The sequence below is a fragment of the Oratosquilla oratoria genome, chromosome 12 (assembly GCF_046742065.1).
Source record: "Oratosquilla oratoria isolate Oo_2021 chromosome 12, ASM4674206v1, whole genome shotgun sequence".
Taxonomy (NCBI): Eukaryota; Metazoa; Arthropoda; class Malacostraca; order Stomatopoda; family Squillidae; genus Oratosquilla; species Oratosquilla oratoria.
In genome coordinates, this window is record NC_134788.1 from 23625321 (window position 1) to 23688939 (window position 63619).

The window sequence follows — 63619 nt, forward strand, 5'->3', positions numbered from 1 at the left end:
AGATACAGAGTAAACCGTATATTTCGACCGCTGTCTGCGATCCTCTTCAGCAGATACATACATAGAATAGGAAGACAGGAACATATATACAGAAGGAAATACTACAAAAGGGAAATAGGGAAGACTCAAGTCACGTGCACTTGATGGGGTCGGAGATTTTATTCCTTGGAGATAAGTTTGGTTACTGCCAAGTTGGTGATAGCATCTGGTGACCATTGACCTTTTGGTGTGTTGAAATTTGGAAATTGTTTAACCCATTCAACTCCGATGACAAGATGTCTTGTCATTTGGTCAAATAAAACAAAAAATCATAAAACACCAAAATGTTTGATCAAACACCAGAAAAATATGACGTCAATCCTCGCTTCGCTCGCAGCGAAGCGAGGACTGACGTCATATTTTTCTGGTGTTTGATCAAACATTTTGGTGTTTTATGATTTTTTGTTTTATTTGACCAAATGACAAGACATCTTGTCATCGGATTGAATGGGTTAAACCAGTGAGGGGATTCTATGAGAGAACCACTCCCCTCTACACTTACCTTTATCCTTCTCCCCATACTTATCCCCCATGCCATACCCGAAGTCGTCGTCGCACACTTATCCTACTCAGAGCGACTTGCTAGTCTTCCACTCCCAACACTCCAGTTTAGAAGGCATAGAGCGGACCTTATACAAGCTTTCAAGATTATGAAGAACATTGACCAGGTAGACTACAGGAGGGAATGCAACTGCTGTGGAAGAGCGATGTTCAAGCTAACACTTAGTACAGCGACCAGAGGTCACAATTTAAAACTACAATTACAACACCAAACTAGCTACAGAAAAACTTCCTACCTGCAAGAATCACAGAACCATGGAACAAGCTGAGCCAAGAAACCATTAGTGCCAAAACCGTAGAATCTTTTAAAGGTAAAATCGCAAAAGAATTGTCTACTAGAGAAGACCTCTACAAGTACAACTTTTCCTGCTGACCTCTCGTGTTTAGGGGCTGCAACCGCCCCACTAACACCACTACAGCGTCCAACCTTGGTATGTGGTCTTATCATCCTTCGGGGTACCTAATGGCCAATACTAAAGGTAATTCCTAAAGGTAATTACATTACCGTCACTAACCAGAACAAAGGCGAAGAATGTCACCAAGTGGCCCCAAGGCCACGGTAAGTTACAACTTGACAGTTACATGAAATATCCAAACCTGAATGATTGAAATGATTATATATTCACAAAGATACATGGTGCTTTGTGATGCCACTGTACTTTTCAGGGTACGAGGAGTCCCTGCCGATCACAGGTAGGCTAGGTAGTTTTGTTGTCGTTGAAAGTTTTATACAAGTTCACACAGAATACCCCAGAGTACACCGTCAATCTTTCATATTAAAAGAGATTGGAAATCTGTCGCAAGTCATAATATTCTAGGTTATATATATATATACATACACACACACACACACACACACATACAGTATATATTTATATATATATATATATATTATATATATATATATATATATATATATATATACAGGGTTTTCACATCACCGTGAAACAAATTAAACAATATCACTACATCTTTCATGAAAGTGGCAGTTGCCGACAAGACTGACGAGTTAAACACCATATGAGGACGGAGCCTTTATTTGTACGACTTTTCGCTTATTTCAGCTTTTTCAAGTACAAGCTGAGATACATATGCTTGAGATTAAATAAAGGGAAAGGAGGGAACGGGGAGAGAAAAGAAGAAGGGGGGAAGGAAGAGGAGGAGGAGGAGGAGAGAAGGAGAAGGGGGGAGGATGGAACACTGGGAAAGGTGTCTCCCCCCTTCTTCTTTTCTCTCCCCGTTCCCTCCTTTCCCCTTATTTAATCTCAAGCATATGTATCTCAACTTGTACTTGAAAAAGCTGTAATAAGCGAAACGTCGTACAAATAAAGGCTCCGTCGTCATGTGGTGTTTACCTCGTCAATATCACTACATGAGAAGAGAAGCTTCTAGACGGTAAGTACTTTCGCGTATTCCCACTTCGGGCAAAAGAAAGACAGAAGCAAGTAGGCCTATAGTTAAATACACATATAGGAAGCAACACGGAGAAAAATAGAATAAAATAGAATAATATTCTCAGGCAAATATGATAAAAATGTTAAATTGAGATAGAAACCTTTCAAATGTGATAAATTGTTGACCGGGTTGGTGATTAAGAAGTTTCCGCCGGACTGAAACATTGTAGATCTAGGGAATGGAGGTAAGGTTATGCACCTTATTGTACATTCATATAAAATATTGACTGCATACGACTTAGGGAACGTCACACTGTCCTATTTTTCCTCCCACATTCTACCTCCCCCCGTCTGGGGTATTGGCTGCTTGTTATTGTGGCAAAGTAGCATGCAGTTGATAATTTAGGGTCTATATGGGGCGCCCCTACGGACCAGAGACACACATCATTTGTCTATGATAGAGGAAAACTCTTCATAGAGAAATGATGACACTTTTATACTATGACTGTCCCTCCGTTATGCTGTCCCCCAACCCCTTGCTGCTGTCCTGTACCATTTCTCTGAGTATTCATTTTCTGCTGTGGGGGAATTCCCTGTGGTGGGGGAAAAGAATACTGCCACCAAGTATTTCCACTTGGATCGTAAGAGGCGAGAAGAAAGGGACGGGGAGTGGGACTAGGCATCCTTCTCCTTGTAGCCCCACAGGGGACATTCCTAAAAGAAAAAGTAAAAGCATAAGAGGGGCCTGAGAGTTTTCCGACCAGCACCGGTTTGGATCTTTTAATGTGCGTGGATGTGGTACAGATGAGAGTACAAGGGAAGAGATAGGTAGTATGTTTGTGAGAAGAAAGATGGATGTGTTGGCTTTGAGTGAAACTAAGTTGAAAGGGAAGGGTGAGTGTAAGTTTGGGAGTGTAAGTGGGAGGTTATCAGGAGTGAAGAGAGGGCGAGGGAGGGAAGGGGTGGCTATTCTAGTAAGTGAAGAGATAGGTAAACGTGTAGTGGAGTGGAAGGAGGTTTCCTCAAGGATAGTGTGGATGAAGGTGAAACTGGGTATGGAGATGTGGGTCTTTGTAAGTGCATATGGGCCTGGCAGTGAGAAGAGTGTAGAAGAAAGGGAGGCCTTTTGGATAGATTTAAATGAGTCCATAGAGGATTTAGGGAGAAATGTCAATGTAATAGTACTGGGAGACCTTAATGCTAGGGTAGGAAATGGTCCAGTTCATGGAGTGGTTGGGAAATGTGGAGTTCCAGGAAAGAATCGTAGTGGAGAGTTGATGGTGGAAATGTGTCTAGAAAGAGAGTTGATGATAGCAAATACAGTGTTTCGGAAGAAAGTCAAGCATAAGTACACATGGGAGAGGGTGGTGGATGGAAGGGTGGTAGATAGAGCGTTGATGGATTATGTAGTGGTAAATAGGACTATGATAGGAAGAGTTAAGGATGTACATGTGCTAAGGGGAGAGGGTGGGGGAATATCAGATCATTTATTGGTGGAAGGTAAGTTGAGAGTGGAGGATAGATGGAGAAAGAGGAAAGGGACAAAAGGTAGGGAGGTGCTTAGAGTGAACTCTTTAAATGAAAAGGAAAAGGAGAAAGAGTAAAAGAAGAAGCTGAAGGAGGAGTGGGAGGGAGTGAAGAATAGAGTAGAGCTAGGTGTGGAGGAGGAATGGGGATGGTTCAAGGAGGGAGTCACAAAGTGTGCAAAGATGGTGTGTGGAACAAGAAGGACAGGAGGAAATAGAAGGAAGGGTAGTGAATGGTGGGATGAGGAAACAAAGAAGGTTGTAGAAGAGAAGAAACGAGCTTTCACAGATTGGTTACAAAATAGGACGAGGGAGTCATATGAGAGGTACAAAGAAAAGAAAAGAGAAGTAAAGCAAAAGGTAAAGGAGGCAAAGAGGAGAGCAGATGTGAAGTGGGGTAAGAGTATGACAGAAAATTTTGAAAGTAATAAAAAGATGTTTTGGAAAGAAATTAAGAGAGGAAGAGGAGGCGAATCAAGTAGAGAAGAAAAGGTAAAAGGTGCAGATGGAGAGATGATAATGGAAGAGAAGGCAGTAAGGGGAAGATGGGCAGAATATTTTAGGGAGTTGCTAAATGTGAAGGAGGATAGGGAGGGAAAGATAGTTGCAGTGGGAAATCCTAAGAAAATGACCGTGATGAGTGAGGAAAATAGAGGAGAAATAAGGAAGGATGAAGTGAAGGCAGTTGTTAAGATGATGATGGTGGACTGGCTGGTGAGGTTATTTAATGTTTGCTGGAGAGAGGGTAGAGTGCCGGAGGACTGGAGGAGTGCCTGTATAGTTCCACTTTACAAGGGAAAAGGGGACAAGTGTGAATGTAGTAGTTTCAGAGGGATTAGCTTGTTAAGTGTAGTTGGGAAGGCTTATGGGTGGATCTTGATTGAGAGGATTAGGAGAGGAACAGAGGGAGTAATTGGTGAGGAACAGTGTGGATTTAGGACGGGTAGAGGTTGTGTAGATCAGATCTTTGTGGTAAGACAGATATGTGAGAAAGCTAGGAAAGGGGAAGGATGTTTTTTGGGCTTTTATGGATCTGGAAAAGGCTTACGATAGGGTAGACAGAAAGGCACTGTGGGAGGTTATGCAGATATATGGGATAGGAGGAAAGCTTCTAGGAGCTGTCAAGAGTTTTTATGATAGTAGAGCTTGTGTCAGGATTAGAAATAGAGAGAGTGAGTGGTTCGAGGTAAAGGTGGGACTTCGTCAAGGATGCGTTATGTCGCCCTGGCTGTTCAACTTATACATGGATGGGGTAGTGCGAGAGGTAAATGCAAGGGTAGTGGGTCAGGGATTGGAGATGGTTAAAGAAAATGGAGAAAAGTGGGAGGTGAGACAGCTGTTGTTTGCTGACGACACTGCCTTGTGGCAGGATCGGAGGAGGGATTGAGGAAGTTGGTGGCAGAGTTTGGGAGAGTATGTGATAGAAGAAAGCTAAAGATAAATGTAGGTAAAAGTAAGGTGATGAGATGTACAAGGGATGAAAGTGGCAGTAGACTGGAAGTGAGCATTAAGGGAGAGCGACTGGAGGAAGTGGATAGTTTTAGATACTTGGGTGCAAATGTGGCAGGAAAAGGTGGAGTGAAGGTGGTAGAATGTAGATTGAGAGAAGCGAGTAAATGCCTTGGTGGATTAAAAAGTGTAATGAGGAATAGACATTTGGGAATGGATGCTAAGAGGAGACTGTATGAAGGAGTGATTGTGCCAACAGCACTGTATGGGGCAGAAACATGGAACATAAGAGGGGAAGAGAGAAGGAGTTTGAATGTGTTTGAGATGAGGTGTCTGAGAAGTATGATGGGGGTTACTAGGCTTGATAGAGTGAGAAATGAGGAGGTGAGGAGAACAGGGGTGGAAAGGGAGTTGGAAGATAGGGTTGATGAAAGAGTATTAGGATGGTTTGGACACATGGAAAGAATGAGTGAAGAAAGACTAGTAAAAGAGGTATGGAAGGCAGATGTGGAGGGAGCGAACATGAGTGGACGTTCTAGGATGAGGTGGATGGATGGGGTGAAGGGGGCTTTGGGGAAGAGGGGAATGTCTGTCGAGGAAGGACGGGAGAGGACAGAAGACAGGGGTGAATGGAGAATAGTTGTATATGAATGATGTTGTGATTGCATGGGGTGGAATGGGCGGGGGGATGGGGGGGGGGTGGTAATATGTGTGAGCAAAATTTGACGCAGCCCGAAGGGATTTCTCCCCGTCTTCCCCTTTTATGCAATGGGGGGACGGAGAGGGGGGTCGCCGATTTAATGAAGCGGCCTTGCTGTGGATGTGCTGTGTCTTGCGACACTGTTTGTGACCCAGGGCAGTGGACAAGGTGCAGGGATGACCCGTCATCCGGGAGGTGCTAAGATAAGAGGGAGGGTGGAGGGGTGTGGAGTGTATTCAGGGTGTGTGTATAATTTGGGAGTGAAGCTCCCACGGGCTTTGGTTTGAGCCCGTTTGGCGGGTGATTTGACTTATGAGTATGTGTGGGCCCAACCACACACACTCATACATTCACAAGATGTGCATACGTACATGAAGTACGTATGCACATCTCAGTGAACGCACCCTACATGGATGTAACAGTATTTCCGGAAAACAGTTTTATCAATTGAATATTTTAAAGAGAGAAGGGGGGGGGATGATTAAATGTATGAGTGTGCGTGGTTTTGGCCACGCCCACTCACACATTTGTTGGATGTGCATACCTATGTGAAATATGTATGCACATCCAGTCACCCTTCCTGACATGTATGATGCAATTTATAATTCTAGAGGGGGGGCTGACACTCCACCAGCCGACGCAGTTCGTAATCGCAAAGGTGGCGGCATAGGCGACGCACAAGACCCTCAGATGTTGTCGGAGGCCCTCTCCTCAGAAAAGCAGTTGCGGGGCAATGCTTGAGGTAGTGGTTCAGGGTGGCTTCGGGATGGAATGGGTGGGAGTGATTTTATGCCTTTTCCTTTTTGGCTACCTCCCTTGTAAGGGGGGAAAAGCCTTGGTATATGTACATTCTACCTCCAGCCTTCATTTGAATAACTACAGTATGACATCGCTAACAGAAATTTATACTTCTCTTAGAACATTTCAACAGTATGTCTAACGTTCGTAAAAGTTTAAAATCTCTTACGTCATCATTCAGCTTTGTTGTATATGACGGAAAGGAAGTTTGATATTTACAGAGTTGGAAAACAAAACGTAACGAAGACATTTTTACTCAAATGTACTTTCAACTTTTAGTGCTAGGGAAGCCTGTGGAAGCCCAGTGTGATGACCCATTTTATGCAGGCACTATTCCAGATATGTTTATTATTTATCAGCGACGGAATTAAGTTAGGTGGCTGTTACACAAGTAGTTTAAACGAGCCTTAATAAAAAGAAAAACAGGCTTGTGAATATATTTTTCATTTCATCGAGAACTACAGTCGTACTCTCGATTGAGTGAACTCTTCATAATTAACACTGGTCGCATGCCCTATATTTTTCTGAAAAACGGCAGCTTCTGTCAGCTGAAGAAAAATGCATGGCATTGCTTTACCCTGAGAGCGAAGACATCCTTAGTAATAGATAAAATGATCGTTAAATGAACCACATTAGATGAGTGACAAAGGCCCAAGTTTAATTAATGATATATGGCTACTAAATAGTGGTTAATTAACAAGGGAAATGTTGAAAGTTGGGGACCTAAATCATTAGTACTAAGAAAATAGAATGCTATGCTATTTTCAGACAAATTTCAGAATACACATTTTGTTGTGAAATCTTATATTTACTTTAACTGTGTAGTAATTTTACTTTGAAGAAAATTATACTCCACTTTTCTAAAGAATGTGAACGAAAAATAAAGTATTGCACTTTGTATTTTGTTTATGTTTCATAAACCAAATACAAGATGCCAGATGTCGCCATGGTTACCCTTCGTCGCCCAGAATCTCAGGCCGGCCGTGATTGTGAGAAATAGAAATTACTTACATTTTTTCACATTTTAAATGCACTCTATCGTACCACCGGTATAGGAGCAGACAAAAGTGATCGTTCTTTATGTTTCTAGTTAAAGTTAGGTGTGAAATGCACTTTGAATATGGAATGGTCGCCAGCTGAAAGAATTAGTCATCTACAGGTAGGTCACATTCGGGGGCAACGCACTTTGAGAAACTATAAACAAACTCAGGTTCTATCTCATATGCGATATCAAGTTGATGGTGGGCTGTTGTCATTTGGCTGTTATGGGAGGCCATAATAGTGGATGATAACTGTTGTTTTATATGAGGTATATGTTTACGAAAAATAATAAAAGCATCCTCGTGTACTACTTAAATTGAAGCATCGCTGTTGTCTATTGCATAAAATGAGCTGGTGATGAAATGTATGGAATTGTGTTAGTACTGATGTGTTCTCCGTGTAAGTTTCAATTAAGATTCGTTCATGGAGCACTATAATGGTCAATTTTATATCCAAAATCCATGTTAAATGTATATTTCTGTATTAACCTAATTGGAGCATACAAAACAGGGAGTGATGCTGGAAGCATCTTGCCTTTAATTTTCTATTTATCAAATGTAACTTTGAATTCGTTTATGGTTTCTAAGTTGGTGTAGGCTGTTCCAGAAGTTCATGGATGTGTGTGGGAAACTATTTTTTTATTTTTTATTATTGTTCTTCAGACATATGAGGTTTTTCGGTTTATTTCCATGCCTCGGTCTGTTATCCAATGACTTGGATACATGGCTAGGTCCCTTCTGTTTATATTGCCTTGATCTTATTTATGTTTTATTTCGTGTGGAGACCATGTCAATACTTCATATTCCAGTTGAGCACAGATTATGCTCCTTGTGATTTTTTTTATCTTTTTATTTATCGTCTATTAATATATCATTATTATATGCTCCCCCCCTTTCAAGAAATATAAATATCTGGTCCTTCACTTTTGCTATTATAATTTATTTAATTTCTTATCGAATTATTCAGGGACCAGTGCAAGTGGGGCACTGTAAAGTGACTCATTTTCGCCTATCTTCAAAATACTCGCCTCTCGTAAAAATAAATAAATAAGAATCTTTATATCGTGTAATAGTACAGTTTGCATCATTTCTAATTTTGCACACATACATCACCTATGAGTGCCCACCCCCCCATAATGAATGATAATAATCAGTTTATTTGGTATTGAATCAATATACATGAAATGCAGATAATGAAAAGAACCCATAGTTCAAAATAAAAATTACAATTGCCAAGGATAACACAAAAAAGTATGTAAGCTTATTTCCATTGTGGTCCTCTGACTGTGTTTCTACACTAAGTTACACAGACAACATGTGTAGGGGTTAAGGGGACCAGAGACAGTCTTGAGACATGAGTAATACCAATCAGGACACATATGATACATAAACATGATTATTATAGATTTGCTAATATTACTAAAATGTTTGTAACACGTAGGATATTGAGACCAAAACTTGAGCGCCATCACAATAAGGAACATTGCATGATGCATCAGAAACAACAAAATATTACTAAAAGGAACCAAAACAGTATGAGTGAGTACCAGATCAGTGTAGTACCATTAGTGATACACTACATTATTTTACTGCTGTAGCAGCAAGTGTAGGACAATAAAGGGGGGCGGGGGTCCATTCCAGGGTAAGAGTAAATATCAAGTACCACAGGACAGAAGGTAGCAGGCCATCAACAATATCAACATGTTGTTATAGTGAATGCTACATGGTATCTTGGGTCACCTATTAATTAATTCCAAAAGTAACTGTACCTCAGGACGGAGTGGGCAATTACACATTAGTTTGAGCACCAGGAAGTAGTACATTATAACCTGAAACACCAGAAGTAGGGTACAGGGGACCAGTACTCGTATGAGTAAAACAACAAGGAGCTTGAGGGAAAGGTCCAATTACCTTGTTGCCTGGTGCCCTGATTCACCAGGCTTGTATTATGATCAGATCATAACTGTTCTCGGACCATACCTGAGACATATACCATACTATGACAAAGATGGAAACCAGTTTTGAACATCAAACATTGTTATACTAAGCTAAAACTCTGAAGGACAAAAAGGGAGGTCAGAACAGTTATGAATGAACGCAGATTTGGATGGTATTACTCATGGAGTCATGTACCCCTCACTAGGCTAGTAGTACATAAAATCAAGGCTGTTTTCAGTCCATAGCTGAGGCATATAGTAATCCTTGACTTTTTTCATGAAAGTAACCTTGCTCTCTGACTGCTTAATCCAGGGGTTCCCAAAGTGGTCGATATCGACCCCCAGGGGTCGATGAGACCATCCAAGAGGTCAAAAGGGGGTCAGTAGATTGCTAGGGGGTCAATATCGACCCCTAGGGGTCGATGAAACCATCCAAGGGGTTGAAAGGGGGTCAAAAGGCAGTTTTTAAAATTAAATGGTTAGCATGAAATGATCCTGTTCTCTTCCCGTACTGAAAGAGTGAGAATAATCAACCAACCAATATCTAAACTTAAAGAAAAACCATGTCAGTTCACTCGAGTCGAAAATCCTCCCCATTCTGTGTATGTAGGGAGAAGCTCACATACACACAACCACATCATGAATGAACATCAAGATGACGAGCTTGTGTAATATTATTGACTTGAATATTACTTATAGTAATATAATAAAGAATATATAATATAAATATTTTAAAACACTTATGTCTATATATATGCGAAAGTGTCTGTATCATTATTGGAATGCTGTCACCTTGATGAATGTTGTCATTTAGCCCTTTTATAACGGATCAAAATGATGATAATAACACTATTGATAATTAAAATTATACTAATAATAATAAAAATAACAATAGTGATATGGATAATAACAACTATAATGATAATGACAATATTACTACCATTGATAACAATAACAACACCAATAATAATAAACTGACATAATTCTTGAATTAATAGTTAGGGGGTCTATAGAAAATCTTAAACTTTACTAGGGGGTCAATGAGCTGAAAAGTTTGGGAACCACTGGCTTAATCTATTTGAATTCTTTACTGTTGATTTGGGAGCTAAGAAATATACTAGGAAATATAAATATACTGAAATGGAAATTTCGTAATTGTTTGATTTGCTACTTTTGGGTAATGATAAGTATTTATGACAATGCGTACATTTGTGTAAGTAGCATAAAAGTTTTTCTAGTTTAAGTGAAGTGATTGGGCTAGCCTAGCTTTGGCTATGGAGGTGCTGTGTCAAAGGATTACAAAGGAGGAGCATGCCGACAGGAGACCTTTTGGTCCGTAACTAAGTCAGATGCAAAAAATATATATATAATAATGATAAATAAACAAAAATTATAATATAAAAAGAAATAAATAAATAAAATAAGCAAATGAATAAATAGGTGTCTTGCTGCGTTGTTTCTGATCTGGGCAGGGACAGCCCTTCATCCACAAGAAATAAATACAGTGAAACCTCTCAATAACGGACATTAATTAGCTGTGTTTGCATTGTTTTCGCTGTGTTTTCAGTTTTTTGTGTGGCATAGTGATTGTACGCACTCAACAAAAACACCGCAAACTCATCTAATTAACATCCGTTAACGAGAGGTCTCACTGTACGGGTGAAATTCTTGCGGGCAGCATCAGCTGCCTGGTGTATGATGATTCGATGATGCACAGCAATACTCGCGTTATACAATATAAAGTTGTATTGCTCATTCTCTTTCATTCTGAATATTAATAACCACATGTACTAAAGGCTTTTCCCCTGTAAAATTACGAGAATGTTGCTTGCGCTTTGGTAATGAGGGAGTGAAGGAGACTCGAGTGAATTTGGTGGGTTTATTCTGGTAGGCTGGATCAGCGGGCAGGGCGCTGCGCCCTGCCCTGAACACCAAAGTGACCGCAGAGTGACCTGAGTCACAACCCACTTGTGGCAAGTACAGAATAGAAATGGGCTGGACACCCAAACCTGGCGTCCTTATATACACGTTATGCGTATGGTAAAGAAGCACATAACCCATCTTGACCGAAACATGGCTCGGCAGGGCCTAGGTTGTGCTTTCATGAGGATATATATGCACATAGTACAGGAGTAATATATAGACTTAACCTACACAAATATAATACAAGGCCAAAGGCCAGCTATTTCTACACAACATATAAATTTCCTGTCCCTTCCACTTCTGCAGCGGCGATGCTATAAGCCAAAATACCACGTTGAAGCACATGTGGGGGACTTTGTTCACCACACCCCCTTAAAAGGGAAGTAGCCAAAAAACCAAGGTATAAAATCCATTCACACTCATTCCATTCCCAACATACTCCACTCTCATCCACCCCTTTCCCTCCCTCCCCCTCTCTCTTTTTTTTTTAATCACCTTCTGGATGACGAGTCATCGATGTATCTCGCCCACTGCCCTGGGTTAGAAGCAGTGCTGGAATACACAGCACATCCACAGCAAGGCTGCCTCAATAAATTTGCTACCCCCTTCTCCGTCCCATCATGCAGAAAAGGAGATGGAGGGAAATCCCTTCGGCCTACATCAATTTATTTCTCGCACACTCCCTCACCTACTCCCCCTCATGCATCACAACATCATCCATATACAACCATTCTCCATTCAACCCTATCTTCTGTCTTATCCCGTCCTTCTTCAACAGACATTCCCCTCTTTCCCAATGCCCCTTTCACCCCATCCATCCATCTCATCCTAGGTCGTCCCCTCATGTTCACTCCTTCCACCTCTGCCTTCCACACCTCTTTTACTAGTCTTTCTTCACTCATTCTTTCCATTTGTCCAACCATCCCAATACTCTCTCATCAACCCTATCTCTCAACTCCCTTTCCACCCCCATTCCTCTCCTCACCTCCTCATTTCTCATTCTATTTAGCCTAGTAACCCCTATCATACTTCTCAGGCACCTCATCTCAAACACATACAAACTCCTACTCTCTTCCTCTCGTATACTCCATGTGTCTGCCCCATATAGTGCTGTCAGCACAATCACCCCTTCATAAATCTCCTATTAGCATCCATTCCCAAATGTCTATTTCTCATTACATTTTTTAATCCCCCAAGGCATTTACTCGCTTCTCTCAATCTACATTCTACCTCCACTCCTTCCTTTCCCGCCACATTCGCACCCAAGTATCTAAAACTGTCCACTTCTTCCAGTCTCTCTCCCTTAATACTCGCTTCCAGTCTGCTGCCACTTTCTCCCCTTGTACATCTCATCACCTTTTACCCACATTCATCTTCAACCACCTTTCACACACCTTCCCAAACTCTGTCACTAACTTCCTCAATCCCTCCTCTGATCCTGCTACAAGCACAGTGTCATCAGCAGACAACAACTGGTGTATCTCCCACTTTTCTCCATTTTCTTTAACCATCTCCAATCCCTGACCCACTACCATTTACCTCTTGCACCACCCCATCCATGTACAAGTTGAACAGCCAGGGCAGCATAACACATCCCTGATGAAGCCCCACCTTTACCTCAAACCACTCACTCTCCATTTTTAATCCTAACACAAGGTCTACTTCTCTCATAAAAACTCTTGACTGCTCTTAAAAGCTTTCCTCCTATCCCATATATTTACAATACCTCCCACAGTGCCTTCCTGTCTATTTTGTCAAAAGCCTTTTCCAAATGCATAAAAGACCAAAAAGCATCCTTACCTTTTCCTAAAGCTTTCTCACATATCTGTCTAACCACAAAAATCTGATCTACACAACCTCTACCCGTCCTAAATCCACACTGTTCCTCACCAATTACTCCCTCTGTTCCTCTCCTAATCCTCTCAATCAAGATCCTCCCATAAGCCTTCCCAACTACACACAACAAGCTGATCCCTCTGAAACTACTACACTCACACTTGTCCCCCTTTCCCTTGTAAAGTGGAATTATACAGGCACTCCTCCAGTCCTATGGCACTCTACCCTCTCTTAAAAAAAATCATTTAATAACCTCACCATCCAGTCCACCATCACTGTACCTCCATTTTTCAGACATTCTTGATGACATCCATCCAACCCAGGTGCCTTACCTGCTCTCATCATCTTAACAGCTGCCTTCATTTCATCTTTCCCTATTTCTCCTCTATTTTCCTCACTCATCACGGTCATTTTCTTAACACTTCCCACTACAACTACCTTTCCCTCCCTATCCTCCTTCACATTTACCAACTCGTTAAAATGCTCTGCCCATCTTCCTCTTACTGCCTTCTATTCCATTATCATCTCTCCATCTGCATCTTGCCTTTTCTTCTCTACTTGATTCACCTCCTCTTCCTCGCTTTTTTTTTTTTTTTTTTTATGAAGCGGGCTTGCTGTGGATGTGCTGTGTCTTACGACACTTCTTCTCACCCAGGGCAGGGGGCAAGATGCAAGGATGACCCATCATACAGAAGGAGCCAAGATAAGAGGGAGTGGGTGGGAGTGGTTTCTATGCCTTTTTTTTTTTTTTTTTTTTTTTTTTTTTTTTTTTTTTTTACCTCCCACGTAAGGGGGAAAAAGCCTTTCGTATATGTATGTATGTACTCTTACCCCATTTCACACCTGCTCTCCTCTTTGCCTCCTTTACCTTATGCTTTAGGTCTCTTTTCTTTGTACCTCTCATATGATTCCCTCATCCTATTGTGTAACCAGTCTGTGAAATCTCATTTCTTCTCTTCTACAACCTTCTTTGCTTTCTCACCCCACCAATCAATACCCTTCCTTCTATTTCCCAATGCCTTCTTTGTTCCACACACCATCTTTGTATACCTTGTGACTCCCTCCTTGAACCATCCCCATTCCTCCTCCACTCCTAGTTCTACTCTATCCTTCACTCCCTCCCACTCCTCTCTCAGTTTTTTCTTATACTCCTTCTCCTTTTCTTTCTCATTTAAGCAGTTCACTCTAAGCACCTCCCTACCTTCTGTCCTTTTCCTCTTTCTCCATCTATCCTCCACTCTCAACTTACCTTCCACCAAAAAATTATCTGATATTCCCCCACTCTCTCCCCATAGAACATGTACATCCTTAACTCTTCTTATTATATTCCTATTTACCACTATATAGTCCATTAACACTCTACCACCCTTCCATCCACCAACCTCTCCCATGAGTACTTATGCTTGACTTTCTTCCTAAACACTGTATTTGTTATCAACTCTCTAGACACATCTCCACCATCAACTCTCCACTACAATTTTTTCCTAGAATTCCAGTTCTCAACCACTCTGTCTATTGGTTCATTTCCTACCCTAGCATTAAGGTCTCACAATACCACTACATTGACATTTCTCCCTAATCCCTCTATGCACTCATTTAAATCCATCCAAAAAGCCTCCCTTTCCTCTACACTCTTCTCACTACCAGGCCCATAAGCACTTACAAAATCCCACATCTCCCCAGCTTCACCTTCATCCACATTAACCTTGAAGAAACCTCCTTTCACTCCAATACACACTTATCTATCCTTTTACTTACTAGTATAGCCACCCCTTCTCTCCCTTGTCCTCTCTACACTCCTGAGAACCTCCCAACTACACTCCCAAACTCACACTCGCCCGTCCCTCTCAACTTAGTTTCACTTAGTGCCAACACATCCATCTTTCTTCTTGCAAACATACTGCCTATCTCTTCCCTTTTACCCTCATCTGTACTACATCTAAACATTAAAAGACCCAAACTTCAGGGTACTAGTTGGAAAACTCAAAGACCCTCTTATGGCTTTACTTTTTTTATGAATGTCCCCTTTGGGGCTACAGGGAGAAGGATGCCTAGTCCTATCCCTGTCCCGGTTTTTGTCGCCTCGTATGATTCAAGTGGGAATACTTGGTGGCAGTATTCTTTTCCCCCACCACAGGGTTACCCCACCACAGAAAATATAATCAAGATGTAGACGTCATCATTTTGAAGGGGCTAAGGTTCGTTTTGTTCGTTGTGATTATCACTCAACAATGAATGTTCATGGTTCAATGATGATTGTCAAATAATTGTCTAGAGCACTAAAACTGTTTTTGAATGGGGCTGTTTTGCTCTGAGTTACAAAGTGCAAGGTTAATCATTTTAACTGAACCTGCCAGCGTGTTTACCCAAATATGATGCCAGATTTAATGCATGTCACCCGCCATTGGCTGTGCTAGGCTAATAATTGCACTGAGCAACACATACCTTTAGCTGGCTACCTTCCTTATAAGGGGTGGGATCTTTTGGTATGTGGATAAAATTTTGTAGTGGAAACAAAAATGGTAATCCAAAATTTCAGCCCAAAGTTTCAGGGACACAGCCTCACTTTACATTCATTCTTATGCAAAATTCACATTGTACCAAAATTACATATAGTGTCTCCAAACAACGTATAGTCCTCATCTTCCCGTCCGTATTTTTTGCGTCAACTGCAGACTTGTGAGAGTAGCCTGTCATACCTTTATGTCATTCATGTAGAAGAGGAATTCCCTAGGATAACACTTCGCCCCATGCTATGCAACACATTATGGAAGACTGCATTGCACACAATCATGCATGCCAACAGCACCATATACATTGTATAAGGAATTTGTTGGGAAAACCTGGTTCTAGTCATGGCATTCATTTGCAGGGTCCCGACAAGGGCAGGGCCGGGGGGTGGTGGGTTCACTTTTGATGAAAAGAAAGTAAAGCAAATTCCCCCTAATGTACTTTTAATGCAGGATTTATTTATCACGAGTTGTGTGTATGAATGATGCGTGTATAAACATTGTTTTGTGGATGAATGTTACATGTGAATCGTGCTGTAAGTGACCATCAGATGTAGAAGGTGGTGATGGTAGTGTTGGGGGGGTGGGGGCATTTCGACTCGCCCCAGGGCGGCACTTACCCATGTCAGGGCCCTGCCTGCCATCAGAGAGATGGGACTGCTCTTCCAGATGATCTAGAGAACAGTAACAAAACTTGAAGGCTTCTGTTAGTCACTACCCTGCATCCTCATGTCTTATCCTTTGCTACTAATCCCTTTTCTTCAGGAAATCTTTCATGTCTTGAAATAGTTTGCCACAAAGACCTCATATATGCTTCAGTTGTGATAGTGAATTGTGAGGCCTCTTGTTAATCTCTTCAATACAAGTCAAATCCTCACGGTAGCATTAGCTGCCAGATGTGTGATGATATATCGCAATACTTGCATTATAAGATTTATAGTCACAGCTGTATTACTCGTTATCTTTCACTCTGAATGTTAATAACCACAGAAAATATGACCAGGCCAGTTCACAGAATATGGAAGTCACTCGGCTACAACTGCAAAATAATTATAGTCAAGATGCCGTCGCCAGCATCCTCATGATGCCTACATAGGCATCATCATATAAAAGGGGTTAAAGGGCATCTTAAGGTTGAATACACAATGTGTCCAGATCTTCTTTTGTGGATATTGACTAGTTTGGAGTGAAAGGTAGATGTATTCACCATACATGATTTTCTAGTTCAGAAACTAAATTTTTTAGTTCAGAAACTAAATTTTCCATCCCTTTATTTTCATCTTTTGAAGGTATTCAATCTACTAATCTTTTACAATTCTCTCACATAATTTTACTTCCTCTTTTGTGGTTCGGTACCACCTACTGAAAGGGGAAAAAAATGTGTTACACTACATAAAAATCTTCAACAACCTACCATTTTATGAACATTGTCTCATATCCCCCAAACCACACAACTTGTTTCACTGCTGCCCTTGCAACATGCTTGCCAAGAAAAACAACAAAATGTTTGATGATCAAACAGCACCAGAAAAATATGACGTCATCAGTCCTCCTCCTCGAGGAGGACTGATGACGTCATATTTTTCTGGTGCTGTTTGATCATCAAACATTTTGTTGTTTTATTATGATTTTTTGTTTTATTTGACCAAATGACAAGACATCTTGTCATCGGAGTTTAATGGGTTAAAGTGTTTTGTGTCCTGCCTGCGTCAAACAAGATTGGATGATGTACATTCAGATCACATGACAGTGTGTGGTTTGTTAATGAGTTGAGTTGTTGGAGTTAAGAACATTAAAACAACCAATATTATCAATGGTTACCAAGTCTTTTCCATTTGTTAACCACTGTTGGTAAACCAGTTCTTGCCAATTTCCTTCTTAAACCTAAATTTGTCCAAGTTAAGCCCTTAACTAAGAATCCTACCTTACTGTCTTAATACAATGACCTTGCCTGCATCACCCTTGCTAAAGCCCTTGACCCATTTGAATACCTTTATTAGATCACCCCACACTTTTTGTGTCTTAGGAATGTAAATTTCTAAGCCCTTGTATTTATTTATTTTAGTTATTAATTTATCATTATTATTATTATTATTATTATTTTTTTTTTTTTTTTTTTTTTTTTTTTTTTTTTTTTTTTTTCATTCTCCTATGTGATGATACTAGTGAATAAATATCCATTATATAGGATGGAGACTAAAACTGTATCACATAGTCAATGATGATGGGTCAAACCAATGCCAGATAGAATTTAATAACTACATCTGCACTGAGGGATAAAATCACAAGGGATTTAGTGGGTGATATGTATGTGTTTGTGATGTTATAAGATATTTTCTTTGTGTTTGGGTTGTGTTTATTCCTGTTTTGGTGTCTGTGAGTGTTTGCTTAGTTTCTCTTGTTTTGTTTGAGGTCATTTTTCCATGCTATATATAACATGAACTACGAAGGCTTTTTGTGGCATATGACGGAAATGAATATTTTAATATTGGTCTCTGGATCGAGGGAAAATATATGCTAATTGAGTTGTCATTACCAAGCTTACCTTGGGTGGGAGTGGTTTTTATGCCTTTGTTTTTTGGCTACCTCCCTTATAAGGGGAAGCCTTTGGTGTATGTACTGTATGTATAATACAAAGATCTAGCTGGTAAGCACAGAGGAGGAATACTTCGTCATGCAATGATAGACCAAGGAAGGAAGTGCAATTTTGGATTACTAATTATCAGAAACTTTTTCTCTCTCTCTCTCTCTCTTTCTCTTTTATTTTTTATTTCATTTTGTATTTTTTATTTATTTATTTTTTTTTTTTTTTTTTTTTTTTTTTTTTTTTTTGAGTGTTTGTTTTTGCTGTTCATTATGGATCCCAAGCATAAAATAGACTCCTCTGATAGCAGTACACCAAAGAAAAAGACAGCAATGAACCATGGAAGGTTCGTACTAAAGTTAGTTCGGTGTACAGTGTTGTGTAGGAATGCTCCATCGTAACTTGAGGATCCCCTGTATGTATTTGCAGCTTTGTCTGAAGGCTGCAGATCTTCTGCAAGAAAGATCAGGGACAAGAGATTGTTTGGTTTCATCCTTGTCAGATAACACCCACAGCCTAGAGTAACTCCCGAGAGTCCACATGTGAAGATAGGGTGGGGGCTGTCCACTGTGGAACGTGACTGACTACAGCTACATGTGTTTTCCTAGTTGTATTATATGGGAAGGGGAGCTGTGCTCGTGGTGACCCATCTTTGTATCTCGCAACATTTAGTATGTTCTTAAATTCTTGAATGGTGTTTGTACACACTATTGTTCCGTCCAATTTGTTCCAGACACCACCACTCTGTGTGGAATTTTCTCTCTCTCTCTCTCTCTCTCTCTCTCTCCAGATCTCTTCTATAACCATCCTTTTTGAGTTTCTTTTCATGTCCTCTTGTTTTTCTTTTATCCCACTGTAATAAATCTTCTCTGTCAAGGACTTCCATGCCTTTCATGATTCAGTAAATAGCCAATAGATTGCCTCTTTCTCTTCTTTGTTCCAGGGTTGGTAGTTCCAGTTTAGCCAATCTTTGTTCGTATGTCAATTTTGAAAGTGTCAGGGCCACCTTTGTCATTGCTCTTTGGATTCATTCTATTTTCCTTATATTCTTTTTTGTACTGGGTGTCCATAGTGTTGCAATGTACTCCAATTTTTTTTTTTTTTTTTTTTTTTTTTTTTTTTTTTTTCCATTACCTCATCCAAGTAAGTAAAAGTCATTGGTGATAATTACTCCCAGGTCCTTTTTGGAACTAACTTTCTTTACTTCCTTTGCACCAATTTTATATTATCCTGATATAATATAATTTTTTTTTTACTTTTTCCAAATTCCATTATAGTGCATTTCTTAATGTTGAAGTTCACTTCCTACTTTTGACTCTGTCCAGGTCTCTCTGTAGCAATTCTCTCTTTTTCCATACTTTCTTTAGTAGTTTTGCATCATCTGCAAAGAAGTTCATGTAACATTCTACATCTTCATCCATGTCATTTACATATATAGCAAACATCGTAGCCAATACTGAACCCTGTGGGACTCCACATATCATTTCTTCCCAGGTAGAGTTTTTATCTCTGAGCACCATTCATTTCTCTCCCATGTGTGAGTGCCAGGCAGCTTTATTAAGTAAAGAACCTTGAGATTTTTTCTTTTTCTTCTTCGTAATGCCAAATAATTTTATTTGTCAATGGAAGGCAGTATTGTTTACCACAACGGAACCTCTACTTGCTGAATATCAGGCCAATTTCTGGAGAAATAGGTCCATGGTGGATCAGATCTTCGTGTTAAGGGGAAGTTATCGAAAAGGAGATGGGGGGAGGGGTTCCTCAAGACAGCCATATTATATTTGTGGACTTTAAGCAAGCATGTGACGCACAGTGAAAGCCTAGGAAGACCTTGGATGGTTATGGGACTCCAGCTAAACTTATTTGCATCATCCAGGCTTTTTATAGTGAGGATGAGTGGCATATACAGCGATCCATACCCCCATGCAATCTAGAGTTAGCTAGGGGTACCTGGCCCTGGAGTGGAGACATTCACTCAACATAGCGATGACAACATGCCACAATTAGAACAGTCCTGGAATTTTCTTGAGTACTGTAAATGAAAATAAAAGCCAAAATAGTGCAAATGCACAGAAAATTACAACTCTCAGAATGAGAATGTAACAGGTTTTTCTCTTAAAAGGGTCTACAAGTTTGTATTTTTGGGCTCACAAGTGACACCAAATAATGACTTCAGTAGAGAGGCTTAGGCACCTTAACTTACACTCTCTGGAAAGACGCAGAGTGCGGGGTGATCTAATAGAGGTGTTCAAGTGGATCAAAGGCTTTAACAAGGATGATGCAAACAAGGCCATCATATTAAAACAACAGGGCAGGACTCGCAGTTATGGATTTAAACTAGACAAATTTAGATTTAAGAAGGAAATAGGCAAGAATTGGTTTACTAATAGGGTGATCAACAAATGGAATAGACGTAGTAACCATGTAGTGAGCGCTGAAACTATCAGCTGTTTTAAGAAACAATTAGACAACTTTATGGATGGGGATGACAGGTGGTGATGGATACGGAGCTGCCTTGTGTAGGCCTTATGGTCTCTTGCAGTCTCCTTCATTCTTATGTTCTAATGTTGAGTGCTGAATTAGCTCTACCAATATGGTTGTCCTTGCCTTCAGCAAGTTATTCCAAGAGCAAACGCTGTCAAAGAGATCAAAGCACTATTCCCAGCAGAAATCCTGCTGGTCCTTGCATATGTGAGGTAGATGTGAGATTGACATACTAAAGACAATTTGTGGCCAATTATTTGATGCAAAAATTGAGCCTCAGATGCCAGGGCCACATTTTGAGAACCAAGTCAAACTGTTACTCCCATACGATCTTCAAGGAGGAAGTGGAAGGTAGAAGACCAAGAGGCCACCCACGTACATGATGGAGGGATGTTGTGTGCCAAACTGAGACTCATTGAGAAAAGATGGAAGAGTTAGCTAAAGATTTTTGTTAGTTGGAGATGTCTTGAAGGGGCCAAGAAGATATTGTTTTGGTTGCTAGCAAATCATTTTATTTTGCTGAAGATGGGATGATGAAAGTATGGTGAAGAAGATAACCCATAGAGTGCCTTAACCCATTCAACTCCGATGACAAGATGTCTTGTCATTTGGTCAAATAAAACAAAAAATCATAAAACACCAAAATGTTTGATCAAACACCAGAAAAATATGACGTCAATCCTCGCTTCGCTCGCAGCGAAGCGAGGATTGACGTCATATTTTTCTGGTGTTTGATCAAACATTTTGGTGTTTTATGATTTTTTGTTTTATTTGACCAAATGACAAGACATCTTGTCATCGGAGTTGAATGGGTTAAGAAAGAAAACCATGGAAGAGGTGGATAGACAGTGTTAACTTCTTCAATACAAGGCAAATACTCACACACACACATAGGTTGCCTGATGTATGATGATGCACCACAGTACATGTGTTTTAAGATATAAAGTTACAGCTCTTATACTCATTCTCTTTCACCTAAAATGTTTATAACCATAAAAAACACGATCGAGGCTGTTCACAGAATACGGGGTTCACTCAACTACAGCTACAAAATAACTGTAATCAGGAAGCTAACATTGGCATCATTGTATACCCACTTGTGCCTCATGACGCCTACATAGGCATCATAGTACAGTATTCTAGGGGTTAAGAATGATCTAACCTCATGAACATTGAAGGGCCACAGGATTGGCAGCAACAAAGGATCATGTGGGTTTGTAGCTACAGGAGTGAGTGAGAGTGAAGGCAGGAGATCATTCTGAAGGGGTCATTGATGCATTATGGTCCGATTGACCCAAGTTGAGCTCTTAGGCATGGCCAGGGAAAACCCCACTGTTTATGCATCTAGTGATGACATGCTCATGGCAATTTGTCACACCGTTAGTCTGTACTGTATCTATTTGTGGAATATGTATTCATAATACAACTGTATCGTTATGAATGGTTTGGGATTTGACAGCAACCTGCCACCTGTGTCAGAGATGGGCGGCTGTGTTGCCAAGTGAAATGGAAAGTTTACAAAGTCTTTGTCTTTCCCCCAGATCCTAAGCCATTCATAATAGCATGCAGTTGTATTATGAATATATTTAATTCTACCATATATACTCCATAGATAACGTACAGACTAATAGTGAAACAAATCAACATGTGCAGGTCATTGCTAGATGTGTAAACAGTGGAGGGTTCCCCTGATCATGCCTCAAAACTCAAGTTAGGTCAGTTGGACCATATTTCCTTTGCTATGGTGATGTACTTCAATAATTTTTCTGATGACTGCCAGATACTTGGGAAGAACCTCATGTTAACCTCTTCACTCCTGGGCACATCTCACATCTGGCAGCATTAGCTGCCTGACGTGCGATGTTGCATCATAATAATCGCATTATAAAAAATAAAGTCATTGCTCAATCGCTTGTTCTCTTTCACCCGTGAATTTTGATAACCATAGAAAATATGATGAAGCCAGTTTACATAGTATGGGGGTCACACAGGTACAACTACAATAAATATAATCAAGACGCCGACGTCGGCATCATCGCGTACCCACTTGCTCCTCATGACACCTACGTAGGCATCACCGTATGGAAGTGGTTAAAGGGGCTAGAATTATTTCAATGTACATATGGCATTGGCTGCCATATGTACTATACATCAAACTACTTGCATTATGAAATATAAAGTCACTGTTGTATTACTCCTTCTCTTTAAAATGTGACCAAACCAGTTCACAGAATCCAGGAGTAACTCATGTACAGCTACAAAATTTATAATCAAGACGTGGACACCAGCATCCTTGTGTACCCACTCATGCCTCATGATGCCTATGTAAGCAGCGTCATTGTACTGAAGTGACTACTATAGTTATTACATAGTAATCTACTACCTCTTAACCCATTCAACTCCGATGACAAGATGTCTTGTCATTTGGTCAAATAAAACAAAAAATCATAAAACACCAAAATGTTTGATCAAACACCAGAAAAATATGACGTCAATCCTCGCTTCGCTCGCAGCGAAGCGAGGACTGACGTCATATTTTTCTGGTGTTTGATCAAACATTTTGGTGTTTTATGATTTTTTGTTTTATTTGACCAAATGACAAGACATCTTGTCATCGGAGTTGAATGGGTTAACGTAAGACAGTTTGATTCTGCAGGGGGCACTACCTGGAGCTGAAGGGGTCTAGCATAATTGGGCTGAACAGTTACAGGTATGTTGAATAAAATATTGACAGATTTTGAAAGATGGTGGAGAAAGAAATGAGGAAATAGTCGGAGAATTTAATGCTGAAAAATATGACGTCAATCCTCGCTTCACTCGCAGCGAAGCGAGGACTGACGTCATATTTTTCTGGTGTTTGATCAAACATTTTGGTGTTTTATGATTTTTTGTTTTATTTGACCAAATGACAAGACATCTTGTCATCGGAGTTGAATGGGTTAACGTAAGACAGTTTGATTCTGCAGGGGGCACTACCTGGAGCTGAAGGGGTCTAGCATAATTGGGCTGAACAGTTACAGGTATGTTGAATAAAATATTGACAGATTTTGAAAGATGGTGGAGAAAGAAATGAGGAAATAGTCGGAGAATTTAATGCTGACGTTCTTAATAAAGGTTATACAAAAAGGTTGAGAAAAACAATTGAAGCTGCATATATAGATATCAGTGAAAACATAAATAATAGAGAAGGATTCGTATGTCTAGCAAAACCTACCAGTCATATAATAATTTTAGAAAATGATCAAACTTGTGCATTAAGCTCTCCCAGGTAGCCCAAGAGATTAAGGCAGTGGGTATTTTTTGTCCAATTGTGATCAAATGTCGTTAGCTTTGATAAAGACACCGTGAGGTCGAAACATCAGCGTTAAATTCCCCTACTATTTTCTCATTTCTTTCTCCACCATCATTCAAAAAGTTACAGGTATCAACAGGTAGCCAAGAATTATGGGTATTTTTATGTTAGTAATATATTTTACAATTTAAGTTGCTATTGATGATGGCACAGTATCATATTAACCAAGTTTGCGAAACAAGATTTTGTAAAAGCCCACAACTTATGTTTTATAAATTTTCTTCCATCTAAGGATATTATTTTATGCAGCCAGAAACTGGACTCTGTATGATTTGGTGCTTCATTACCGAGAACTAAATTTTGGCACGGAATCTGTGCTGCAATATTAAAAGCCCATTCTCAGGTGGAATAAATTCTCTAGTATGAATCATCATACTGAAAGGTTGAAACTGTAACACCATAAATATGTTGTACCACTTTTATTTTATTTATTTATTTTTATATATATTTATTTTATATTTATATATATATATATATATATATATATATTTTTTTTTTAAGATATATCAGGAAACCAGCGTATTAACATTTTTCAGTTTATGTTGATTATCAGTCAATACCCTTACCAGATGGCTCTTACCATATATCTCTAAGATATATTGATCACAGTGTTTCACAAGCAGTGATCCCACGACATTTGATGAATGTTGGTCAGGGTAGTTTTATTTGACTTTATTACCTAATTTTGAAGTAAAGGTGGGACTTCGTCAGGGATGTGTTATGTCGCCCTGGCTTTTCAACTTATAGATGGATGGGGTGGTGCGAGAGGTGAATGCTAGGGTAGTGAGTCAGGGATTGGAGATGGTTAAAGAAAATGGAGAAAAGTGGGAGGTGAGCCAGCTGTTGTTTGCGGACAACACTGCGCTTGTGGCAGGGTCAGAGGAGGGATTGAGGAAGCTGGTGACAGAGTTTGGGAGAGTGTGTGATAGAAGAAAGCTGAAGATAAATGTGGGTAAAAGTAAGGTGATGAGATGTACAAGGGGTGAAAGTGGCAATAGACTGGAAGTGAACATTAAGGGAGAGCAACTGGAGGAAGTGGATAGTTTTAGATACTTGGGTGCAAGTGTAGCAGGAAAAGGTGGAGTGAAGGTGGAGGTAGAATGTAGATTGAGAGAAGCGAGTAAATGCCTTGGTGGTTTAAAGAGTGTAATGAGGAATAGACATTTGGGAATGGATGCGAAGAGGAGACTGTATGAAGGAGTGATTGTGCCAACAGCACTGTATGGGGCAGAAACATGGAACATAAGAGAAGAAGAGAGAAGGAGTTTGAATGTGTTTGAGATGAGGTGTCTGAGAAGTATGGTGGGGGTTACTAGGCTGGATAGAGTGAGAAATGAGGAGGAGAACAGGGGTGAAAAAGGATTTGGGAGATAGGGTTGATGAAAGAATATTAGGATGGTTTGGACACATGGAAAGAATGAGTGAAGAAAGACTAGTAAAAGAGGTATGGAAGGCAGATGTGGAGGGAGTGAACATGAGGGGACGTCCTAGGATGAGGTGGATGGATGGGGTGAAGGGGGCTTTGGGGAAGAGGGGAATGTCTGTTGAGGAAGGAAGGGAGAGGACGGAAGACAGAGGTGAGTGGAGAATGGTTGTATATGGATGATGTTGTGACTGCATGAGGAGGAATGGGCGGGGGGGTGGGGGGGGGTAGTATGTGTGAGTCAATTTTGCCGCAGCCCGAAGGGATTTCTCCCCGTCCTCGCCTTATATGCAAAGGGGGACGGAGAGGGGGGGTCGCCGATTAAATGAAGCGGCCTTGCTGTGGATGTACTGTGTCTTGCGACACTGCTTCTGACCCAGGGCGGTGGGCAGGGTGCAGGGATGACCCGTCATCCAGGAGGTGCTCAGGTGAGAGGGAGGGTGGGAGGGGTGTGGAGTGTATTTAGGGATGAAATGGGTGGGAGTGTTTTTATGCCTTTCCCTTTTTGGCTACCTCCCTTGGAAGGGGGAAAAAGCCTTGGTATATGTATGTACAATTCACATTGTAAAAAGTTTGTAGTTTTACTTGGATGATATAATATATAGTAGAAATGTTCTATTGCATTCATATCTTTTTGATAAAAAAAAATAGTGTATTTGAATAATGTGTTTTCATTTCAGATATTGCAAGACTGGACAACACCTGTGAACCATCTTACAATGACATGACTGTGGATCTGAACACCCTGAGAACTCAAAGGATGATCTCGTTTTTGTGATCCGAGAATAAATGGAATGTTTGAGCTATCATATGATAAATTCAGCATGGATGTGAATAGTCCCCAAAAGCCGAAAAATCTCAATCCACTATGCAGTGAGTTTCCGTTACCTCTTAGTACAAATGCCCAGAAAATTTCAGGAATCAAAGAGCTGACTGAAGTGTGTGCATTGTCTGATAATGAATTGTCTGAATGCTTGAATGCCCAAAAAAACTCACTCAAAAAAAGCCTTGGTTCAAATATCCAAGAGCAAACTAAAGTATGTAAATCATTAGGTGCCAAGTTGTCGTCCAGTGTATATACCAGGACAAGGCCAAGGAAAAAACTCAATCTAGGTGTCCAAGAACCGGATGACGTGTGTGATTCATCATTTAACGAATTACCCGTAAGTGTGAAGATTGAGGATGATTCAAGAGTAAAGAATATTGTGGAGATACAAGAGTTAAGTACAGTGTATAAGCCATCGCATGAAACATTTATAGGTGTGAATACCGAAGAGAGCCTGGACTTCAATTCTATCCAAGAACCCAACGAAGTTTCCAAACCATTGTATCACAAGTCGTCCAATGGTATTAGGATCCAGAAGAAGTCGAGAGAGATGATTTCTTTGATTCAAGAACAAAAAGATTCCGCAGTATATGAATCTTTCCCCCACATTTCTAGTGAAGTGCACTGCGTTAAGGAAAACACCGTTGAAGATTCTGATCCAGATCAGATTTGCGACGATTCCTGTTCTTCCCTTGAGGTTCGTTTGAGGATACACACGGAGAACCTAAGACATGAGCTTTCTTCTGAATCTCAATTGAAAACGGGGAAGAAACTACACCATTGCACATACTGTACTGCCATTTTTTTTAATGCATCATCTTTAAAGATTCACAACCGGAAACACACTGGCGAACGGCCCCACAAGTGCAACTTCTGCGAGGCTGCATTTTCGGGATCGTCCACTCTCAAGACTCACATAAGGACTCACACAGGCGAAAAGCCGTACAAATGCAATTTCTGCGAAGCGGCGTTTTCCGAGACCTCGACCCTTCGGGCACACATCCGAACTCATACAGGAGAGAAGCCGTACAAGTGTTCGATTTGTGTGGCGGCTTTCTCCCAAAGGTCGATTCTCAAGTCGCACCTTCGGACACACACCGGAGAGAAGCCTTTTAAATGTACGGTCTGTAATTCTGCTTTTTCGGAGACTTCGACGCTCAAGACCCACATGCGAGTGCACACGGGGGAAAAGCCCCACAAGTGTATGTACTGCAACACGGCTTTTTCACACGCGGCCAACCTGAAATCTCACATACGGACACACACGGGAGAAAAACCGCACAAGTGTGGCCAGTGCATGGCTGCCTTTTCCCAAGCGGCTCATCTCAAAGCGCACATGCGCACCCATACGGGAGAGAAACCGCACAAGTGTACGCTTTGCGACAGCGCCTTTTCCCGTTCGTCTCATCTCAAAGTCCACATAATGACACACACTGGGGAACGGCCCCACAAATGCGTCATCTGCAGTGCCGCCTTTTCCGAAACATCCACCCTCAAGGCTCATATTCGGACTCACACTGGAGAACGACCCCACAAGTGCACGATCTGTGACGCTGCATTTTCGCAAGGAGGAAACCTCAAGGCCCACCTTCGGACTCACACCGGCGAGAAGCCGCATAAATGCGCAATCTGTAACGCAAACTTTTCTCAGACTTCTCATCTCAAAAGACATCTAAGGCGACACACGGGAGAGAAACCCTTCCAGTGCTCGATCTGCAATAAATTCTTTTCGTTTAAATCGAGTCTAAAGATTCATCTCGGAAAACACACATTAGAAGAAAATACCCAAAATAATTCCAACAGTCAGGATTCTTTGTCTTCCGAGACACCAGGTAGGGCGGATGACGGCGAGAGCTCCCAGTCTGTCCAGGTAACTAACTTGATACGAGGTTATACGGAGAACGGTTTAGGTAAGGAGCTTCAGAGCCGTGACATAAACGGGACAAGGCTTTCTGCAGACGTGCCCGCGACGACAAATAACGGGAGTGACGAATACAGTGAGAATGGGGATGGCACATTGCATGGTTCTAGTCATGCCTCTGAGAGTGGCAAAGTAGTGAGAATGCAGGCAGAGAATAAAGAGAAGCAGACAGACAAATTAGTTACCAGGTACATAGGCGGCACTCCAGGTATTCGGCAAGAGGTAATCGAGATCAAAGTGGAAGAGCATGACTTGGACCAGGAAATGACGTGCCAGAACGACAGTGAATTTTTTATTGTATAATTTTGCGTCATATTTTTTAGCAAGGGGATTTATGCTTTGTCTCTGAACTGGGCCCAAGATTTCTTTCAATCAAATTTATTATTTCGTCCTCTTTTTTCACACAAGGAGACCTGACAACTGATAAGTGCTCCCTCAAGCTATAAATCAATAACAGGATGTCCCACAATACAATATACCGGTAGCCATCATTTTAGTTTCCAGAGATCATTAGCGGGCTCAAGAACTGTTACAAACCACTATAGGGATATGGGTTTCCAGTTATTATTGCAGGCAGAATTTAGATTGTACAAAGATAAAAAAATGATTTGGATTTTTGTATCTGTGAATGTGGATTAATAACTTTCTCTCCTGTCATTTCTCTGGAAGAATTATATTCATTGTTCTTACCCATTTGATCTTGATAATCATGACTAGACTATTCTCATTGATTATAAAAGAAAATGAATAAGAAAAGAAGATGAACTGGTTATATTGGTAAAAGCTTGCACGGAGTTCAGCAAGGATTATGATAATAGTAAATTGTTGCTTTGAGTTTCACTAAGCAGAAAAAAGCATTGCACAGCTGCCAGCAATGGTCCTCAGGCCCCTATGACAGATCTTCCCAGGAAAAAAAATTGGTTGTATTGGTGTGGGACAGACCATTATCAGCTGAAAGTAGTAAGTGGACAGGAGTATTTGCTAAATATCAGCTCTCCGTGTTTGAAAAGGTGCAAGAAGTTCAGTTGAAGGTGATAGGGAGATCTTTGGCCCAGTCCAGGGTGTCATTCCCCTCAGGGCTGCACCTCCTGATGGATATGGCAGGGCAGAGTCCTTGTCCATCATGCAAGACGACCACCACATACAGGTATCTGTCAATGGAGACAAATTAAAAAGATGGGTTGACTTACATAGTGTAGCTGTTCTCGGGAGTATAGAATAACTGATTCACCATGGATTTGCATTGCAAATTGGACTTATTTAAAATGACAGCTATTACTCTATTAGATGAAAACTCAGAGCTCATATTGCCTGCTCCATGAGTAATGCTGTGACCTTGCACATACACCCTATCCCTTTGCTCAAGGAAGAAAGTTATGGCATGTAGTATCATTGAAAGCTTTTTAAGCTGGGGGTATGGTTCCAACTAGGGACCTCAAACTTGGAACCTTGAAACACTAACCACTGTACTAATAAACATGTATATGTGTATTTACATAACTGTAATATACAGAAAGGGAGGTACACTCGTGGAGCTCTGTCTTTTATTGTCGTACATAGTTTTAAATGTACTTGTGATTCCTGCGAGCCTGAGCTTTGTCATCTTCTAAACAGTTCCAGAGTTCACATATCTGCATGGAAAACTGTTTCTTCACATCCTTCAGACGTGGTCTTTTCAATTTGTTCCCAGGACCTCACAAGATCTCCTTTCGCTTTTATCCACCCCATCAGTGACCTGAATGCTGTAGTCCAGTCCTCATATTTCTCTCCATTTAACAATGACAAATTTAGAAATTCCAGTTCTATAGTTTATTTGCAAAGCTGGGAGCCATTTCTGTTTTTTCAATGTAACTGTATTTGTATGGGGACCATAGTAACACTGCATACCCCAGTTGTACTGCTTCTTTTTATGAATTCAACATATAAAATATGAATCTTGTCCACCAGCTACTTCCTCCACTCTCTACCCGGTTTGAAATTTCTTTATGCCTTGAAGACTTCCTCACATCAAAGGAGTAAAAAAGAAATTTGAACAATTTCTTCACTTCTGTGTTTGTTTCCTTAACCCAGTGTTATTGGTCGCATCTCTTTTTCACTTTAAAATCACTTTCCTTAATAAAAAGGGATTGGTAATGAATTTCAGAATTTCAGCCTGAGTTGAACACTTTTCAAATACCTGAATGTTCACTGGAAGCTTAGATATTCCTTCACTGGGTTTCAATTTACCATTGATAGACTTGTAGAACAGTTTTGATTTATCTTTGTATACACCAATACTTTTAAAAACTCCATTCCACCTTTTCGTTATTTGTAGTTTCTAAATGCCATTTCACTTTTTTTTTTTTTTTTTTTTTTTTTTTTTTTTTTTCTATTCCCATTTGTTAATCCATGGCACATATTTGTTGACACCCAAGTTGTAAAAATCTAGAAGGATTTCCTATTCCCTCTCAGTTTTGGCTGTAGTATTCATGAATTCCTCTCAGTTTACTTCAAATTTTCGCAATAGAAGCTTGTCTTTCCAAAATTGAGTCTTCCTTGCCTGTACAATTTGATAATCGGCACTGTTTTCCCACCTCCCACCACAAATCTGAGTGCTGCATGAACGCCATAACCAATGGAGCAAAGATGTTTTGGTAAGCCAAGTTCGATCTTGTTGGAATGTCATCTCTTACCTCAATTTTTTTTTTTTTTTTTTTTTTTTTTTCCTTCTTCTTCTTCTCCCCCCATTGGGTAAATATGTCGTTCATTCCAGTATTCAACAAAGTATTACCCTTGGAATCTTCATTCCAACATCCATGTCTCCCACTCTTCTCAATTCACCTCTTTCCAATGGAGATTTTCCATATGGACTTGTGATTTTTCTCTTGATATATGTGTATATATATATATTATATATATATATGTATGTATAGTATGTATAAATTTGTGTGTATGGAGGGAAGATATGACAGATGACATTCCTGGTGTTCAAATTCATTTCAGGTCCCTGAAGATGTAAACAAACATGTTTTTGTGTGTAAGACCTGGGGGTAATGGCTTGATGCTCTTTTTGTGTTTTGAGGTGCTGATAATAACCGCAGTTGTTTTTCCTCCCCCTTCACATAATTTGGTACCAACATTTTATGTTTGAAGAATAACTCCTGTACCTTAATTGTACCTTTCCTGTAAGCACAACATCCCATACTTCATTGCTTTATTTCACATCAGTCACCCATTCTTCCTTCTATTGTCATTGTGTTTTATCTGTGTGTTTGTGCACTTGGAGTTGTCAAGAAGTGTATTTTCATTCAACTGCATATATTTTCTTCCAATTTGAATGATAAAAATATACATATGCTCAAGCTCTTTTAAATTAAAAATAATGGTGCACATGAATGATCAACAAATGTTCATATATTCCTGGTTGAAGGAAGAGTATTGAAGTTTACTTGTATTACCATAACTAAAATTTCACTGTAGATATTTATTACATATTTTTAATGCACAAGGTAGAATTAATTTATTTCATTTTTTTAATTGAATTACTGTATATAGAATGTAGGTTATTTATTGAAAACATAAAATAGATGGGAGAGTATGTCAAGGCATCTTAAAGCTGACTAGGAATACGTACAAATGTAGCTTATACGGGATGTCAGTGCTCAAATCAAAGATATTTAACATACATTACCATGGAGCAAGAGTCCATGTACATGATACTTTCATATATGTAGATTTTTGTATCCTGGTTTGATGTAAAATGTCTTGCATGTAGTATGCAGTGTATATTTTATATGAATTATAGTGAATAATGATCTATATTGGTAATCATTCAAAGCTGCATAAAAGTAGATTTATAGCGATGTACTGGTTACCTTTTACTGTGCCAGGAATATCTGTCTCGTGTTGTTTATGTTTATTGATAAGAATGGGACCAATTTCCTCCAGATGGTGGTCCTGCAAGACAGACATCTGAATCATCTCCTTGCAGCCCTGGCCCCTTTCAAGACTGAGAGGGCACCCACAAGGGGCTGACATTCTGCCCATAGAGAGGGCCCAAGATCTCATATCAACTTGACCATATTTGTATTATATTTCTTTACCAGTAAACAGCATTTATCTCTTTGGGGACATACTCACACCAAAGAAATGGACTCGTAAAGGTGGCGAAGGAGAGGTTATACTATTATATGAAGGACAGTAGAAATTATAAACATTCTTCTATGAGTAGTGATTATTCTGTAGTCATAAAATGACTCTTGTTCGTAAAGGTGTCGCTAACGTTCCGAGTGTATTGACTGCTTAAAACTTGTGTATCCTATTTATGAATTTCCTCCTCCATTTCACATAAGGAGAGCTAACAGTTGGTGATTACATCTTTCTTCCTACTAACCTAACCTGTTGGGATTGAACCATCCTACCAGAGAGACCTTTGTCAGCTGCTACGGAACTGCAGGATTCCAGCCAATGAAACTCAAAGGAACAATTGTTATTGTTATTCTTTGTGCACTGCTGGCATAATTGGAAGCATGCTGGTATCCCATCCTCTTGATTATGAGTTTGAATCTCACACTCGTCCCTGATTCCCAGAAATGACTGTTACCTGCCATTGCAACAGTTCAAGTGCATAGGGTAAAAGGGCTTTGGCTACACCTATCTACCTCCTGGCATAGACTCATCACCTTCATTTTATTATAAGAGTACTGTTCCCTAATTTGCTTATTTCAGAACTGACTTTGAGCTTGGCAGCTAATGACTGCCAAGTGCCCTAGCCCCTGTGAGCACATAGGTTGTAAAAATACTCCTTGTTAGAAGCTACTCAATTTTCACTCCCTTTTTTAAGTTGAGGACTCGTATGAAACCTATTTTTCCAAGTGACAACACAATAGTATGAAGAAAAAAAAATCATTGTCATAATATAAATTGTTGCTCTGATGTATTGCATTTTATTTATTTATTTATTTTTTTAGATTGTGAGGACAGAACCAGAAAAATCTGAAACATTGTTAACATTGCAGTACTATCTAGTATTTTTATAATACACGTTAGATTCATAGAAAACCAACATAGACATGAAAGTTTTGCAGTGACCACTAATGATGTCAAGTGAAAGGAGAGAAATACTACATGGCCAATACTCTTGATACAGGAGAAGCGTTAAATGAACGATCATCATGATCTCGTATATAGTGGTCAATATGACATCTCTAAAAGAAGGGATTAATGTATTCTTGAAAATCTTGCCTCATGTAGTGGTCTGCAAGATGGACGGCAGTGCTGCTTATTTTCAAAACCTGTCAACTCCGTCATCTCCATAAGGAGGTGCAATCCAGAAGGGCAGACACTCAATCTCTAGAATGGGCTTAGGATCTTTGTCAATTTCAATTCTTTATTTGTTACATTTTGTCATGCATGGAGAGTTGGCACCTGGTGACTCTTCTCCTTCCCTATCACTTTCAGCTAGAAACAGTCCTGCACTGTTACAACACAAACAGTAAATCTGAAGTTTCTTCTTAGAGAAATATGTAAGACGACTCAAGAACCATTACCAGTTGTGATGATGCGGCAGGTTTTCCACTCGGTCAAACTTAAAGCAACATACATACATATGTCTGAAGAAAGGAGGTACAGTTATGATGGACTGGCTGGTGAGGTTATTTAATGTTTGTTCAAGAGAGGGTAGAGTGCCGGAGGACTGGAGGAGTCCCTGTATAGTTCCGCTTTACAAGGGAAAGGGGGACAAGTGTGAGTGTAGTAATTTCAGAGGGATCAACTTGTTGAGTGTAGTTGGGAAGGCTTATGGGAGGATCTTGATTGAGAGGATTAGGAGAGTACAGTCTTGTAAAGATAGGAAAAACACCTAAAGGGGTTGTATTTCATAACTTTTCAATTGAGAAGTATTTGAAAATGTAATAATTATGAGCCTTGTTTAGCTTTGCTTGCAAGAATTCTCACAAACATGTTTTCATCCCATCTTGTCCTGAGATTTGAACACTTATATTTCAATCACTATCTGTGATCCTCTTCAGCAGAAGATCACAGATAGTGATCGAAATATACGGATCTTTTTACTTCCACCTATTCTTCTCCGAAAGTGGGTCATCAGTATTATTTTACCAATGTGCTACGACATTACTTTGTTGTGACTATCATGTTCTTCCAGTCACATTTTGCTGAGTTTAAGTACCTGTTATTGGTGACACAAGGTTTTCCATGATACTGGAAAATTCAGCAAGACCAGCAGCCATGATTTGCTGGTTCCAGAGTATAGTTCCTGTAACTATTGTAGTTGTGGATAAAGACATGTTTCACTTTGAGCGATTATCACTCTGCAATGATCATTCAAGGCCCAACAATTATTGTGAAACAATTGTGTAGAATATTATTTCTTTATTTTTAGCCACTGTAGTGGCAACCACTCAAAACAAAACAGCCCCATTCTAAAACAAAGAATTAGTGCTCTAGACAGTCATTTGACAATCATCCTTGTGTAATAATTGCAATGAACAAAACATACCTTAAAACTTTCAGCTCCTTATGTCTTGTGTTTTTGTATGTTGTTGTGTAGTTCATTCTCTTCCAAATGCAGTTACACTTGAGCAAGAACTGATGTATTTAAGTTTTTCATTAGTATTGTGCTAATGTAGACAAATATTCCATTGGGACCATGTTTTTATATCCATATGTTGTACATTAAATTTGATATTTCTCCTGGTATTGAGTTGGTATTTTGGTATGTGGTTAAATTTAGTACTTTGAAGGCAGCTGTAATTCAGATGACCTTGTGGTGTCATGTGGAAGGATGAAATATGGTGTGTTACTGAAAGTTTTTTTTATTTTCTTAAGATTTCACAAAATAATGGCTGCTTTTGTTTTGACTTACAATGGAGACCTTTTGGCTCATGACAAGATCAGATGCTGAAAAAATATACAGGTTGAAGCTCCCAAGCTCGGCACCCTCAGGACCAGCACAGAGCCGGGTAATAGGATTTGCTGACTTTTAGAAAATAGGTGTGTCTTGTTTGGGAGCCATAATAGCAACAATAGGGCTACAGAGGTACTGTTGATACATGAAATAACAGTGAACTCCACACCACAGTACTATCACAACAAACCACCATACCTTAACTGGTGGTAGGAAACGATATTGGCGATGCTAAGCGGCCGTACTGGGAAATACTAGTCCATATTTTGGGTGTTCTTCCGGGTTTTAGAATGCCAAGTTTGGGAACTTTGACCTGTATATATTTTAGGAGTTATTTTTGTGCATGCTTGCAGTGTATGTTTGCAGTTTAATGGAAGAGTAAGCTTGGTCACCTGTCTAGGTCTTTATAACTGAAATATGCTTATGTATTGTACAGGGAGTCGTCAATTTACAATGGTCTCGACTTCTTTCACTTCGTGGTTATGACAGTGGCAGTATTCGTCCCTGTACATTGACACAGCCCAAAGGGATTTCTCCCCGTCTTCTCCTTTTCTGCATGGGGGGACGGAGAGGGGGGGGTCGCCGAATTTAAGAAGTGGCCTTGCTGTGGATGTGCTGTGTCTTGCGACACTGCTTCTGACCCAGGGCAGTGGACAGGATGCAGGGATGACCCATCATCCAGGAGGTGCCAAGATAAGAGGGAGGGTGGAGGGGAGTGGAATATATAGGAAATGGAATGGGTGGGAGTGGTTTCTATGCCTTTTTCTTTTTGGCTATACCCTGTGTAGGGGGAAAAAGCCTTTGGTATATGGTATGTATGTACATTCCCGTATGCTAATTTATTTATTTTGTTATTATTATTGTTATTTTATATCTACATATATATAGAAGTGTTTAATCAGTAATAACCAATATTTCTGTCATAGAGGTGAAGAGATAAAGCTGAATGAGGAGCCTTATGGTCATTGATGAAAGAATTGGAAGGTCATGGGGACAAGTTTGAAGAAGACATGTCTATACGATATCAAAATATATAGCTTTCTATTTTGGAATAGTTTAGAAATTGATATAGCCCAAGTTGAACTGTGATCAATTTCAGTTTGAGATATAATAGCGTGAAAAAAAAAAAGATAGGATCTCGTGAGTATAACTTTTTCTTTATATTACAATTAGGTCAGTACACTTAGGTGCACACAAATCCAACACAACTGAAAATGTCACTTTTTCTCTCTCTCTCTCTCTCTCTCTCTCTCCCACACCCACAGACTACAGTACATGCAGGGTCATCACATGGGGTGGGGGGGGTTTGCATATGCACTGGAGGAGCAGCAATTTTAGTCTGGACATGCTGCCCACAAGGCTGACAAGATAATTATAACAAAAAAAGGTCAACGGAGCCCTGAATATGTTACTGTAATATACAAGTTTTGCATTAGAATCAACACAATGTGAAATATTTTCCCCTTATCCTTTCTGGGAACTTTCCTGTTATTGCCCTGCCACTTAGGTTAGGTTCTAACCTAACCCATTCCACTCATCAATAAATACATACGTCCTGGAACCACAATAATCTCTGATGAATGGCGTGCATATCGTACAATTGAGGATCAGGTGGTGGGGCATTAACAGGAAAGTTCCTCTTTCTGCAATAGGGACATTTTAATGTCCCTATTGCAGAAAGGTAACCACAGACATAAATCCCAAACCCACCCAAGCCTATTCATTGTACAGTACTGCATGTTGTGTAAATGATTTGTCATAGATGTGGTGAGAAGCATTATTTAAGTTTGTTATAACTGTACTATATCAGTCATTCAGTTCATTGCCCCAGCTTTCACTCACAGGAGGTCCATGTTGCCCAAGAAACTGATATGGCCATTAACCCATTCAACTCCGATGACAAGATGTCTTGTCATTTGGTCAAATAAAACAAAAAATCATACATACATACATACATATACCAAGGCTTTTTCCCCCTTCCAAGGGAGGTAGCCACAAAGGGAAAGGCATAAAAACACTCCCACCCATTTCATCCCTAAATACACTCCACACCCCTCCCACCCTTCCTCTCATCTGAGCACCTCCTGGATGACGGGTCATCCCTGAACCCTGCCCACCGCCCTGGGTCAGAAGCAGTGTCGCAAGACACAGTACATCCACAGCAAGGCCGCTTCATTTAATCGGCGACCCCCCCTCTCCGTCCCCCTTTGCATATAAGGAGAGGACGGGGAGAAATCCCTTCGGGCTGCGTCAAAATTTACTCACACATACTACCCCACCCCCCACCCCCCTGCCCATTCCTCCTCATGCAGTCACAACATCATCCATATACAACCATTCTCCACTCACCTCTGTCTTCCATCCTCTCCCTTCCTTCCTCAACAGACATTCCCCTCTTCCCCCAAAGCCCCCTTCACCCCATCCATCCACCTCATCCTAGGACGTCCCCTCATGTTCACTCCCTCCACATCTGCCTTCCATACCTCTTTTACTAGTCTTTCTTCACTCATTCTTTCCATGTGTCCAAACCATCCTAATATTCTTTCATCAACCCTCTCTCCCAAATCCTTTTTCACCCCTGTTCTCCTCCTCACCTCCTCATTTCTCACTCTATCTAGCCTAGTAACCCCCACCATACTTCTCAGACACCTCATCTCAAACACATTCAAACTCCTTCTCTCTTCTTCTCTTATGTTCCACGTTTCTGCCCCATACAGTGCTGTTGGCACAATCACTCCTTCATACAGTCTCCTCTTCGCATCCATTCCCAAATGTCTATTTCTCATTACACTCTTTAAACCACCAAGGCATTTACTCGCTTCTCTCAATCTACATTCTACCTCCACCTTCACTCCACCTTTTCCTGCTACACTTGCACCCAAGTATCTAAAACTATCCACTTCCTCCAGTCGCTCTCCCTTAATGTTCACTTCCAGTCTACTGCCACTTTCACCCCTTGTACATCTCATCACCTTACTTTTACCCACATTTATCTTTAGCTTTCTTCTATCACATACTCTCCCAAACTCTGCCACCAGCTTCCTCAATCCCTCCTCTGACCCTGCCACAAGCGCAGTGTCGTCCGCAAACAACAGCTGGCTCACCTCCATAAAACACCAAAATGTTTGATCAAACATTTTGGTGTTTTATGATTTTTTGTTTTGTTTGACCAAATGACAAGACATCTTGTCATCGGAGTTGAATGGGTTAATTCAACTTATAAGTCACTCAGTGAAGAGATTATGTTGCTGTCTGGATAGAGTGAGTGTAGAACTGGTTTAGATGATCTGTCTTTTGTGTGGTGGTTGCACCTAGGGCAGCTAGTGTCAATTGTCACACCAATTCTGTGTTGGTGTTGTTTTCATGTAGGATGATGACCTGAATGTAGATATTCTTGTACAGTTCTCGTTTACATTAAAAGTGTCTCTGTTGGGTTGATTTCTGCAGGAGTTTGGTAAAATATAGAATTTGGCAGTCTATTAGGGTATATTGATTTTGTGGTCTTGGCCAGTGTGTTTTTGTATGTAGGATATTAAGGTATTGTAGATGTTTGAGTAGAATACTGTTAATTTTTTTTTTTTTTTTTTTTTTTTTTTTTTTTTTTTTTTTTTTTCTTCCCTCCATTTGGTGGACTGTATTTACCTAGTTGTATTTTATAGGAAGAGAGCTATGCTTGTTAGTGACCTGTCTTTGTATCTTTCAGCATCAAGTTTGTTCTTAAATTCTTGTATAGTTTTTGCACTTACTGTTTCTTCATCCAGTTTATTCCAGGTAACCACCACTCTGTGTGGGAAACTATTCTTTTTCAGATCTCTTCTATAACCATCCTTTTTAGACTTCTTTTCATATTGTCTTGTTTTTCTTTTATCCCACTTTAGTAAATCATCTGTATCGAGGACTTCCAACCCTTTCATAATTCTGTAGACGGTCAGTAGATCTCTTCTTTGTTCCAGGCTTGGTAGTTCGAGTTTGGACAATCTTTGTTCGTATGTCAGTTTGGAGTGTTGGTGCCATCTTTATCGTTGCTCTTTGAATTCTTTCTGATTTCTTTATATTCTTTTTAGTACTGGGTGTCCATAGTGTTGCAGCATACTCTAATCTTGGTCTTACCAATGTAACTAATATTTTCTTTACCATTTCTTCATCCAAGTAGTCAAAGGCCACTTTCATTGATCTTAGTAAATTGGATGTTTCTCCAACTATTTTGTTGATATGTTTGTCTGGTGCCATGTCTTTGCTGATAATTACTCCTAGATCCCTTTCCAAGTTAACTTTTTTAATGTGATGTGTTGGTCTGAGTTCTCTTGCATGGAATTGTATGTGCTGTTCTATGGAGAAGATTTTAGTTTTTGAGTGTAGTGTATGATAGCATGCATTAACCCATTCAACTCCGATGACAAGATGTCTTGTCATTTGGTCAAATAAAACAAAAAATCATAATAAAACAACAAAATGTTTGATGATCAAACAGCACCAGAAAAATATGACGTCATCAGTCCTCCTCAAGGAGGAGGACTGATGACGTCATATTTTTCTGGTGCTGTTTGATCATCAAACATTTTGTTGTTTTATTATGATTTTTTGTTTTATTTGACCAAATGACAAGACATCTTGTCATCGGAGTTGAATGGGTTAAGTAATTTCTCGGTGTGTCTGCTTCTTTCATTCAATCTCGGGTTTCAAATTTAGTTTTTCAGCATCTGACTGCATTTTGAAATGGTGGTTGAAAATTGCTGCAGCTTTTGTCGATATGGAATATAAATGGCAATGTTCCAACAGTCATTGTTACAATATATGTTTAAGTTGAAATCCCAAGATAACTACAGATGTGATGACAAACTATGTCTTAATGGCTTCTATATGTTGTTAAGGGGTTTCACAAGGATACATAATCTCAGGAGAGACCAGTTGTTTATATAATATCCATACATACATACATATACCAAGGCTTTTTCCCCCTTTCAAGGGAGGTAGCCAAAAAGGAAAAGGCATAAAAACACTCCCACCCATTACATCCCTAAATACACTCCACACCCCTCCCACCCTCCCTCTCATCTGAGCACCTCCTGGATGACGGGTCATCCCTGCACCTTGCCCACCGCCCTGGGTCAGAAGCAGTGTCACAAGACACATCACATCCACAGCAAGGCCGCTTCATTTAATCGGCGACCCCCCCTCTCCGTCCCCCCTTGCATATAAGGAGAGGACGGGGAGAAATCCCTTCGGGCTGCGTCAAAATTTACTCACACATACTACCCCACCCCCCACCCCCCCGCCCATTTCTCCTCATGCAATCACAACATCATCCATATACAACCATTCTCCACTCACCTCTGTCTTCCGTCCTCTCCCTTCCTTCCTCAACAGACATTCCCCTCTTCCCCAAAGCCCCCTTCACCCCATCCATCCACCTCATCCTAGGACGTCCCCTCATGTTCACTCCCTCCACATCTGCCTTCCATACCTCTTTTACTAGTCTTTCTTCACTCATTCTTTCCATGTGTCCAAACCATCCTAATATTCTTTCATCAACCCTATCTCCCAGCTCCTTTTTCACCCCTGTTCTCCTCCTCACCTCCTCATTTCTCACTCTATCTAGCCTAGTAACCCCCACTGTCAGGGGGGTACAGATCTATGTATATACTCGGTATTATTGAGAATGGGCGTGAGAGAAAAGAAACACCAAGGTAACACTAACACGTGTTTTTATTGGATAACAAGAGCACAACTAAATCATCTGAACACATAAAATATATATATCCTGTGTGATATATATATATAAGAACAAAATGTATACTACCACTCCTCGGCTCTGCGTAGTCTCCTTCCAGATCGAATCCCCATTGATGTCCTGGTGTGGACGGGCGTACGTCTGCTCCTCGTGGTCTCCTTCTGTCCCGGGGCCTCCCTCCGTGGAACTGGGAGGGGAGGGGGGGGGGTCCGCCCTCAACGGCAGGCGGCCGTAGTAGCGTGTCTCCTGGTCCCTCGTGGACTCCTTTTGTCCCGGCGCCCTCCCTCCGTGGAACTGGGAGGGGAGGGGGGGGGGTCCGCCCTCAACGGCAGGGGCCGTAAGGTGTGTCTGCACTTCTGTCCCGAGCCCTCCCTCCGTGGAACTGGGAGGGGAGGGGGGGGGGGTCCGCCCTCAACGGCAGGCGGCCGTAAGGTGTCTGTTTCCTCCTTCCGTCCTGATGTCCTCTTATACATCCGGGAGGGTGAGGGAGAGTGGAAGGGCATGGCTGTGCGCATGCGCACAGCAGTAGACCTCGTAGGGACGGTTGGCAACACTGAGCCAAGCCTGACCTCACGCCACGATTTCGGCCGGCCAGGTGTGTGCTGGGTCACCTCCACCGCCAAGCCTCGTTTCGGCCAAAATCACGTGATCAGTGGATGATGAGGCGTCGCGCCAGCAGCCTCCCAAGTCTCGTCACGTGATCAGTGGATGATTAGGCGTCCGCGCCAGCAGCCTCCCAAGTCTCGTCACGTGACCCACGTGACACCCACCATACTTCTCAGACACCTCATCTCAAACACATTCAAACTCCTTCTCTCTTCTTATGTTCCACGTTTCTGCCCCATACAGTGCTGTTGGCACAATCACTCCTTCATACAGTCTCCTCTTCGCATCCATTCCTAAATGTCTATTCCTCATTACACTCTTTAATCCACCAAGGCATTTACTCGCTTCTCTCAATCTACATTCTACCTCCACCTTCACTCCACCTTTTCCTGGTACACTTGCACCCAAGTATCTAAAACTATCCACTTCCTCCAGTCGCTCTCCCTTAATGTTCACTTCCAGTCAACTGCCACTTTCACCCCTTGTACATCTCATCACCTTACTTTTACCCACATTTATCTTTAGCTTTCTTCTATCACATACTCTCCCAAACTCTGCCACCAGCTTCCTCAATCCCTCCTCCGACCCTGCCACAAGCGCAGTGTCGTCCGCAAACAGCAGCTGGCTCACCTCCCACTTTTCTCCATTTTCTTTAACCATCTCCAATCCCTGACCCACTACCCTAGCATTCACCTCTCGCACCACCCCATCCATGTATAAGTTGAACAGCCAGGGCGACATAACGCATCCTTGACGAAGTCCCACCTTTACTTCAAACCACTCACTCTCTCCATTTCTAATCCTGACACAAGCTCTACTACTCTCATAAAAACTCTTGACAGCTCCCAAAAGCTTTCCTCCTATCCCATAAATCTGCATAACCTCCCACAGTGCCTTTCTGTCTACCCTATCATAAGCCTTTTCCAGATCCATAAAAGCCCAAAAAACATCCTTCCCCTTTCCTATAGCTTTCTCACATATCTGTCTTACCACAAAGATCTGATCTACACAACCTCTACCTGTCCTAAATCCACACTGTTCCTCACCAATTACGCCCTCTGTTCCTCTCCTAATCCTCTCAATCAAGATCCTCCCATAAGCCTTCCCTACTACACTATATATTAAAAACTATATTAGTATGTGCTCACTGACACTGAATCAATATGATTCATTTTGATAGGAGTCTTAGAATGAAATGAAAATGAGTGCTTTCCTACCTAGAAAAGCTTGGTCTGAATATGGCCAAGACCAATAAGCATTACGAGTCAAATTCTCATGTGCAGCATCGGCTGCCATACGTACGATGCATCACACTATTCGCATTATAAGATATAAAGTCACTGCTGTATTACTTATTCTTTTATACTCTGAGTAATAATAAATGCAGAAAATATGATCAAACCACTCCAGAAAATCTAGGGGTGAATCCTGTACAGCTACAAAAAATATATACGTAATAAAGATGCCAACACCGGCATTCTCGTGTACCCACTCGTGCCTCATGACGGCTGTGTAGGCATCATCATACCGAAGTGGTTAACTCCCGTACTACAATGCACTTTTTTTATTCTGGCTCCTGCAAGGCTAATTCATTTTTCCCTGTGCCACCCACACATTATCTGACAAGTTATAGCCTCTCAAGTACATTTCACACGAAGAAGTCAAATCAATTGTTGCCTTGAGTTTCACTAAGCGAAACTCAAGCACCATAGTGGCTGGCAACAGTCCTTGGAACCTCCTACAGATATCTCAGGGAAGAAACTTTGGACTTTGTGTTGTATCATTGTGGGACGGTTTCTATGTCACCTGCTGAAAGTGGTAGGGAGAGGAAAGTAGTTGTGGGTTGTCAGATCTCCATGTATGAAAAAGTGTAAGAAATATTGCCGAAGTTGATAGAGGTCTTGGTCCCAGTCTGGATACTGAATGCCAGCTTCCCAGGCTTGCACCTCTTGACAGACTACCACATGCAGGTACCCATCAATGGTTCCTGAAGGGTTTAATGATGGAGTTGGTGTGAAATATTTTCAGGTAACAATTTTTGTGTGGCTCCAACCAAACCCGATAAAAGGTGAATTTGAGGAACACAGTTAAGGGTTCATCATTTACAGCTTGGATATGTTATATTTCAAGTTTTCTGTACATATTACTTGAATGTTGTATCGCAGTTGGTCTTATCATGACTATAAACGTGTCTTCATTGAATGTATTTCATTGTGAAATGAATTGATTCTGGGTTTCCATACATGACAATATTTACAAGAATGCATATATTATTTGCAGTGCCAAACATTTCTGACCACCAACAAAATCTATATACAGGAAAGTTAGTAACAAGCTATATTTGTATTATGAAATATATCTCGGATACTCATCACGAGTTTGAAAAAAGTGTGTGAGTTTTCCTGTACTATGATATGCTCCTCAAGCTTTGATTTGATGAGTGGATTAACCCATTAAACTCCGATGACAAGATGTCTTGTCATTTGGTCAAATAAAACAAAAAATCATAAAACACCAAAATGTTTGATCAAACACCAGAAAAATATGACGTCAGTCCTCGCTTCGCTCACGAGCGAAGCGAGGACTGACGTCATATCTTTCTGGTGTTTGATCAAACATTTTGGTGTTTTATGATTTTTTGTTTTATTTGACCAAATGACAAGACATCTTGTCATCGAAGTTTAATGGGTTAAGCTGAGGGAAAACCCTTGTACAGAAGACATCAGGGCCAGTTCAACCCCATCACTGTGCTTCTTGGATATAATTCTGGTGAGATCATTTTATTCAACAAAGGGGAGGGCCTACTGTACAGGTTAATTTTTAAATTTATTAGTAAACCTTTTAAGTAGTTATGGATAATATATATATTTTTTTTATAATTTCAAACTAGTCTAAAATAAATCCATTTTATTTTAGAATATATGATTATCTAGAACTACCTGGTGTATATTTGCATTGCAAAAAAAAAGGACAAAATACTGCCAAGCAAATAAGTTGTAAATTTAGCCATGAATTGCATTGTTTTATGGTGTAATAGTCTTCCCATCAACTTGTTTTATCCCGGATATATGTGTACATGAATGTATTGGATGATATCACAATAATAATGTACAGTACTTTTGTGAATTTTGTTGTTATTTATTTATTTATATTTAAGTTTTTTCCTGTCCGTTTTGTAAATGTTCTTTGTTATTCTTTTTATAGGAGGTAGCATATTAGTTGTGTTCCAGTACTCTTGGGTACAAATTTTTTTAATCATTCATGTAACATTTACATGTCATAGTGATTGTCCAGGTAAAAGGTATTGATTGAGCTTCAGTTTAATGGAAACCTTAGCACCAAAGCCTTCCTGTTTCATCCAAGTTTCTATTGAATGAGAATTTTTCATACCAAAAAGTGGTAACAATGTAGGGTACTTGTCATAGAATAAATACAGAGGCTTTTGGTGGTTACATGAAGGCCATGGGTTGTCAGCTGAAGAAACCAGAGGGGTTGATTGACAAATGCATAGAACAGTCCTTCAACCTTTTGTACTATCGTCAGTGAATTCCTTGTTTTTGACATAGATCTTAATGTGAAATCATGAGAGATTGTGGAAACTGACCACCAATTTTAAAAGGACAAAGTGCAATTGCACCACCAATGTGTCCACCATGAGGAACACTTTATCTTTTAAGTTTCATGTATTGTTATGAAACGTTTGTTCCCATTTCCTGATATTCTTTACTTTCACGAATATCGTTTTTCCTGTCTGCTTCTATCATGAGTATTGCCACTAGATATTCATTCTGTGAGAGTATGGTGTTAAATATGAGTTATATAATTAATGATATTATATACATACACTCATCCCTTGATTTGATGTACTTCAGAAGCAACTGACAAAATCTGGAGCTATAAATCCTGGCTTTATTATATTCAGTTTGTTTATAGAATACATGTCTTTTTGATTGTCATGTACACACACACAAGCTCTGGTAAATGGAAGTTTATTTTGTGATCCTGTTAAACTGAAGCTCAACCTGTCAGGAATGTATGTTTTGTAAATTTAACTGAAGGGATAATAATGATTGTCTCGAGTTTCACTTACTGGAACCTGTAGTTCCTCAGTGGTTGACATCAATCCTTGGGCATTTCCATAGATCTCTCTGGGAAGAAATGTTGGAGTGTTGTATTGACGTGGTGCAATTATAGCATTCAGAGGATAAAAGCGGTCACCAGCTGTCAGCTCTCTTTGTGTGAAAAAGTGGACTATTTTCAGCCCTTGGGTTATGAAGACCCATTGTATACAGATTAGTAATCAAATGGTTTACATTTGAATCACAACATTTCTATCTGTCAGTTAATATTCATTGTAATTTTCTCAGGTCGCGTTATTGTGTTCCATCGCACTGATTAATTATTTGTCTAGAAACAAGAGACCTCAGGAGCATGACAACCCCAGATATAGTCTACAGCAGACATGTTACTTGAAGTTGCAAGGTGCTCTCTCTCACCCAAGTATTAACCCCCTTCATTATTGTGGAATACATTACTATACAAGTTTTGGTGTTGCAAGCTCTAGACAGTTTTACTTAACTGAAGGGTGGTAGGGTCAGCCCCACGCTGAAACAAAATCATTTGGCATTTGCTATATCAAACAAAATCTATGCAATGTGCCACCGATAAAGGGAGTAACATAGTACAAAGATTTGTATATACTCAGTAACATTGGAGTTTGATAGAAATTGCATCCAAACCTGATGATGTCGTTCTTCAAAGGATGTCTGTAATGAAAATATATCAGATGCAAACTTCATATTAGAAAGTTTGTACTTTGTATGAGAGTTTGTACAGGATTGCTTCTCTGAGATTTCTCTTGTCAAATGGCAAATGTAAAACAGGATTACAATAGCCTGTACCCTAAGTTGGTTGTGTAAGAAATTGAAGTATTTTTTCATCTAGATTTAGGATTATTAATTTATTTCTCTATAAAGAGCTGAATCAGATTATAATACATTTAAAACATTTTAGGTCAGATTGATCTGTGAGACACTTATTAAGATAGAATTCATACAGTTTATGAAACAAGAATTTTTTTAAGATTATCTTCTGTGGCTGGGTAGAGAATGAAGAATGGTGTTTGATGAGAGATCACTGATCTTTGTTAGAAAAGTATTAACCAGCATTCAGATGTAGACATTTGAGCATTAAAATCCTATTTAAGAATTCATAGAATAATTGTATATTGGATATCTAGTCACTAGATTTTTTTCTTTAATTAAATGCCAGAATTTTGCATCTTGGTTTTTTAATAACACCCTCAATATACAAGTGGAGAGCACTCCCAGGTCATTGTTAGTATCAATAATTTTATTCCATTTTGACAATATATGCCAAAAGTTTAGCTGTGAATATAATCATGCAACATAGTATTTGTTTTGAAAAACAAAGGTTTATTCATAAACATTCAGAATTGCACAATAAATTGAGATGTCCAGTTGTGAGTAGCATCAGTAGGCTTTAATACCTATAGCAGATGCTACTTAATGGCATTACTAGTATTATGTTGAAATTGTGCTCTCACTTTTGATATCATTTTCCCACATACCCAGCTTTTATTTTGTGCATTTGTGGTATAAAAGGGAGGAAGAAACATTAATTGTGATGATATGAAAATATTGTCTGTACAAGCCAAGTAAGACAAGAATTTTGTGGTCACAGGGTTACAGACTCATTCAGTGTAACAATGCAGTTCTCGATTCTGCATAGCCTTCAGTGCCTCCACCCCACTACCTGCAACATATTTTTACCCCAGCCTCTGGTCCTTATTACAAAACTTGTGACACAAATGCTGGAAAGAACAACATACAAATTGCATGAGAATTACCAAATCTCATGCATTCCTTCCACTAGTGTTACCAATGTTTTGAGATAGCAGTACTTATGGGAAATCTTCAGTTCACCCATACCTATCATATAACTAGTGATGACCCACATCCCCCTGCTATTGTAGTTCTATCCTTACTCTTATACTGTAATATGTTTTACTCAAATGCCCTGCCTACACAATAGCCTCCTACATTCTCACTTTCCCTTCATATTTTAGGAAAATCAACATCGGGTCTCTACCGACTTTTCTTCAAGAAATGAACCTTATTTCCAATTTATGATTGCCCCTCGCCATGTACACGTTCTGACATGACACGGCAACATTTCCATAGTTTAAGAATACCACACCTCAACTTACAACCCAGACTTCCTACTTAGTACAATGAACCTAAAATATCTCTTGGTAATGGTGTAGTATTGTTTGTGATGATAGAAGTGCAAATGAATTGTTGGCAACAACAGTGTGTCATTGAGTTCAGAGTTGGGTGACATATATTCAATTAAATGAAGTAGCCTTGTTGTGGATGTGCTGTGTTTTGCTGTATTGCTTCTGACCCAGGGCAGTGGGTGAGATGCAGGGATGACCCATCATCCAGAAGGAGCCAAGAAAAGAGGGAGGGGTGGTGGGTGGAAGGGTGGTAGATAGAGCATTAATGGACTATATGGTGGTAACCAGGAGTATAGTAGGAAGAGTTAAGGATGTATATTTTCTAAGGGGAGAGAGTGGGGGAATATCAGATCAATTTTTGGTGGAAGGTAAGTTGAGAGTGGAGAAAGAGGAAAAGGGTAGAAGGTAGGGAGGTGCTTAGAGTGAACTACTTAAATGAGAAAGAAAAGGAGGAGTATAAGAAGCTGAGAGAGGAGTAGGAGGGAGTGAAGGATAGAGTAGAACTAGGAGTGGAGGAGGAATGGGGATGGTTCAAGGAGGGAGTCACAAGGTGTGCGTAACAAGAAGGATGGGAGGAAATAAAGGGAAGGGTGGTGAGTTGTGGGATGAGGAAGCAAAGAAGGGTGTAGAAGAGAAGAAGCAAGCTTCCACAGATTGGTTACAAAATAGGTCAAGGGAATCATATGAGAGATACAAAGAAAAGAGAAGTAAAGCACAAGGTAAAGGAGGCAAAGAGGAGAGCAGATGTAAAATAGGGTAAGAGTAAGGAAGAGGCAAATCAAGTAGAGAAGAAAAGGTAAAAGGTGCAGATGGAGAGATGATAATGGAAGAGAAGGCAGTGAGAGGAAGGTGGGCAGAATATTTTAGGGAGTTGCTAAATGTGAAGGAGGATAGGGAGGGAAAGGTAGTTGCAGTGGGAAATGCTAAGAAAATGACCATATCAGTGAGGAAGGTACATATACCAAAGGCTTTTTCCCCCTTACATGGAAGGTAGCCAAAAGACAAAGGCATAGAAACCACTCACACCCATTCCATCCCCTACATACTCCACTCCCCTCTACCCTCTTCCCTCCCTCCCTCCCATCTTGGTACCTTCTTGGTGACATGTCATCCCTGCATCTTGTCCACTGCTCTGGGTCAGAGGGAATGTTGCAAGACACAGCACATTCACAGCAAGGCCACTTCATTAATTTGGCAAACCCCCCCCTCTCTATTCCCTCATGCAGAAAAGGAAAAGACGGAGAAATCCCTTCAGGATGTGTCAATTTATTTCTTATACATACTCCCTTAACCCCCATCCCCCACCCACTCCCCTTCATGCATCACAGCATCATCCATACACAACCCTTCTCCATTCACCCCTATCTTCTGTCCTCTCCCGTCCTTCCTCAACAGACATTCCTCTCTTTCCCAATGTCTCTTTTATCCCATCCATCCATCTCATCCTAGGTCATCCCCTCATGTTCACTCTTTCCACCTCTGCCTTCCACACCTTTTGTACTACCGTAATCTTTCTTATCTCATTCCCTAAAAAAGCGTAGACTCAGAGGTGACTTGATACAGGTCTTTAAGATTTTAAAGGGAATTGACAACATCAAAAGTGACAAAATTTTCACATTGAATGAGAATCAGACAAGAAACAATGGTCTCAAACTGTCCGGAAATAGATTCAATTTGGAAGTAGGTAGAAACAACTTTGCCAACCGTGTAGTTAATGAATGGAATAAACTTCCTGCACAGGTAGTGCAATGTAGTTCAGTTCGAAGCTTTAAGAATCATTTAGATAAATACCTAAGTAAGATGCTGTAATTATTATAATTTATGTTATATTATTTGTTTTTGTTTTGTTATAATTTGTCTGTCTGATTTTCATTTATTATTAGTTATGTCAATTTATTATCATTTACTATTTACCTGTTTGTGTTATTCAACTATACCAATGCATTTATTTATGTATTTTAATTGTTATTTACATTGTTATAGTTTTAATTTATTATTAATATGATTTTTTTTTTTTTTTTTTTTTTTTTTTTTTTTGCAACCGACCTAGATATGGATCAAAAGGTCTCCTGTCGGCATGCTTTGCCTTTGTAATCCTTTGTAATCCTTTGTCCAAACCATCCCAATACTCTTTCATCAACCCAATCTCCCAACTCCCTTTCCACTCCTGTTCTCCTCCTCCTCACCTCATTTCTCACTCTATCCAGCCTAGTAACCCCTATCATACTTCTCAGACATTTCATCTCAAGCACATTCAAATTCTTTCTCTATTGCTCTCTTATGTTCCATATTTCTTCCCCATACAGTGCTGTTAGCACAATCACTCCAATCTCCTCTTAGCACCCATTCCCAAATGTCTATTTTTCATTACACTTTTTAATCCCCCAAGGCATTTCCTTGTTTCTCTCAATGTACATTCTACCTCCACCCCCACTCCTCCCTTTCCTGCCACATTCGCACCCAAGTACCTAAAACTATCCACTTCCTCCAGTCTCTCTCCCTTAATACTTCCAATCTGCTGCCACTCTCTCCCCTTATACATCTCATCACCTTACTTTTATCCACATTTATCTTCAACTTCCTTCTTTCGCACACCTTCCCAAACTCTGTCACTAACTTCCTCAATCCCTCCTCTGATTCTGCTACAAGCCCAGTGTCATCAGGAAACAACTGGCTTATCTCCTACTTTTCTCCATTTTCTTTAACTCTCTCCAATCCCTGACCCACTACCTTGCATTCACCTCTCGCACCACCCCATCCATGTAAATTGAACAGCCAGGGTGACATAACACATCCCTTATGAAGTCCCACCTTTACCTCAAACCACTCACTCTTTCCATTTCTAATCCTAACACAACCTCTACTACTCTCGTAAAAACTCTTGACTGCTCGTAACAGCTTTCTTCCTATCCCATATATTTGCAATACCTCCCAAAGTGCCTTCCTGTTTATCCTGTCATAAGCCTTTTCCAGATCCATAAACGTCCAAAATACATCCTTACCTTTTCCTATAGCTTTCTCACATATCTGTCTTACCACAATAATCTAATCTACACAACCCCTATCTGTCCTAAACCCACACTGTTCCTCACCAATTACTCCCTCTGTTACTCTCCTAATCCTCTCAAGACCCTCCCAACTACACTTAACAAGCTGATCCCTTTGAAACTACGACACTCATACTTGTCCTCCTTTCCCTTGTAAAGTGGAACTATACAGGCACTCCTCCAGCACTCTACTCTCTCTCCAGCAAACATTAAATAACCTCACCAGCCAGTCCACCCTCACTGTACCTCATTTTTTCAGAGATTCTGCATGACATCCATCCAACCCAGGTGCCTTACCTGCTCTCGTCATCTTAACAACTGCCTTCACTTCATCTTTTCCTATTTCTCCTCCATTTTCCCCGTCCGGGGTATTGGCTGCATGTTATTGTGGCAAAGTAGCATGCAGTTGATACTTTAGGGTCTATATGGAGCGCCCCTACGGACCAGAGCCACAAATCACTTTGTGTGTGATAGAGGAAGACTCTGTTCATAGAGAAATAATGACACTTTTATCACACTGTGACTGTCCTTACGTTATGCTGTCCCCCAACCCCTTGTTGCTGTCCTGTACCATTTCTCTGAATATTAATTTCCTTTTTTCGCCAACCCTGTGGTGGGGGAAAAGAATGCTGCCACCAAGTATTCCCACTTGAGTCGTGCGAGGCGACAAAAAACGGGATGGGGATAAGACTAGGAATCCTGCTACCTGTAGTCTCAAAGGGGACATTCTCAAAAAAATTGAAGGCATAAGAGGGTCTAGTTTTCTAACCAGTACCCTAAGGTTTGGGTCTTTTAATGTGCGTGGATGTGGTAGAGATTAGAGTAAAAGGGAAGAGATGGGCAGTATGTTTGCGAGAAGAAAGATGGATGTGCTGGCTTTGAGTGAAACTAAACTGAAAGGGAGGAGCGAGTGTGAGTTTGGGAGTGTAGTTGGGAGGCTCTCAGGAATGAAGAGGGGACGAGGGAGAGAAGGGGTGGTTATACTCTAATCTGTACCACATCCACGTACATTAAAAGACCCAAACCTTAGGGTACTGGTTAGAAAACTAGACCCTCTTATGCCTTTCATTTTTTTGAGAATGTCCCCTTTGAGACTACAGGTAGCAGGATTCCTAGTCTTATCTCCATCCCGTTTTTTGTCGCCTCGCACGACTCTAAGTGGGAATACTTGGTGGCAGCATTCTTTTCCCCCCACCACAGGGTTGGCGAAAAAAGGAAATTGATATTCAGAGAAATGGTACAGGACAGCAACAAGAGGTTGGGGGACAGTCACAGCGTGATAAAAGTGTCATTATTTCTCTATGAACAGAGTCTTCCTCTATCACACACAAAGTGATTTGTGGCTCTGGTCCGTAGGGGCGCTCCATATAGACCCTAAAGTATCAACTGCATGCTACTTTGCCACAACAACATTCAGCCAATATCCCGGACGGGGAAAATGGAGGAGAAATAGGAAAAGATGAAGTGAAGGCAGTTGTTAAGATGACGAGAGCAGGTAAGGCACCTGGGTTGGATGGATGTCATGCAGAATGTCTGAAAATATGAGGCACAGTGAGGGTGGACTGGCTGGTGAGGTTATTTAATGTTTGCTGGAGAGAGAGTAGAGTGCTGGAGGAGTGCCTTTATAGTTCCACTTTACAAGGGAAAGGAGGACAAGTGTGAGTGTCGTAGTTTCAAAGGGATCAGCTTGTTAAGTGTAGTTGGGAGGGTCTTGATTGAGAGGATTAGGAAAGTAACGAGGGAGTAATTGGTGAGGAACAGTGTGGGTTTAGGACAGATAGGGGTTGTGTAGATTAGATTATTGTGGTAAGACAGATATGTGAGAAAGCTATAGGAAAAGGTAAGGATGTATTTTGGACTTATGGATCTGGAAAAGGCTTATGACAGGATAAACAGGAAGGCACTTTGGGAGGTATTGCAAATATATGGGATAGGAAGAAAGCTGTTACGAGCAGTCAAGAGTTTTTACGAGAGTAGTAGAGGTTGTGCTAGGATTAGAAATGGAGAGCGAGTGGTTTGAGGTAAAGGTGGGACTTCATAAGGGATGTGTTATGTCACCCTGGCTGTTCAATTTACATGGATGGGGTGGTGCGAGAGGTGAATGCAAGGTAGTGGGTCAGGGATTGGAGAGAGTTAAAGAAAATGGAGAAAAGTAGGAGATAAGCCAGTTGTTTCCTGATGACACTGGGCTTGTAGCAGAATCAGAGGAGGGATTGAGGAAGTTAGTGACAGAGTTTGGGAAGGCGTGCGAAAGAAGGAAGTTGAAGATAAATGTGGGAAAAGTAAGGTGATGAGATGTACAAGGGGAAAGAGTGGCAGCAGACTGGAAGTGAGTATTAAGGAAGTGGATAATTTTAGATACTTGGGTGCAAATGTGGCAGGAAAGGGAGGAGTGGAGGTAGAATGTAGATGGAGAGAAGTGAGTAAATGCCTTGGGGGATTGAAAAGTGTAATGAGAAATAGACATTTGGGAATGAATACTAAGAGGATTGTATGGAGTGATTGTGCCGACTGCACTACGGGGCAGAAATATGGAACATAAGAGAGGAAGAATTTGAATGTGCCTGAGAAGTATGATGGGGGTTACTAGGCTTGGTAGAGTGAGAAACGAGGATAGCTGAGGTGGAAAGGGAATTGGGAGATAGGGTGGATGAAAGAGTATTTGGATGGTTTGGACAGATGGAAAGAATGAGTGAAGAAAGACTAGTAAAAGAGGTGTGGAAGGAGTGAACATGAGGGGTCGATCTAGGATGAGATTGATGGATGGGTAAAAGGGGCACTGGGAAAGAGGGGAATGTTTGTTTAGGAAGGACGGGAGAGGACAGAAGATAGGGGTGAATGGAGAATGGTCGTGTATGGATGATGTGATGCATGAGGTGGAGTGGATATGGGATGGGGGATGAGGAAGTATGTATGAGAAATGAACTGACGCAGCCCGAAGGGATTTCTCCCTGTCTTCTCATTTTCTGCATGAGGGTTCGCCGATTTAACCCATTCAACTCCGATGACAAGATGTCTTGTCATTTGGTCAAATAAAACAAAAAATCATAAAACACCAAAATGTTTGATCAAACACCAGAAAAATATGACGTCAGTCCTCGCTTCGCTCGCAGCGAAGCGAGGACTGACATCATATTTTTCTGGTGTTTGATCAAACATTTTGGTGTTTTATGATTTTTTGTTTTATTTGACCAAATGACAAGACATCTTGTCATCGGAGTTGAATGGGTTAATGAAGCAGCCTTGCTGTGGATGGTCTGTGTCTTGCAACACCTGACCCAGGGCAGTGGACGAGATGCAGGGATGACCCGTCATCCAGGAGATGCCAAGAGGGGAGTGGAGTATGTTAGGGATGAAATGTCTTTTTTTTTTTTTTTTTTTTCTTGTAATGGGGAAACATCCCTTGGTATCTGTACTTATATCTGTTATATTCCCAATCCCATTCCTTGCGTTGGGTCAGGGGTACCTAGACCTGCATGTCAGAGACTGAAGATAATTAAGAGCCGTGTTGATGATAAAGTTCCCTAGTTTTCTGGGTGTCAAGGATGAGAGTCCCAGAATTGAGGGGGAAGAGTATTTGTGCACAATGCAAATGCAACTACATTATGATTCTGATTGCCACAATAGAAGAAACCACTTGTGACTTCCTAGAGCAAAAGTTGGAGTTTATTTTCCAAGAAATACAGTGCCTGGGATCTACAGAAGTAAGGGGAGGAACTTGAGAAGGATGAGGTACTATTCTTAGTGACTAATGACTGTATTGGGATAGTACATCATTGCCCTGATAGTGGCTAGTTTAACTAGAGTATGGTCAATAAGACCATTGCCCCCAGGTAACCAGTAGCAACTACCAGGTTGGGAGCCACATATCAGGGAAGAGGTATTTGTTGTTGTTTGGGTAAGGCTAGAGTAGGGCAGTGTAGGATGGTGTTTTACAAAGGAGGAGCATACCTACGGGGGACCTTTTGAGCCATAACTAAGTAGGATGCAAAAAATAAATAAACAAAAATATAATAATATAACTAAAAAATAAATATATAAAGTCAAATAATGAACAGGTAAATCTATATATTTATAAAATTCTGATCTTGTTATCTTGCTTGAAACCGTCTACTGAAGAAGAGATATGACGTCACGACTGAGGACCAGCCCATAAGAAGAGATATGACGTCACGACTGAGGACCAGCCTATCAGAAGAAATATGACGTCACGACTGAGGACCAGCCAATCAGAAGAGACATGACGTCACGACATTAGCTCTGTGGGTCCCAAGGAATCCCAGCGCTGATCGCGTGACGTCACAGCTGTTAATTTTCCAATTTGCCAATTTTTGAATTTCCAATTTTCCGATTATATATTTTCTGACCATTGATATTTAAAATGTTCATATTCAGTATTTAAAAGTATAGCCAACTCCTGAATTAGCATCTATGAGGCATAATGAGTTTATTAAATTATTACGAACCATATAAATCAATTGATGTGTAGTGTTCCAAGCAACGACATGACGTCACAATCTTCTGCATTTCACTTCTTATAACTAATTAAGTCACTGCCTTCGTCTACTGAATAGAGGTAAGAGCTCCAAATTATACGCAATTTGATATAGAGACTTATTTTCTGTGATTTATATCATACGGTGATGGTGACATAGTATATTTATCATAAAGTTTATATTTTTTAAACGTTGCTGCTAGCTCAAGTCCCATGGGACTCCATGAATGATAGTGATAATGAGTGGGATGACGAGACGTGACAATCTCCCCATAGGAGAAAGGAACTCCAATCATGTGTATGAGGAATATTGACCCACCACGCTTATGTAACGGCACTAGACTAATAATAGAGGAGCTGTATGATAACTTGATTGTTGCTAAAAATTATTGCATCACAGTTCCAAGGAGAAATCGTTCTAATTCCAAGATTGAAATTTTTTTTATCTGAAGGAGACAATATATTATATTCCGTTTGCAAGAATTAAGTTTCCATTTCAATCAGCGGACAGACTTTTCAGAAAGTTTTAGTTTATCTAGACAAACCTGTATTTCAGCGTGGACAATTATTTGTTGCGCTGAGTAGAGTTGGGCAAAGGGAATATTAAAGTGTTTTTAAATTATTCAAATTGTACAAAAAAAAATTGGAAAAATAAGAGCATTGTCTTAATAAAGATTTTATTGACCATTTTATTAACAACGTATCATTTAAAATTTCATTTAACCCAACGGGTCACGGGTGGTCTAGTAGTAAATAATAATAAATTGACAGATTAATAATAAATGGTAATCAAGGAAAGAGACAGATGATGAATAAATAATATAAATGTAAGGCATTACAGCATCTTGCTTAGGTGTTCAGTCTCTTCTGTGTGGTGATTGAATCTAGTGCAGGCTATTTTGGTACTATTTTGAGGCTGGGTGATGAATAGAGTGGTTCTTGGTTGAGTTGCATCATTGTAGAGAGAGAGGAGAGCAGTCACTGGTTCCCAGCTCTCCATGCAAAGAAATACAATTGAAGATAATAGAAAAAGTTCTTGGGAGTCGAGTATCAGCCGTTCAGGGATGCACCATCCAAATATGTGGAACCACCACCTGTCGTTGATACCTCTCTCCTGATACTAACCCCACAGGGAATTCGTGGGCAAAATCTCAAAAATTCCGCCGTAAAGATTGAAGTCCAATTTTGATTTATCAAAGTTGCAAAACTAGGCGGAAAGTTTTCCAAAACTTCAGCAGCAGAAAGGAAGATCACCAACATGTATGAAAAGCACTGTACTGTAAGTTAGTTTTTGTTGTTTTCGTTACACCTTGTTCTCTGCGAATTCTTTTGAACGCCGATTAACCCATTAAACTCCGATGACAAGATGTCTTGTCATTTGGTCAAATAAAACAAAAAATCATAATAAAACAACAAAATGTTTGATGATCAAACAGCACCAGAAAAATATGACGTCGTCAGTCCTCCTCCTCCTCGAGGAGGACTGACGACGTCATATTTTTCTGGTGCTGTTTGATCATCAAACATTTTGTTGTTTTATTATGATTTTTTGTTTTATTTGACCAAATGACAAGACATCTTGTCATCGGAGTTGAACGCCGATTAATAAGATACATCAGGTCAGTGTTGCCACTGTGAGTGAGATTTTTACCAGAAAATAAGGATTACAAAGGCGGAGCATGTCGACAGGTGACCTTTTGATCCATAACTAGGTCGGATGCGGAAAAAATTATAATAATGATAAATAGATAAAAACAAATAAAAATTGAAATAATATAAATAATACGTAAAATAAATAAATGTATAAGTATAGTTAATTGATAAATAGGTAAATAGTAAATGATAATAAATTGACATAACCAATAATAGATTAAAATAAAACATTAATAAACAGAAAAACAATATCAAACAAATAAACAAAGAATACAAAATAAATGGTAGTCATTACAGCATCTTGCTTAGGTGTTTATCTAAGCCAGGGGGCAGGGGTCACCAAACTTTTTTCACTGCGGGCCGTATAACTGAAAGAATGTCGATCGCGGGCCGCATAATCATTCTGTTCAATACTTGCAAGCCAGAACGAAAGCTCTGGGGAAAAAAAAGACGAAAAACTAAGTTTAGCATTCCATGTTAATTAATCATGGGTGAGTGGCGTGCAATGCACAAAAAAACAACAACCAACATGTTTATTTACTAAAAGTTATCAAAGAAACGACGTTAGCAAAAAGATAGTTACATCAGACATAGTGTGCACATATCCGAATCTTACAAACTAAGCAGCAAAAAAGGTTAGTGAGATTTGTCAAACTGACGTTTGGCTTTCAAGATATCATCAATGTTTGGTTTGGAATTGCTGCATCCAATCAAGAGAATTGCTTTCGAAAGTTCATCAGTCAATCGCGTTCGATGTGTTGACTTCACGTACTTCATTTTTTAACATTTTTGCTCACAGACATTAGTTGTTCCAAACACTGATGCCATACCAGCGACAAAGTTCTTCCGTTTCGGAAAGTCATCATCAGGTAAGCAGCGGTAAAATGCAACAAGTTTTCCTTCTCTGTGCAAGTTATTTGCTTGCAAATGAATGAACTCCATCTGTAGTTCAACTGGCACATCATCAAGGTTACAATCAAACGGATTCTGGAACAGAAGCATGTCACTCTCAATTCCGTCAAGATCTGAAAATCTCTTTAGAAAAATGCTCCTTCAAGTCACGAATAATCTTTTTCGGAAAATCGAGGTTGACATCTTCGGCGATTGTAGCGCAAAACTCTTTGAAACAGTGAAAATGAGAAAAGTTTTCTCTTTCCAGTTGTGCTTCAAACAATGACAGCTTTCTCCGAAATCCTTTGATGATTCTGTAGAGATCACAGACGAGGTTATCCTTTCCCTGAAGTTTCAAGTTCAGTTCATTCATGTGGGATGTGATGTCGACCAAAAATGACAACTTTGACAGCCAGGTAGGAACTGACGTCGCGGGCCGTAGTTTGGTGACCCCTCTGATCTAAACAGATCTCAAAGCCTCGAACTGAACTACATTGCACTGCCTCTGCAGGAAGTTTATTCCATTTATTAACTACACGGTTGGCGAAGTTCTTTCTACCCACTTCCAAGTTAAATCTATTTCCTGACAGTTTGAGATTATTTCTTGTCGGATTCTCATTCCGTGTGAATTTTTTTCACTTTTGATGTTGTCAATTCCATTTAGAATCTTAAAAGACCTGTATCAAGTTACCTCTGAGTCTACGTTTTTTTTTAGGGAAAACAGATTCATATGTTTTAGTCGATTTTCGTATGATTTATTTTTTTATATCTGGAATCAGTTTTGTGGCTCGCCTTTGTATTTTTTCCAATCTGTCAATATCTTTAATGAGAATCGGTGACCATACGGAAACAGCATATTCCAAATGTGGACGAACTGACGATTTATATAGCTTGTTGATGAGAGATGGACTTTTGAAATCAAAAGATTGCGCAATCAGTCCTAATATCTTATTCGCTTTCTCAGAGGCTGAAATACACTGCTTAGGTGATTTGAGATCCTTACTGATAATTACGCCAAATTCCCATAAGGAAATCTGGGTTCCACATTTTCCCCACAGAAAGAAGGAATTATTATATACACAAATAAGTTCATTGCAACATGTAATTTGCTCGCAAAACATCCCATGTGAGCAATTTCTCAGACACAAATTTGTGGGAAATTCCCACAAAATGGCATCACTGCAAACAACACTTCGGGATGACCCAAACTTCTTGTCCTGAGTCATAACTGCCGATAGATCGTAGATTTGGGACCCTGAAACAAAACAGTAATCCTTACAGTGGAAGATTCCATGTTCTCTGCGGTTGGGTGAAAGCGCGCCAATTTCTCAACTACATCAAATTAATGCTGATATATATATATATATATATATATATATATATATATATATATATATAGATATATATATATATATATATATATATATATATATATATATATATATATTCTGTTAAAAACGACAGCAAAAGAATTATTAATTAACTTTTTCCATGAGCTCTCAAGCTTGCGAAAATTAGATTTCTGGTAGGGGGAGAGGAAGTAAATCAATTTTCCAAAACTCATAGGAAACACATTTTCATCATAACTTTTGTGTTTCCTGTGAGTTTTGAAAAAAATTATTTACTCCCTCTCCCCCCACCAGAAATCTACTTTTAGCAAGCTTGAGAGCTCACGGAAAAAGTTAATTAATTATTCTTTTGCTGTCGTTTTTAACAGAATATGTATATATGTTTATATATATATATATATATATATATATATATATATATATATATATAATATATATGTACGAAATTTATCTTATTTTGTTTTATTTTCAATGATAAATTATTGGGAAATATGTGTATTAGTATGTGACCTGATCTCTTTGCCCAACAAGAGCAGGGTGCCGTAACGATTTGCACGCCAAGTTCGTGTATGTCTTTCACCACGAACTGGGATCACGTGTTTGACTCGTGATCGACAGGTATTACCCTTACGGATGAGAGCTCATATTTATATACTCGACCTATGGATAATATTGTAGCTTTACATACACATACCCACTTTAGCCCTGGGTGGGAATCGAACTCGGACCGTTCGAGTAGCGGTTGCGAATGCTACCACTGCGCTGTCGAGTCGTGTATGTGATAAAGCATATGCTTGAATTACATTCGTGGGATCCTGTCTATTTATGTCAATTGTATAAATAGTTTTGAAATCGCTTATGTATTTACCTAGTTGTATCTGACGGGAAGGGGAGCTATGCTCGTAGTGTCCCGTCTTTGTATCTTGCCTTGTCTAGTTTGCTTTTAAATTCGTGTATAGTTTTTGCACACGCTATTGTTTTATCCAGTTTGTCACAGATATCCATCACTCTGTGTGGAAAACTATTTCCCTAATTATACAGAAAAACGGCTATACTCGTCGGGTCCTGTCTCTTTTGAATGTATTTGAAGTTTATCTTGGGTGCGATATAAAATGGAGTATTGCAAAAAAGTAATAAATTATGTATTCCTTGGTATACATATTAAAAGATGCATTTGCTATGAGTGCCGTATTGTTAAGTGAAAATTAATGTGATTTTTTTTATTAAGAATTGAAAAGCATCTTTTGTTTATTCTAACGGAAAAAGTCGTCGTATTAATTAAGGGCTTCTTTTCCCTCTTAGTATAATTATTCCGCCCGTCTTGTAGAATGTTAGGTTATTAACTAGCACTGCCATTCCATATCTTAACCCATTAAACTCCGATGACAAGATTCTTGTCATTTGGTCAAATAAAACAAAAAATCATAAAACACCAAAATGTTTGATCTAACAGCACCAGAAAAATATGACGTCAGTCTTCGCTTCGCGCGAAGCGAAGACTGACGTCATATTTTTCTGGTGCTGTTTGATCAAACATTTTGGTGTTTTATGATTTTTTGTTTTATTTGACCAAATGACAAGAATCTTGTCATCGGAGTTTTATGGGTTAAAACCAGACTTAAGGTCAAGATGTTGACGTCTTTGGAAGTCATAGTGGCAATTGATAAGAATGGTGATGGTTATGTCGACAGTCAAGGGTATGGGACCATATTGGGCAATTCATGGGGGGCCTGGAGTCGTCAAAATGTGAAGAACTGTTTTAGATTATTAGTTTGGTTTATTGTTATTATTATTATTACTATTATTGTTATTATTATTATTATTATTATTATTATTATTATTATTATTATTATCATTATGATTATTATGATTATTATCATTATGATTATTATTATTATTATCATTATTGTATTCTTTCTCTTACCTCATCTCCAACCACGGACAGGGTTATCACACTGGGCAAGTTTTCCTCCGACATTTTACCTACAACCTTCATTTGAATAACTAGAATATGACTTTGCTTACAGAAATCTAGACTGCTCTAAGAACATTTCAACAATGTGTCTTAACATTCGATTGGGTTTCCAGTCTCCTAGTTCACAATTCTGCTTTGCTATATATGATGGAAAGATAATTTGATCTTTGGAGATTTGAAAAAGAAAAATATTGCAACTAAAATCGTGTTAACTCCAACGAATTCTCAACGGTCGACGCTGGTGAAGCCCGTGGAAACCCAGTGTAATAACGCCTTTAAGATCCCCCAGGCGAGAAGTGGATGAGTTGAGCATGAAGAAAATAATAATAATGATAATAATAATAGTAATAATAATAATAATAATAATAATAATAATAATAATAATAATCAATAATAATAATAATAATAATAATCAATGATAATAATAATAATAATAATAATAATAATAATAATAATGATAACAACAACAACAACAACAACAAAATATAGAGAGGCAGCAAGTCTTTTAATAAATAAAAATGTTGAATGTGATCCTACGTTCTGCGTAGACAGTTTTCTTGCAGACTTCTGGGTGGATTCTTAGCGACCCATCCTCCTCATACACACATACGAACACACACCTTTAATTTTTCTTAAACCGACTTCGGACTACATAAGACATTCATTCCTTTATAATAATTATACAAATTCTATCTTCTATAAACTCCATACGTGTTCCTTTACCTTGTTTATGAGATGTATGCTGTCAGATTTTATATAAAATTTATTTATTAAATGCTGCTAATGTCATCCTGTCGACCTTTTACCGATAGTATAATGATAGTAACAGTAATAATAATAATAATAATAATAATGATGATGATGATGATGATGATGATTAATAAGAATGATTCTATTCCCACGCATTTCATCCCCACCCACTCCACTCCCATTCACCACTTCTCTCTCTCATTTTACCTCCACCTTGATACCGGACGTTTGGTTTGCCTTTTTTTCGTAATTAACAAAGAGAAGATATAAACTTATTTGAAATGAAAGAATATACCTTATTGTTCTTGAGTATTTATGTAGATGTTATATACCCATATTTACACATTTCAATTGAATTATATTGCACATAAAGAAATTTATATTTCCCAACTTAACGCCTGACATACCCTAAACGCAAGTTTTGACGATTATGAAATGAAATTAAGAAGCTGACAATAAGAATATAATAGCTCACAATCATTTTAAATCAAACGTTCTAAATAAATAATGGCATAACCTTAAGAATAAAAACAACCCTTTTCTTATGCATAGAATAAAAATACAAATTATTTTCTAATACATTATATATCTGGCTGACTGATATTTCCTCGCAAAGCCAAACCGTTTTTTTCTTGGAAAAAAAATCGTTAGGGCTTTTTTTCGGGTCTGTCGACGTTTAAAAAACTGAGATCAAAATAAGATAAAAACCGACGATTTTTTTCCCTCGGAAATGCAAACTAGCGCTGGTATATAATGATCAGAGAAAGTAAAAATTATTATTATTATTATTATTATTATTATTATTATTATTATTGTTTATTTGTTTATTTATTTATTTGTTTATCTATCTATTACCAACCTGGCTAATGGCCTCCTAAAATATATAAATAAATGTGTTGGGGACATTTTCCCGCCCTCCTACGTAAGGGCGTAACCCAGTGAATAAAATAGTAATGATAATAATGATAAAACAGGACAATGCCCTGAATATGTTACCGCAATGTACGAATTTTGCGTTAGAATCCATAGAATATGAAATGTTTGTCCTTTATCATTTCTGCAATGGAGAAATTAAATAATATGGGGTTGTTTTGTTTCTTCTCGAATTTCCTAGTTACGTCTTATTCACCATTCTTGCCTCTGGTTGTTATACACGGGTCCTAAAATTCTCCGTAAAATCTTATTTTCAAGAACTGGTCCCAGTAAGTATTTAAAATCTTTAACGTTTGTCCATCCCTGCAATCTATACCACGGTTTGTAAATCCAGTACAAGTGAAGAACGACCAGCCGCCCCATTAAAACAAATAATTCACTTAACAATTAATCTGTGTTTATTCCTACAAGTTGTTGTTGTGGAATAAAATTCGTGATTTATTACTAGCAGCGAATATCTGTTTTGAAATAAATTTTATTTTATTCATTTATTTATTTATTACTATTTATCAAATGTGCAACGTAGACTGAGTTGTCGTCAACTGAAATATTTCCCGTAGTCTTTTCCCACTGTTTGTTGACTTACTTAGATACAATTTACTTATTCGTTTATTTATTTATTCATTTATCTATTTACCTATTCATCCATGCTATAGTGTAAAATAGCCATCATGCCTGGTAGGAAAAAACATGACTCCAGATAATACTGTAGTCGAAATCGGG

General features: G+C 39.6%; 1 protein-coding gene across 1 annotated transcript; it reads left to right on the forward strand.

Annotated features, from left to right (window-relative positions):
• The first annotated feature begins 7436 nt into the window (after window positions 1–7436).
• Window positions 7437–29064, forward strand: LOC143030605 (uncharacterized). Its single transcript, XM_076193769.1, has 2 exons — window positions 7437–7626; window positions 26237–29064. The coding sequence occupies exon 2, from the start codon at window positions 26351–26353 to the stop codon at window positions 28604–28606; it is 2256 nt and encodes a 751-aa protein (XP_076049884.1). The 5' UTR covers window positions 7437–7626; window positions 26237–26350; the 3' UTR covers window positions 28607–29064.
• The last annotated feature ends 34555 nt before the right edge of the window (window positions 29065–63619 follow it).

Bases quoted from the DNA above. Each gene is read 5' to 3' on its own strand.
- LOC143030605 (XM_076193769.1), top strand. From the start codon at position 26,351: ATGTTTGAGCTATCATATGATAAATTCAGCATGGATGTGAATAGTCCC.